Source organism: Petromyzon marinus, chromosome 62 (assembly GCF_048934315.1).
Source record: "Petromyzon marinus isolate PM22_M1 ecotype Great Lakes invasive population chromosome 62, UKy_Petmar_22M1.pri1.0, whole genome shotgun sequence".
NCBI classification, from domain to species: domain Eukaryota; kingdom Metazoa; phylum Chordata; class Hyperoartia; order Petromyzontiformes; family Petromyzontidae; genus Petromyzon; species Petromyzon marinus.
Genome location: NC_133728.1, coordinates 11,639,989 through 11,712,077, shown reverse-complemented (window position 1 = coordinate 11,712,077; position 72,089 = coordinate 11,639,989). Strand labels below are relative to the sequence as shown.

The 72,089-nt window shown below is 47.4% G+C and overlaps 1 protein-coding gene across 5 annotated transcripts; it reads left to right on the top strand.

Moving 5' to 3' along the window:
* The first annotated feature begins 15,984 nt into the window (after positions 1–15,984).
* On the top strand, positions 15,985–51,199 carry CNFN (cornifelin). Of its 5 annotated transcripts, none has more exons than XM_032977219.2 (6): positions 15,985–16,161; positions 17,895–17,975; positions 25,514–25,650; positions 33,111–33,278; positions 39,234–39,370; positions 46,786–51,199. In XM_032977219.2, exons 2-6 carry the CDS (start codon positions 17,956–17,958, stop codon positions 46,903–46,905), a joined length of 582 nt encoding a protein of 193 aa, XP_032833110.1. In that variant the 5' UTR covers positions 15,985–16,161; positions 17,895–17,955; the 3' UTR covers positions 46,906–51,199. The 5 variants fall into 5 exon arrangements, with proteins under 5 accessions (XP_032833110.1, XP_032833088.1, XP_032833113.1 ...); XM_032977221.2 differs by lacking the exon at positions 15,985–16,161 and adding an exon at positions 16,291–16,381; XM_032977197.2 differs by lacking the exons at positions 17,895–17,975; positions 25,514–25,650 and having other exon boundaries at positions 15,989–16,161.
* Positions 51,200–72,089: the final 20,890 nt, after the last annotated feature.

Genomic DNA, 72,089 nt, shown 5'->3' with positions numbered 1-72,089 from the left:
GGCAGTTACCAGTTGCCTGCTGCTGACGCCACTGCTGGCGGAAGAGTCTTACTCTTCTAGGAGGAGCTGTCTGGGCAGTCGGCACTCCCCACATTCAGCACAAGTGTAGTGGGGTAAATACAGGCGCACACTCGACTTTGGAGGCTACACTATTTTATTATCGAAACACAACGGGTAACTCTTAACATTAACAGGATATAATAATAGGGGTTTTCCCCTTTTTTCTGGCAACAAAACTGAAACCTTTTTACGAGGAATCATGTCTGCATTAACCACAATACCTGCAGTCAAAATGCAAACAAAAAACATACTATGATAATATATGCATTGTCCTTGAAACTGATTGGTCCACACCAAGGGACGGCTCACCCCGAGCCCTCATTACTTTGATAGTGCATTGTTTTTGAGCTGTACGCTGGTTACCCTTGGAATCCAAATTGTTTTCGATCTATGAGTTTAGAATGTTTTTTTATATCGCTCTGGGTTACCATGTGGATTTAAATGTTATCCCAGTTATTTTATTATTGGCAGATTCGTTCCGGATTATTCACCGACGACTCACGTAACGATGCTAATTTCACACATTTGTAGATCACCTCACATACCTCATGTCCCCCCCCCCCCCCCGGGACATTGCCAAATCGTTACCCTGGGTTGAGGACCACTGTTCAATGAGGCTTAGCGGTGTCACAAAGCTGGACACATTGTGCTGCATTGCCCTCCTGCTGCCCACAGCGACGCTGATGTGCAGCATCAGCAATCTGCGGTGGTGCATGGTCACATCCAAGGGGCACAACTATGGGTGGGAACGGGGCAGCGTTATGCGACGCATAGGGGCCACGGTCGGCCACAAAATGAAGGCAAGTATAAAAACAATGTTAAGACATTTTATTGTAAGCAAAAAAAATATTCCTACAATTAACCACGAATGCCAAAAAAACATTGTCATGAATGAAAAATCATGTTTCCGAAAAATACACACAGCGTAAAATCTAGTAGCGATACTGCCGATGTTTCTTACGAACTGACATGCGCATTAACTTTATTGTGAGTATTGTTATCTTTAAATCTGTTTTATTAATACGGTGAGGTTGTCTTCATCTAAACCCAATGCACAGTGAAATTAAACTACTAATATATAGTTATAGCCTACATATTGTATACGGGGTAAAAAAAAAACCATACGTAGCTATTTCAGTCAAAGTGAGTCGGGAGAAAGGAGCGGGGCCCACAGTCGCAGCCTCAACAGCTGCTTAGCTTCTGAGATAGGACGCGATGTGAGCGAGTTGCGGGTGATTTCGCTTAAAAGGCTGTTCACCAGGGACGCGCGGTCAGGTCAGGCAGACGAGACACAGTCTCACCTGTCATACTCCAATGAAAATAGCTGTTACTAAAAAAAGAATAAAATAAATAATACGATTTTTCCACTGATCTGTGTTATAAATGTAATTTCTGTACGATTCCAATAATTTTTATAGTAAAAATCGCCAAATTTGCGGAGCTCCGCTGCAAATACAGGAAGAGACGAGAGGTGAGGCAGTGACGCGCTCAGCCTCCCCTCTGATTGCGCAACCCCTCAGTAACTGGATGGAGCGCGGGCAATAAACGCGTGCCTGTTACTATCTCAGTATGTCACCAATGTAATGTTTGTAGACCCCTTCATTTCATGTCCTCGCCTTCCATACTCCAGGTAACTTATTTCACGTATGTGTATAAAGATATTTAGGCTCGCTGGTCTCGTCATGAGACTGCAATGAAAAAGCACCAGGGGAGGCAGCTATCACGTCTGCCTCACTGAGGGGGACGTGTCTAACACGCCCCCCTCAGCGAGGACACGCCCCCTCAGTGAGGCCACGCCCCCTTCAGTGAGGCCACGCCTCCCTCAGTGTGTGAATCTGGCTCTGACACTCGCCAGTGCCTCCCCAGCCACTGACCTCACCGCACGTCACTGCTGTTCGCGTGCAGCTGTGTTGGGTACAGCCTGAACTTAAACGGGCGTCGCAGTGGGGAGATGTTAACTACCTCGCCTGGTGTACAGGACAGTCGTGGGTTCGAGCCCTACCCTGACGTCTGCTGTATATTTGGAGTTTGCATGTCTCTCTCTCCCTGTGGTCGCGTGGATCTTTCCCCGGGTCCTCCGGTTTTTACTTTCACATTTAGCAACAAACGTTTAGAGTATTTGACTGATATAAATGTCGATATTATAAGCCACTTCGTGGAGCTATCATTTGTGACCAGGTCACTTCTGAAAAAGAGCCATATAGCTCAAGTGGGCCTTATCTGGTAAAATAAGTAAATAAATAGTCTGCGTATATTTACTTACGTCTGTTATTCACTGTTTACATGAACACTTAAGTGATTAATGTGTGTACACGTGCCATCGTGTGTTTGCTCTGTGTGTGTGTGCCGGGCGTGGTGCTGGCTAAGCAACATCTCGTGTGCCGTTCAGGCTTTCATCGGTGCTCACTTGACAGCACTCGTCCCAACAGGCTGTTGAGGCTATATGGGGGATCTTTATCTTTTGTTATGCATTGTGTGTCAGATGACACCCTGCGACTCCCTTGCATGCGAGATGTCCTATCATGGGGGATATTCCAGGTAACATATTTCAATGAATAAAATGTAATTGCGTGAAATATTATTATTGCACCTCAGCAAGGGAGCGATGCTGTTGCTGCTGTTTTTTTTTATATTACAATTAGGGAGTGGTGGTGCAGTGATTAGCGCGCTGCACTACGAACCCAGCGACCCGAGTTTGATTCCCGCTCACAGCCACCAACACCAGTGAAGACTATCTGGACCGATCATGGGCCTCCCCTAGGTCGACTCAGCCTCAAAATTAGTACCTGTTGTGGTGCATAAACATCACCACTGGGGAGACAAAGGCGGCCGGGTGTGGTGCTGGCCACCCACCCCTCGTGTGCTGTGCCGGCTAACAGCACTTGTCCCCAACCGTCTGTTAAGGCTACACGGGGAGTTTTTTTTTTAAATCTCAATTGAATGAAGTGCAGGCAATCATTAAGCATTGGGATTCATATTATTTGGGTCTTTCGGTAAAGCCACGTAGATAGAAAAATAAAATAGGAATAATAGTGATATTGGCTTTACCGAAATACCCAAAGAATATGAATTCCTGCAGCCAAGATTTAAGCAATGGGATGTTTGGCCAATTCCAAGTGGCCGCTGGAGGGCAGTGTTGTAACGTCAAACTATGGTGCATGTCAATGTAAGGTCTACCCTAAATCGCATTCACTGCAGCAAACCTTGGCAACTGATGCGGATACCTCATGCACAAATGGACAATTAAAAACTCTCCAGTGGTGTGCAACTGTGGTCATCCAGAATAAAGGCCGTACAACCCAATGCACCGACCCACAAATACGATGGATACATCACAGTGATGATACACTCTTCCGCTACTGCTCCTGACGCGGTTATCTGGCTTGACCACCTGAATGTGAAAATGGTAAGTTGTTGCTCTGCATCTACAACAACCGTACGAAAGAAAGATAAATTGGTGCATGTAAGGTGCCTAAACACGTGACATAGTGGGTGACGGACAGATGGGAATGGTCAGATGGTTGATTTCGTTGAACCAGGTGGAGAGAACTCAAGAGGCCACGATATGTCTTATTTGTAAGAGCGGCCTGGGTCAAGGAAATTACTAGAGCAATAACGTAGTAATCAGAGCAAAGACAACCACGTTACATCAGAATTCCAATGTATTGCGCAAACGTAAACAAAAATATTAAATGCGATATACACTACCCGTAACGGGGCAAATTACTTCTCACAGACGGTTCATTGTGCCATTGGGGTTGGGAAACATTACGATGGGATCTGGGTGCTGTGGTCCCACGTGCCAGTTACCTGATAAAGAGTTGTGTCGGTCCCACGCAAAATGTCTGGCATGTGCTGACTGTGATATCTTAGAAGGATTTCCTCTCTAGATTCCAGGTAAGATAGCAAGGTTATAGTAGTACGTTTATGAGTGAGAAAAATATATCTAATTGAGTCTTTTTCTTAGAAATGTTGAGAGCAAGCAAGTAAAATGTATCTTCACGAAGTCAAATGCGATATCACCCTTTGTGGTGGTGAGCGTATTTCGAGCCATGCCGTAAATCTTTTGCGGTTCATCTATGAGAGTGGCCTTCAGCTGTCGAGCCTTACATCACAAATGTGAGGTGACCAACCAACCCAACCACTTCAATAAACACTTTGACTTTATATGAGGGTTCACGAACACAGGCCACCCACGAACATTAAAGTAAACTATATTCTTGGTTCTTTCGGTAAAGTCACGTAGAAGGGAAACAATAAAATAATACAAATATATATAAAAAAATTCTCACGACGTTTCGACTGCAACACAAGCAATCATCATCAGGTGTGAAAACCACAGCAAGAAATTTTGAAAAAAGTGGCGGTTTTTTAAACGTTTTATTATTATTTTTTATTACTTTATTGTTTCCCTTCTACGTGACTTTACCGAAAGAACCAAGAATATGAATCCCTGCAGTCACGAAAGCTTTAAATCAAAATTAGACTAAACTTTTTATTTTATTTTACCAGGTTAAGGCCCACTGAGCTGCTATGCGGCTCTTTCTTTTCACAAGCGACCTGGCTACCACAAATGATAGCTCAACAAAGTGGCTTATCATCATGTGGAAATGTAAAGCAGCCAAATACTCTCAACGGATGTTTCTAAATGTGGAGAGGAAAGCTGGAGGACCCGGAGGAAAATCCACGCGACCATGGGGAGAACTCCAAATATATAGCAGGCGTGAGGGTCGGGATTGAATCCATGAACTTCCTGTATACTAGGCGAGGTATGTATGTATGCATGTTGAACTTATTACGTAGCCACCCATGCTAATCGTAGGTGCGGTAATTAACATCTCGCCACCATGGGGCCCCAGACATAGTCACATGAACAGGGTCAACGTTAACGGCAGGAGTGAGTGCGAGGTCATAACGAGACGAACATGGTCCTAAGAGCCAGCGATGAATGAAGTGGATACTGCAGTGCTCAGTCAAGGACACGGGCGTGTTCGAAGTGGGAGAATACACGCCGAGAAATATGAACCTGAACAGGAAATGAAAGCTACTCAGAGTATTTTAGCAATGCCCATTGCAGAACGCTGGCGGCCAGTAAAAATGGCACATGTGAAAACTAGGAAAAAATGGCACAATGGGTTAGGGTTAATCATATCTGTATATAACACTTATAACTGCTATTTTTACTGCCAATTCGTCCCATGACATTTTTAACCGTGCCATTTTTTCCCCGTGCTATATTTTTTTACGTCTTGCCAGTTTTTTTTTTACCAGGGCCATAGACATTTTTACTATTTGCCTAATTTTTTCCTGACCCATAGTTGTTTTACCTCTTGCCATATTTTTTACCTGTGCCATATAATCTGTTTACCTCTTGCCATATTTTTTACCTGTGCCATATTTTTTTTATTACATCTTGCCATATTTTTTACCCGTGCCATAGATATGTTATTCACCTCTTGCCATCCTTACCTAAGATCACAGAACAGCCCAATGAGGGTGCCCCGATGATCACGTGACCTCTCTTCATCGCCCACGTGTCAGCTTTCTGTCTGTCGTACGAAATGCAACCGGGCACCAATGGCGCTGTGCTCCACCATTGCCGTGCGTGAACATTGCTCTCTGTGCGTGTTACCACGATATTCGGTGCTAAGATGTCAACATCCCACGTCATTCAGATTTGTAAGTGGCAAAACGCCCAATGCGCGGTGTGTATTGGCGTGACCATGGCCACAATTATTTGACGCATGGCATTGTGGTCTGTTTACACACTCGTGCAAAACTAATAAGAATAATAAATCATATTCTTGGTTCTTTCGGTAAAGTCACGTAGAAGGGAAATAATAAAAAAATACAAATTAAGTTATAACACGACCCTCCCCGTGACCTTCCCTTGCCTCGTCTCCCCATGGCCTCCTCCTCTGTTAGCTCGGAAGATGGTGAGCAAGTCGTCGTGGGCAATGTTGCGGTGACTGTTTTTGTTATCTTGTTAATGTCTTCCTGCATTAGTTTGGGTTTGTGTCTATCAATAAATATGGCCCGGGTTTTTTTGTTTGAGTGCTTCACTCGGGTCCCCATCGGAAGTCCACGGATCACGGCCGTGTGTCTGGGCTCGCTGTCGAGTCACATGGGGAGTGGGGGGGTCTCCCAAGACTTTTTGTTGTGCTTGTTTGTCTCTGTCTCTCCCATTATTCATACCCCCCCCCCCCCCTTTGCGGCAGCTGACATGAACCCCCTTGGTCCCCCTCCGCTTCACCGAGACCGCGCCCCCGATAAAAGTGTAGAACGCAAACACAACACACGTGCCTGTTCCCGCTCTCCTGACCCCCCAGACCGCTGTGACAAAGCACCTCCACCTCCCCCCGGACCACCCACCGTAGTGGTTAAACTGAACATAATCTCCCTCAATGCAAAACGGCCTCAACCACACTCCATTAAGATGAGGCATGCAGCGCACCTCATGCAAGAGGAGAAGCACCTTTCCCAGCTGGAGGCGAAGAGGCTCGAGGGGGGGGGGGGGGAGGGGGATCCTGCATAGCCGAGGTGTTTCACGCCGCTTACGCTGCGGGATAGTGGACGAGTGGCTGTTTTCTAAAACGGATTTTTAAAAAGGTGAATGTTGCCTCCTCTGCAGCAGCAGCATTATCATCGCAGAGTGAACCGCCAACAGCGCCCCATTCTACTCAAGCACGCCTCCTCCTTCCACGTTCCTATAACGGGAGCCAATAATGTTACTCCGCAGAAAACTGACACTAGGCCCACGGGGGGTAGAAAGGTAGGAGGGTACGTGTACTAGCAGGAAAGTGTTATGGCAAAGAAATCACGTTAATTAACATGTACAATCTCGCCTCCACCCCCACATCCCCCGCCGGATTAACTCAAAACACTTTTCCACAATCGCAGCATTGATAGAGAGAAAGGAACGGGGGGGGGGGGGGGGAGTTATTGCGGGAGGTGACTCTGGAACTTGGTCCAGGACCTTACCCCAGACAGATCGCACGCGAACTTTATTTCGACCAGAAGCTGCACAGAGACCACTTTTGGATGAAATCATCTCCCAGCGCCAGCTGACCGACCCTTGGAGGCCCCATAGCCCGCTTCTTTTTCCCCTTCTCATTATCCGTGTCCTCCAGTTCCTTCCCACATGCCCTCGTGTGGTTTGGGGAAGCGAGCCTGTCCCCTGTCTTTCTATCCCCTGCTTTTCATAACCGGGTTGTCTCATGTTGACGGTGTGCGTGTGTGTGTACGTGTGTCAGAAAGGGAAGTTTTGAGCCCGCACATTGCCTCAATAAAAAAATGAATATCAAAAAAGGAGAATGTGGAGAATGTGCTGAAATTTTTTGGATCTCCATTAATATGTATTTCGCTTGGCTTCATTGCCGTTCTTTAAAACAAAATAAAAAAAGTTATTTATCTTGCCATTTTTTTGTGACCAAAGTCACCTTTGCAAACGAAACTAATCCTTAATATAGTTTTTTTGGGTTACGTCGCATAAATATATAAATGTGTCGTTAAAACCCGCCACCACCCGACACAGCCAACTCGTAAGGGTTGTCACGTGAACAGAACGTGGCCAATTCGTCACTAGTACAGCACACCGGTGTGTTAGAGAGCCAAGCCGCAACATTTACAATCTGAGTACGACGTTTCGCCAGTAATTACAACTTGCTTCATCAGGCGACAGCGAGATTTGTGGAGAAGTCTGTTTCAATTCTAGATTTAAAGCTTTCGTGACTGCTAGGATCCATACTCTTTGGTTCTATTGGGTAAAGTCACGTAGGTAAAAATAACAAAAAATCACGACGTTTTGGCCACAACACAAGCGGCCTTCATCAGGTGAAGGGACGAGACAGCTGCGCTTTTGCACAATGTGTGTGGGGGGAGGGGGTTAATGAGTCAACGTCCATTATGCATTATGCGAGCCCTTTGATCTTGTCCTTCCTGTCCATTGTGTATTAAAATAGCCGTACCAACGGTAATCCCTATTCTTGTATGGTGACCTGTATAGGCATGCATTTAAACAATGTATTATTTGATGATTCCTTCCACCCAGCACTAAGTCGGTCGCTATCCGAACGGTTAAAATTATTTGTACTTCTTTCAATTTCGATAGATTCTCTAATTAGTACTCTTTGGTTCTTTAGGTAAAGTCCCGTAAGTATAAAATAAAACAAATTAAATCACGACGTTTCGGGCGCAACACAAGCGTCCGTCATCAGGTGGGACAACCACAGCAAGAAACAATTGCTGAAGTGGGCAAGAGGGCTGCTGTGACAAGAGGCTATATAGGTAAGAGAGGGAGGAGGAGCCAGGGAGGAGAGATAGAGAGGAGAGATAGAGAGGGGGGTGTGGGGTAGGGGGAGAGGAGTGTTGCAGGCTAAAGGGATTACAGGGCGAGCAAGGTACGAGCATGGCACAATTCCGGGGGGCGGGAGAAGTGAGCGGGGCTGGGAGTGGGAAGCTGAAGAAACGTCGTGAATTAATTTATTTTATTTTCTACCTACGTGACTTTACCGAAAGAACCAAAGAGTATGGATCCCTGCAGTCACGAAAACTTCAAATCTAGATGATCTAATAAGTCTTGGTAGAAAGATAGGAGGGTAATGTGTATCAAGCAGGAAAGTGTTATGGCAAAGAAATCACGTTAATGAACATGTACAATCTCGCCTCCACCCCCTCCTCAATCTGCCGGATTAACTCAAAACACTTTTCCACAATCGCAGCATTGATAGAGAGAAATGAACGGGGGGGGGGGGGGGGGGGTTATTGTGGGAGGCGACTCTGGAACTGGGTCCAGGACCTTACCCCAGACAGATCGCAAGCGAACTTTATTTCGACCAGAAGGCTGCACAGAGACCACTTTTGGATGAAATAATCTCCCAGCGCCAGCTGACCGACCCTTGGAGGCCCCATAGCCCACTACTTTTTCTCCTTCTCATCCGTGTCCTCCAGTTCCTTTCCACATGCCCTCGTGTGGTTTTGGGAAGCGAGCCTGTCCCCCGTCTTATGTTGATGTTGACGGTGTGTGTGTGTACGTGTGTCAGAAAAGGAAGGATCGAGCCCACACATTGCCTCAATAAAAAAATAAACATAAAAAAGAGAATGTGGACTCTGCTGAAATTTTTTGGGTCTTTGTCACTGCAGTCGAGATAGCTACGAGAAACAACCTCTCCTCTTTTGGGCAATGGACAAATTTGGAATCCCATCCCAGTTCATGGACACGCGTAAGTTTCTTTATGCCCCCCCCCCCCCCACGGCTTTGGTCATAACAAACGGGTTGACATCGCGTAACTTTGCACGAGGCAGAGTAACGGTGGTGGGGGGGGGGGCTCTCCCACCCTGCTGCTGTTTTAATCCGGAAATGGAGCCACACGATGAGAGCATCGGGAAGAAGCAATCTATGACTGCAGTGACCCTTTGGCACGGCAGAGAATAAAACGAACCTCTACGCGAACGATGTCCTCATAACGTTCAGGGAGCCGGAAGTAGCAATCCCTGGTGGCTGACGACGAGAAGGCATCGGGATATAAAGTCAACGTAGCAACATGTGAGTTAACGCCCCTGTCACGGGCGATATCCCCAAACCTCCAGAAGACTTCCTGTCCTTTCAGTCGTCCCCAGCGGCCATTAGAAATACCTCGGGGTCACGATCCCGTCTTCGTTGAGGTCGCTCTACCCGCAAAAATGTTACCCCCCCCCCCCTTGCTTCAAGAAGCCACCGCCTAGGTCGACATAACCTCTATCCCTCTACAGCAGGGTACACTTTAGTACAATGATGATCCTCCCCGGGTATAACCACTATAGATTGGACGGGAGTCGGACTCGGAGGGGTTGAAGAAAAAAATTGAATGTTATAAGATGGAAAAGCCTGGAGGGAGTCCGGCATTTACAGGGTCGAGGATCTGCTGTCCGTGGACGGAGGGGTACAGCTGTCTTTAGATGTGGTGCTTCTGTCTTTAGATGTGGTGCTGCTATCTTTAGATGTGGTGTTGCTGTCTTTAGATGTGGTGCTGCTGTCTTTAGATGTGGTGCTGCTGTCTTAGATGTGGTGCTGCTGTCTTAGATGTGGTGCTGCTGTCTTAGATGTGGTGCTGCTGTCTTAGATGTGGTGCTGCTGTCTTAGATGTGGTGCTGCTGTCTTAGATGTGGTGCTGCTGTCTTTAGATGTGGTGCTGCTGCCTTTAGATGTGGTGTTGCTGTCTTTAGATGTGGTGTTGGTCTCTTTAGATGTGGTGCTGCTGTCTTTAGATGTGGTGCTGCTGTCTTTAGATGTGGTGCTGCTGTCTTTAGATGTGGTGTTGCTGTCTTTAGATGTGGTGCTGTTGTCTTTAGATGTGGTGCTGCTGTCTTTAGATGTGGTGCTGCTGTCTTTATATGTGGTGTTGCTGTCTTTAGATGTGGTGCTGCTGTCTTTAGATGTGGTGTTAATGTCTTTAGATGTGGTGCTGTTGTCTTTAGATGTGGTGTTACTGTCTTTAGATGTGGTGCTGCTGTCTTTAGATGTGGTGCTGCTGTCTTTAGATGTGGTGCTGCTGTCTTTAGATGTGGTGCATCGAATATATATATTTTTAGAGACGGTTGATCATCGATTATAATCGATGATCGCCTGTGCCTCCATTGGTACCACAACGAAATCTTGGATGCGTTGTTGGTCCATCCAATCATTGTGCTGGTTAGAGACAACAAGAGTCAATCATAGGCCGTCCGAGGCCTACCGACTCCAGGTAGAAAGGGGGGGGGGCACCCCCCACGATACTGGCGAACAATAAAACCGTGGGACTGATTTGTGCCTCACGAGCTCACGCCGCAGATCTGGGCACGGATCTGGCGAACCACCAAGATCCGGCCCAAGAGGCCTCGCGTTCAGACTCATCCAGTTGAAATGCATACACGGAGCATATGTGGAGGTGTCACCAGAACGCCCAAGACGCCCGCCGGGCACAATAACAAACGTATCTCCACGCCTCCTGGCTCTGTCCAAGATGTCACGAAACTTTACCTCGAGATCAAGATATTGTCTTAATGGCCTGTGGCTGCACAAAGCTCTCCCCGTCGGTAGAATATACTCTTTGGGGTGTGGAGGGGATCGGAAACCAGGCACGGTAGCCAGACATCACATGCCCTGCTGCAGACCTGCAACATAATAGCCAGGAAGACTATGCTGGTCAACCTGAAGGACCCACGAGCCGCCTTCATTGGAAACAGTGGCATAATTTTTCTTCCCATTAAACTATTTTGTATTTTACCAGGTAAGGCAACCTTGGGCTATGTAGTTATTTTTCAGAAGCGACCTGGCTATAACAAATGATAGCTCAACGAAGTGGATTTTGGAAATGTATAGCAGCCAAATACTCTAACCGCGTGATGTTGATTTTAAATCTGGAGGGAAAAACTGGAGGACCCGGAGAAAAATCCACGCGACAGCGAGGAGAGAGAGACCACAAACTCCAAATATACAGCAGCAGACATCGTCAGGGTCGGATTCCCCTCCCCCGTCACTCCCCTCCAATTAAAATCTTCATCACCCCAACGTGGCGTCCTCACTGAGTTGGGGCAGCGCCCCCCCCTCCTCATTTTACCCCTTCTCCTCTTACCACCCCTTCATTTTACCCCTTCTCCTTTTACCACCCTCAATTTAACACCCCTCTTTTTACCCCCCCCTCATTTTACTCCCCCCCTTCCTTTTACCACCATGCTTTTTCCCCCTTCATTTTACCCCCCTTCAATTTAACCCCCCCTTCCTTTTACGACCATGCTTTTACCCCCATACTTTACCCCCTCATTCCTCCCCCCTCCTTTTGCCCCCCCCCCGCCTCATTTTATCTTTTGCAGCCGCGGGCTGCAACGGCCTCGGGTTTTGTTAACATTAAAGCAAAACTGAAAACTGAAAACTTCGTAACGTGGATTCTGGCTGTTGCCCCCTCTGCAGCAACAGCAGCAGCATCGCAGAGTGAACTGCCAACAGCGCGCCCCATGCTACCCACACTCAAGCACCCCTCCCCCTTCCTGTTTCATATAACGAGAGCCAATAATTTATGAGAGGCACAACCGCTGAAGAAATCCTACGGTTAATCAATAACACTTTTCATCTATAAAACGGTGAATCACTAACACTGTTCATTAATAACATGTTAAAACTATACAGCTCCGCACCTCCAGATTAGCACGGTTGCTATGTGCGGTGCGAAGGTCAACATACATACGTACATACACGTAATCCTCTGGGGCTCAAATAAATTATTCTCCGGATGTGCCCTTGGAGTAGTAACAATAATAATAACCTCTCTCTTACAAAGCTTCGTTCATATAGAAATATCTTAAAGCGCAGTGCATAAAAAATAAAGACTACACTCACCAGTGTTGATAACATCTAAGCGAAACATACATCTAATAATAATAATATCAAAGACAACTGCACTCGAAATGCAATTAAAATGAAGAACCAATTGTGATAAAAGCGCATAATTATAATTACACAGTCATCAAATCAGACAAAAGGAAAAGGCAATTAATAAAAATAGGGTTTCAAGTCTTACTGGGAAGCCAATATAAATAGGTGCGTTTTAAGACGAGATTTAATAACTTACATTTGTAAGTTTAATTAAAAAATAATTGCTTTTAACGAATGTACTGTATGTTGAACTTTTTTCGCGCCGTACGTAGCCAACCAATCGGAGGTGCGACGGGGGAAGAACAACAACCCAAACACGAAAAACTCAGTTCGAAAGAAATTCTTTTTTTCTGAATTATATAAAAGCGATTGCCACTTTATGGAAGTGGGATGTTAACTACCTCGCCTGGTGTGCAGGAGCTCGTGGGTTCAATCCTTATGGCTGCTGTATATTTGGAGTTTGTGTTTAGAGTATTTGCCTGCTGCTATATACATTTCCTCATGATGATAAGGCCACTTCGTTGAGCTATAATTTGTGATGGCCAGGTCTCTTCTAAAAAAGAGCAGCTCAGTGGGCCTTACCTAGTCAAATAAAAACGAGTTTAGTTTAGTCTCTTGGCAGTCACTGCGGCTTTGGCACGAGAGAGGAGAGACTGGTCGCACGGACCACGAGTTACCACAAATATCGGCACCCGCCATTCGCCACTCAGTGACGCGCGAGGTGTCGAAGGCTCTCGCTGCTGACAGGAGGTCACGGGACGGACCCCAGGTGCCATGGGGTTGACCGACTGAGATGACCGGCAACCCTTTAGCTCCCAACTGTGCCAACTTGCTGCGTTTATAGCTGCCCGGCACTCCGCTCATTGTCGTGAGCGTCGCTCCTCTCCCTCCACTGATGTTAATCTTCGGTGAGTAACGTCACCACGACGTTTATGCCAGGCTAGGTGCACCTTGAGGCCATCACGTGAGATATCTAAGGATGGCATGAGAGAGATCCCAGGTATTATGGGCTGACTGAGATGACTGGCAGATGCACACCAGCCGTGCTCCTCTTGCTGTGCCAACTCGGCTGCGTTTTAGCCGCCCGGCGCTACCGTTCGTTATTGTGAGCGGCGCTCCTCTGCCGTCCGTTGTTGTTGGAGAGCGACTGCCTCCAACTGCCCACAGTCGTAGCGTCCTTCACGAGCCTCCTCCATAGGAGGGCGACGAGTTAACCGCCTAGATGACGCTCACTCGACAATATTATGGCTGGCATTTGAGCTCACATCGGCCCACCTTTCTATAGTTACGCAATTATTATTAATCATCATTATGTACATTTATAGAACGCCTTTCGCAACCTCAAAGTTCAAGGGTGCTTCAACGCACGTAAAGGTGAAGCCAAACTTTTTTTTTACAAATACGACTGTTGTAAAGAAGGAATAAGGCAATAAAACAGGTGCGAATATGTCCAAACACCACGTAGATACCTACTGTATTTCAAGGCATCGAGTCTGCGTTAACCAAGGCATCGAGTCTGCGTTAACCAAGGCATCGATGCAGTTTTTATGCCTTGCAAAAGGTAATCTATTTGGTGTTTGAACATCTTAACACCTCCCGTTTTATCGCCAGAAAAAAGGAAAAACCTATTCTTATTTTTCATCATGTTGGACAATGGAAAAAACAAGCTCCCGTAGGCTTGAATGAAGCCGTAAAAATAATCATCGCGAGATGCCAGGATGAAAATAAGATGGATAAATCATAGAAGTATGCCTTCTTAAGCCTTTATTTAAGAGTTAGCCACGACGGGCGAAACATCTCGACACGATGGGGCAAAGAGAGCTCCCCCGTTGGCGGTGCCTGAACCCGCAAAGCAAAGCGACTCCTCTTTGCCGAGAGATCGGCGCTCCGCAAACTCGCGTGCGGCCTCCTCCTCGTCGTTGAAACGCGGCAAAGTCCCACCCCAGCTACGCCGCTCGACGTTCTGAATGATGGGAAAGGAAGAAACGTGGCCGTTCTCAAGCCGGGCCATACGCGAACTCTCTGCTCTCTCCGTGCCGTTCAATATCCGATCCACTCCCACACATCCCACAACCACCCCCCTGCCCTCCCCTTACTATGGGTCGCAGCGCAGTACGGCAGTAGACAGCCGTCAGCCGGTCACCCCGGGGCCACCTACTCACCCGGACCCACAATTGGGATTTGGACGTGTTGGGGGTACACCGGTGCAGCGTAACAACACACCGGCTCCTTATACACAATCTGACGATGTCGCTATTCCCCATCGGGTGAGCTGCAGGACTCTCAATCAGAAGTTGCGCTTGGATTCAGCAGCCGTCTTCCCATTGGAACGTATTGGTGGTGCCACCAGCACGAGTCGTAATCTTGTGGTACAACCGTCTTCCAATACAAAAATACCGTAAATGAATCGAGGAACGGTCCGAACAAGTCTAGGGCACGATGAGTCAAATCTTGACTTTGAAACACGAAGCAGCCAATCGTCATCAGGCTGGGTGCTCCTATACGGCAACAGACTGCGAAGCTTCGTGTTCAGCCGCTCGTTACAACATTCTGTCTTCCGACTGCTTCTTCGGCGTCTTGTCTCCTGTCCAACCTCTACACGGGTCTTTCCCGATATTCTGCAAAGGACACCGCTTCTGGTGTTGGCATTGCCACACCTTGAGGAGTAGCATTGTGGTGGCTGCAGGGCATCGCAGGTGATGGTCCATGGTTTGCTTCTCCCGACCGCTTTGATATCACGAGAACCGATGTTGACGCACCACCACCTCGCAAGATTTTCTTTGCCGGGGGTTGCGAATGACGGGAAACTAATTAATAAATCATAATTCAAGCAGCTTATTGATTTGTTATACCGCGCACCGTCGGTGTACCGTCAATGCGTTCATACGTCCACTCATGAAGTAGCTGTGCCCTTTTGTTTATTGAAGTCCTGATGCGGTTGATGGTTAGACCAGTGTGTTTATGGGGTGCCACTCAGTGGTGAGATGTTAACAACCTCGCCTGGTATGCAGGAGGTCATGGGTTCCATCCTTACCCTGACGCCTGCTGTATATTTTGAGTTTGCACGTCATCCTCTCCCCATGGTCGCTTGGATTTTTCTTCGAGGCCCCCCGAATGTTTCCCTCCTAATTTAGAAATATACGTTTAAATGTCCACGCGATAAGCCACTTCGCCGAGCCATGGTTTGTGATAGCCGTGAAGTGACTCCAGTTTGAGACGCACTGGCCTGTGATCGGCCACCGTGGCCCACACGGTTGCAGTCTGCGACAGCGCGGCGAGGTGTCCCGTGTGGCCCTGAGTGGCGCTTACTTTACTCCTCTCCATCCCCTGTGGGACGTCAGGCTGGGTGACGCAGAGCCTGCCAATGGCTCAGTGGCCGCGTGTAAAACCGCAAAGGCCCGCGAGTGGCAGAGAAGTGGCGAACGCACCAAAGGCGTGAACCGTCATCGCGTGTGCGGCAAATCCTCGGCGCGTCACCTCTCCCTTCCCACCTCCTGCACCCCCACCCCCACCAACCATCCCGACCAACCCCCCCCCCACCCCCGTCACTACCGCGCACGAGGCGGAGCGGTCAAGCGAGTTGGGGCGGATCGATGCCTCGGAAGGCTGTCGTCTCGCCGGCATTGTTCCCCTCCAGAATCAGATTTATCTTTTAAAATGTAAGTTTGGTGGCCGTGTGGCTCAGAGATCCAGCCAGGGGCGCAGCTATAAAGGTATGTGGGGCACTGTTAATACGACGCACAGGGGCCCAGTCAGCCACACGGGGGGCCCCAAAACAAGAAGAAAATAAAAATTAGCTGCGTTTTCCCATGGAACAAGGTCTATGATTAACGCATATGGCTATCACCGTATCAATAGAGCAGCATCAAGTTGCGCGATGCACCCCCTTTGAGGAAGTCCCATACCGAAATCAAGACGCACGATTACTTAATTGTAAGTATTGTCAGATACATGTTTCATTAATACTGTCAGTGAGATTGTCTTCCCCAAATCCCAATACACGGTGCAACACGTTATAGCCTACATATCATTGCATACGGATTAAACGCATCCGTAGCTATTTCAGTAAAAGTGAGTCGGGAGAGAGGGGGGCCCACAGTCGGATCTTGAAATCGCTCGTTGCGCCTCTGGAACCAGCCACGCTGTGATGATTTCATTGGCTTCTCATTCGGAGTGGAGAGATGGTCTCTACCCGGTCACCAATGACTTCATTTGTGCTATATTCGAGCTCTGAGACCCCACAAACACTGCGCATATATAATGCTATCTTTAATACAGTAAATATTAGATCAGTGTTGATGGTATAGAACGAACATCACTCCCAGTGGGAGAGCAGCAGTGAACCGTGCTGCCTCGTGGATGGGGGACGGTGGCCTCCACCATTGTAACCATCCTCACGGCACTCCCTCACCCCGTTCCCTCTCCTGCCCCTGCCCTAAAAACGCAAAGTGTTCCTGATCGTTGCAACATGCGTGAGTCGTAGGTCTGTCAGCCCAATCGCCCTTCCCTTCCCTTCCCCTGTGGGCACCTCGCCCCGGGTTTGTCGTCCGCGGAATATCTCTCTTTGCCTCGCCCTCCCATCGCGCGTGCTCTGTACTGGGCTCTTGTTCAATTAAAATCTAATCTCACATCACCGGATGCAAGAGTAAATCTTGCCATGGGCCCTGTTCATCCATACAATCCTTGTTGGCAAATCTAGCGCTGTAGAGTATTGCGCAAATCAATTAACCCCATTGTCAAACCCAAGAACCTATAACGTAATTCTAATAATTGCCATTCAACTATCCCAAGAATTGCCGCTGTCGCATCACCAACGTTTTAGAACAAAACAACCTTGTTTCCCCCCTTAAACATCGTAAACCTTCCTTCAGGAAAGTAATCCTAAGGCAGAAAACTAGTGCCGGGTACAACCACGTTTTTGCAAATGTGAGTTGTTACTTGGAAGACGTTACCAGTGTAGCGAAAGTTCAATTTTAAAGTGCAAGCTTATGGAGGGACTACAGTGTGGCGTTATCTTGGCATGGGCTGGGACTGTTGTTGGTTTTTTTTGCATTGCCTTTAGTGTTGAGAAATCGGGCTTATATACTTTATTTATTGATCATATTTAGTGACTTGCTCACATTTCTCTCTATTTTACACTCCAATCGTTTTTCTTATTTTGCCCCGGTTTGCAGTTGTAACTATTGCTCGCCCCGTGCCCCAAATGGACGTGTGTGTGTATGACAACAAGGAGCTTCACAGCTTATCGGATTCCTTCTGCTGCAGTCGAAACGAACATTTCGAGTTTTGTTCGCGTGCTTTAGTGTCACATCGAAACGCAACTGGTAGCAGCGAAATAAAAACATACATATAAAAAAGTGATTAATTTGTATCCATGATCAGCGAGGTCGCTTGACGTATCTGTGGCAACCACAGAAGGGAAATTCCCGCTGCAATTTGCCCGCAGTGTTTTCCCGGCACCGTGTGGGGATGACGACGACGACGATGATGATGATGGCGGTGATGCAATGAGACTCGGCGAACCCAAGTGAGTGACGCAGGCGGATGAATGCAGAGCCCCCCCCCCCCCTCCGGGCGCCACACCTCCTGGGGAGTGATCCTGCGATTCAAATGTGCCCCGATGTAAATCCTTAGTGATAGTTGCTTAAGGAGGGGGTGGGGGTTAAAATGACGCTCACCGGTACGGGAGTGGTCATTCAAAGCGCGTGCGCATTTCTGTTCACGTGCGCACGAGTGCGTGTGCGCACGTGAGTCAGAGCCACGCCACCCCAACCCCGCCTCGTGTGCCGTGCCGGCCTTCATCGGTGATGCTCGTTAAAAGCATTTGCCCCGATAGTCTGTGAAGGCTATATACTGGCGGGGGCTTTGGGGGGGGGGGTCTTTATCTTTGTTTGTCACAGCCGTTCCCTGTTCAACTTGGGGGTGTGACGGGAATGGTCGCTGCCCCCCTACACTATTTAATATCCTGGGCCGCGTAGTTCGAGAAGCTTTACATGGCTGTACCGGAGAAATTTCCCTCTGGTACGGATACAATGGGACAACTGAGCGATGCCCGGGTGCTGTCAAGGGATAGCTCCCTATTGGTCAACCATGTTATGTATTCTGATGATCTGGTGATTACTTCTCACTGTGAGATCGAGTTGAAGGAAAGTGGAGGGTGCCACGAAGAGATGGGGGTCATATCATCAGACCTATCAAAATAAAGCACCTGCCTGGGTGTGGGTATTTTGTATCATCGAATGCTCCCCATTAATGATGGGACAGTTGTGGAGAGAGTGGAGAAGTTTCTGTACCTGGGAATTTGTACTTATGGCTACTTATAACTTCGGTTTTGCAGTGGAGGTCTCACTCCGAATCAGTCCAACGGCAGCATTGTCACAGCAGCCCTTTTGCCCACTTCAGCAATTGTTTATTGTTGTGGTTGCCCCACCTGATGACAGACGCTTGTGTTTCGCCCGAAGCGTCGTGATTTAATTAATTTTAATTTTATACCTACGTGACTTTACCGAAAGAACCAAAGAGTACGGAATCATCTTTTCATCAGCTGCGTAACGCTGCGTGAAAGCTGCGTGGTCTATTGCTCCGTACGAGGCTCGGGATCTTCTAGGCCACAGTTGTGCTTGCAAAACATGGAGCCTTTCAAATGAACATGTGCGCCGGTTTGAAACATTCAGGCTGGCCTGTCTATGATCCATCCTGGTTTTAACCAGACTGGATTATGTGAGTAACTCACACATCGATCTTGATTTGAAGCTTTCGTGACTGCAGGAATCCATACTCTTTGGTTCTTTCGGTAAAGTCATCACGAAGTTAGAAATAAAATAAAACAAATCACGACGTTTCGATCGAAACACAAGCGATCGAAACGTCGTGATTTGTTTTATTTTCTTTTACTTCTAACTACGTGACTTAACTCGCACATCCTGGGCAGATCTGGACTCAATATTCAATTAGTGAGCCGCTTCGGCAGGGCAGGCTGCGTTGGCTGTTTGATGTAGCCTGTACACCCAGCCACCGCATGCCCACTGGCTAGAGGAGAGATGGACTGATGGAGTACAGAATAATGTGGAGCTGATTGGACTCGCCGATGACTGATACCATCGGTGGCAGGATCGGCTTGTGTGGAGGTCGGGAGGTCAAACGACGCTGCTGGCCAGGAGGAGCGACACTCACAATAACGAGCGTAGCGCCAAGTGCCAATCGGGAGCACAGGTGGTGGCATCTGTCAGTCATCTCGGTCATCTCAGTCAGTCAACCCACAGGACCTGGTGTCTACATTATGAAATCCTGCTGGCGAGCCTTGGACGCTTCACGTGATAGCCTCAAAGTGCACCTAGCCTGGCACGAACGCCGTGGTGACGTCACTACCACGTGGTGGTGAGCGGCGGCTATTGTTGTTGTGTGCACTTGTGTGTGTGTATGTGTGTGAATGTGTGTGGCTGCTTTGGGTACGCGGTCCAGACCTCCCCAGAGACCCTGGCTGACAGAGGAGGTGTTCTGGATGGTTGAGAAAAAGCGACAGGCCCACTGCCATCGGCTACAGAATCCCACGTCAGAGAATGAGGAGGCTTACCGCAGCCTTCGCTCGGAGGTTCGGAGAGCCGTGAGGCGCTGCAAGGATGGGTGGTGGTCGCGGGTTGCTGAGGAGATGGAGTCTGCCTCAGTGGCCCGTGATCACAAATCTCTATTTAACTCCATCAAAAAAGTAACCTGCAGCGCCACACCTATTACCATCATTAGGGGAAAAAAACGGTGATCCAATCTCCGACCCCCAGGAACAGGTTTGCAGATTTGCTGAGCATTTCTGTGAGGTCCTGGGGGAGGGAAAATCCCACAGCCAGGAAAACATCGTGGCACAAAGTGAGGATGACCCTGCTAAGGCTGCGGTGCCTCAAATATTGGAAGAAGTCACCCCCTGTGAGTGGCTGGCTGAGGTGCCATCTGTTGAGGAAGTACTGAAGGCGATCCGGAATCTGAGACCAGGAAAGGCAGCGGGCAGAGATGATCTCCCAAGCGAAATGCTGAGGGAGGGTGGCGTTTGTGCACAGACTGCCCTATATGACATCATAACAACAGTCTGCACCACTGGACGGGTTCCACAGGATTGGAGGGATGCCCTGGTGGTCCCCCTTTTTAAGAAGGGGGACCGCACAGACTGTAACAACTACAGGGGCATCTCACTCCTCAGTGTGCCGGGAAAGGTCCTGGCAAAAATTATTCAGCATCGCCTTGCCAGGCACGCTGAGGAGAGGCTTGCGGAGCCCCAATGCGGTTTCAGGATAGGGCGGTCCTGCACAGATGCCATATTTTCTGTCCGTCTGCTACAGCAGAGGTGTAGGGAATTCCAACAAGACCAACATCTCTGCTTTATTTACCTGGTCAAGGCCTATGATACCATCAGTAGGCCTGGGCTCTGGGTCGTTCTTCGTGCTTTTGGAGTACCTGACCCTCTGTTCACGATCATTAAGGACCTTCATGATGGTGAGCGGGCCCGGGTAAAACTACGTGGCCGGGAGTCAGAGCCATTCCCTGTACACCTTGGGGTGCGACAGGGATGTCCTCTGGCTCCCACATTATTTAACATCTATTTTGACCACGTAGTTCGTGAAGCCTTCAATAGCTGTACCGGGGGAATCTCCATATGGTACAGATACAATGGGAGGCTGATCGATGCCCGGGTGCGGTCAAGGGATGGCTCCCTATTGCTCAACCACGTTATGTATGCTGATGATTTGGTAATAGCTGCTCAGTCAGAGGAGGAGTTGGAGACGCTGCTGCTGAGACTGGAGCGTGCCACTAAGAGGTGGGGCCTTACCATCAGCCCCACCAAAACTAAGCACCTGCCTGGGTATTTTGTACCATCGGACACTCCACCCCCACAACTCCAGATCGGTGATGGGGCAGTTGTGGAGAGAGTGGAGAGTTTCCCATACATGGGAAGTGTGCTTATGACTGGCTCCAGTTTAACAGCAGTGGTCTCACTCCGAATCAGTCGAGCGGCAATATCTTTTCATCGGTTGCGTAACGCTGTGTGGAAGCTACCTGGTATGTCGCTCCGCACTAAGCTTCAGGTCTTCTCGGCCACGGTCATTCCCTCCCTTCTCTACGCTTGCGAAACGTGGACCCCCCTAATGGAACATCTTCGCCGGTTAGAAACATTTAGGCTGGCCTGCCTACGATCCATCCTGGGTTTAACCAGACTGGATTGTGTGAGGAGCTCACAAATCCTTGAAAGATCTGGGCAGGGTCCCATCGGTGAGCTCCTCCGGCGGGCAAGGCTGCGATGGCTGGGTCATGTAGCCCGCATGCCCAGCCACCGCATGCCGAAACAGCTTTTGTTCGGCCGGATTGAGGGGGCAAAGCGGGCGCGGCACGGGCTAGAGAAGAGATGGAGTGATGTGGTACAGGAGGACGTGGAGCTGAGTGGACTTGCCGATGACTGGTACCAGCGGTGTCAAGATCGGCCTCTGTGGAGGAGGCTCGTGAAGGATGCTTCTGGGCAGTTGGAGGTAGTCGCCCTCCAACAACAACGGAGGGCGGAGGAGCGACGCTCACAACAACGAGCGGATCGCCGGGTGGCTAAAGCACAGCAGATTGGCACAGTAGGGGGCACAGGTGGTGCATCAGCCAGTCATCTCAGTCAGTCGACCCGTGGCACCTGGGTCTGCCCCGTGACCTCCTGCCAGCGGGCGTTCGACACTTCACGTGGCCTCAGGGTGCACATAGCCTGGCACAAGCGTCGTGGTGACGTCACCGCCACTTAGTGGCGAATGGCGGTTGTTGTTGTGTGTATGGACAGCAGTGGGGAGTGGTAGTGTAGCGGTTAGCGGCGCTGCACTACGAACCTGGCGACCCGGGTTCAATTCCCGCTTACGGCAGTAACGATTATCTGAACCGGTGCTGGGCCTCCCCTAGGTCGACTCAGCCTCAAATTAGTATTTGGTGCGGTGTGTAAACATCGCCGCTAGGGAGACAAAGGCGGCCGGGCGTGGTGCTGACCACCCACTCTCTCGCGTGCTGTACCGGGCGTTCTAGGTGCTCGCTAACAGCACTTGCCCTAAGAAGTCTGTTAAGGCTACACGGGGGACCTTTGTTTACGTGAGCGTGTGCCTGTTTGGGGTTTCTATGTTCTCGCTCCGGGTTCTGCCGTCGCTAAACACAATGTACAGTGTGTTCCTGAAAAGCAACACCGCGTTATGGAAAAGCGTTTGGTAAAGCACCGTCCACGCTAACACTGCGACGTCTAGAAAAGGTGGTTCTTAACCTTTACCGCAGCCTGTACTCAATCGTAAAAAAATTACAATGTTAATAAACACATAAGGGTTTGATGAAACAAAGTAAGTTGATATTCTTGGTTCTTTCGGTAAAGTCATGTAGAAGGGAAACGAGCAATCATCACGTGAGAATTGTATTGTTTTATATTTTTATTAGTTTGTTTCCCTTCTACGTGATTTTACCGAAAGAACAAAGAATATTAATCCCTGCAGTCACGAAAGCTTGAAATAAAAAAAAGTAAGTTGAGGTTACTTACGTGCCCGCGCTTAATATGTGTTTTCAATAATTTACATTCTAAAAAAAATTTGGCCACGTCTCGCTACCCCCCAGAAAAAGGGCATCTCGTCCCCACAGGGGGTGCGTGCCCCCCAGGGGGTGCGTGCCCCCCAAGGGGTGCGTGCCCCCCAGGGGGTGCGTGCCCCCCAGGGGGTGCGTGCCCCCCAGGGGGTGTGTGCCCCCAAGGTTAAGAACCACTGAGTCTAGAAGCATCCAGCAGCATCCCAATGCCTTGTGCGATGATGCTACGCCGAGGCAGCCGTACGGCCGCATGGGTTTCCTCCGGCTTCTTTGGTTTGCTCCCATAGCACACAATTAAACTGGTTTGGGCCAAACTCTCCAAATTATCCATAATATAGGGGTTTTTTTTGGGGGGGGGGGGTTAGATCGCGTAAATATAAATGTGTCGTTAAACCCGCCACCACCCGACACAGCCAAATCTTGAGGTTTGTCGCGTGAACAAAATGTGCAAATTCGTTTCCTCCAATTCACTTGATTGGGATCACACAACGCAGCAACATCGCCCCGTGAAAGGATTTGGACTCGGCGAGGTTTTTCCTGGGTAAAATGCGTAAAAATATTAACAATAATGATGATACTGATCATTCTAGGTATTGCTGCTGCAAATGATACAATTCAACTCGTAACACTGCACAGGAGTGAGGATGACTGAGAGAGAGAGGACGACTCAGAGAGAGAGAGAGGACTCAGAGAGCGAGAGAGTGAGAGAGAACGAATCAGAGACGCCAGCAGAAGGAGGAACCACAAACGAGCGGGAATGCAGCAGCATCCACGCAGTAAGGAGCCGGCGAAAAATATTTCCCCCCAAGCTCTGCGGTCCTCTGTATATGACGGTGCCTATTATACACGTGGGAGGAAACGATGGCGCTCAGAGAACACCAATGCGTGCGAGAGGGCCACACTATACAGGGTCCGATTAAGGTTAAGAGAGGCTAATCGGAGGGAAGGTCAAAATACCAAGGCCGTAATTATAATATATATTGGGGGGGACACATCCCCCCCAATAATCAAATATGCTCAAAATGCCCCCCCCCCCAATATATTTCTAAAAACATATTAAAAAAAATAAAAATTGCGATGCTATGTACAGAAAAACAACAATTTGCTAGACCTTGGTCACAATATCTAAACTTCTCTTCATATAACAATGCATAGATTTCTGTTAATATTATTGTGGTTATGGTTGTACTTTATTAATCCCTCATCTCTGCCATTACATACAATGAAACAAGAAAAGGTAAAAAATAAAAAAACAGTAATGTAATACAATACACTATTATACATTATTGTAAAAAAGTCCATCCCATGTGTTAGTGAAAGATTTTTTTCTGGGGGGGGGACCCCAGACCCCCTGGAATATTTAGTCCCCCCAATGTTGACTCCATGGCTACGCCTTGCATAATACGCATGCATTAAACATTTTTATGAAGTCATAAAAGGTGTGCATTTATCTATTTACCTATTATATAATTCACGATCGTATTCGACTCTAGGGAAAATCATCAACCATGAAATCGCTCGCTGCACTCTTTTCTTCAAACAAATAAAAACAATGCTGTAGCTTTGGCGAAGTCATCAACGAGGTCCATCGTAATTCGAAGACGGAACATTCCCGATGGCCGCGCTGCCGTCGCTCAGCTGTTACTTCCGTGTGAAATGTAAACAATTTTTTTAAAACTAAACTATATATATTTTTATTGTTACCAGGCAAGGCCCCCACTGAGATACATACTGTAGCTCTTTATCAGAAGCGACACTGACTATCACAAATGATAGCTCAACGAAGTGGCGTGATAATCATCATCATCATCACGTGCAAATGCATTGCAGCCAAAGACTCTAAACGCGTGGTGATGTTGAGTGCTTAATGTGGAGGGAAAACCGGAGAAAGAGATAACACGAAAACTTCAAATATACAGCAAGCGTCAGGGTCGGAATCGAGGGCTTAAAGGAGGACCTACACATATGAGGGCCTTATTACCCTATACATGGGTTAAAGTGGCCCTGACCCCCATCCCGTAAACATTGGAAAAGTAGAAGTCCACACTTGTTGCTGTCCCGCCTTTTCCTGGCGAGCCACGGTGGCGAGATGTTGTGTCCCTTGCCTGGTACACAGGAGATTGTGGATTCGATCCCTCCCATCACGCCTGCTATATATTTGGAGTTTGCATGAATCTCTCTCTCCATCGTCGCGTGGATTTTTCTCCGAGGCCTGCGGTTTTCCACTCCACATTTAGAGTATTTGGCTGAAAAACATTTCCACTTGATAAGCCACTTTCATAGGGTTATCATTTGTGGCCAGGTCGCTTCTGAAAAAGAGCTGTATAGTTCAGTGGGCCTTAACTGGTCAAATATTTTGTATTTTGTCTAGTTTTTCCTCTACATCAACAGGGATTGAGGTGGAACAGATGGAGATTAGTTCACACTTGCTATTCTGCCTTCTCCCGCTGAGCCAGGGTATGTCGAGTTTCACACAGACGTGTGTGTGTGAAGATCGACCAAACCCTCGCTGCTACATCGTTTGCTGTCCTCCCCCAACACCTGCGATGAGCACGGGTGGCTACGGACCGTGCGAAAAAAGTTCAACACACACCATGAGTGCAGTGGCGGTGGTGATTCAACTGTGGCAGGTAATAATTTCTTCACAACCAAAATACAAATACCAAAAATGTGGCAAAATAATCAAGCACACAATATTCTGCGTCCCGCCAACAGCTATAAACAGGTATTTTCTTTTTTTTACACATCCCATCAGCTACACGGCCTTCTGGGAGAATGCGGATAGTGAGATGTTGATTACCTCGCCTGGTGTACAGGAGATTGTGAATTCGACCCTGACGTCTGCTGTTGTATATTTGTAATTGGTGGTGTCTCTCTCTCTCTCCCCGTGGTCGCGTGGATTTTTCTCCAGAATCCTCTCCGGGTTTTCCCCTCGACATTTCGAAACAACGTCACCACGCGCTTAGAGTATTTGGCTGCTCGAAATTTCCACGTGATGGTGATGATGAGAAGCCGCTAACTTCGTTGAGCGATCATTCGTGATAGCCAGGTCGCGTCTGACAAAAATAGTTTCTGTATAGCTCAGTGGGGCCGCTCTTACCTAGTAAAATAAAAAAAAATAGTTAGATTGTGGTGGTACGCAGTCTGATATATTGTATCTCTCTCTGTGGAGTTGAAGAGCAAACCCCCCTCCACTGACCCCAAATAGCTCTGTGTGAGCCCCACCAAAACCCCCCTACAGCCCCCACGAGCCCCCCCCCCGAACCCCCCCTACACTTTGCTTGCGCCGAGCGCTCTGAGACCGCGTGGCTGCCTCCGCGAGGAGCGGGCGCGGCTCGCCACCTCCATTGTGATCCCACTCCACCCGAGTGTGTGAGTGTGTACACGTGTGTGTACACGTGTGTGTACACGTGTGTGTGAGTGTGTGTGTGTACACGTGTGTGTGAGTGTGTGTGTGTGTGTACACGTGTGTGTGAGTGTGTGTGTGTACACGTGTGTGTGAGTGTGTGTGTGTGTACACGCGTGTGTGAGTGTGTACACGTGTGTGTGAGTGTGTGTGTGTGTGCACGTGTGTGTGAGTGTGTGTGTGTGCACGTGTGTACGTGTGTGAGTGTGTGTGTGTACAGGTGTGTGTGTACGTGTGTATTTGCGCACGTGTGTATTTGCGCACGTGTGTATTTGCGCACGTGTGTATTTGCGCACGTGTGTATTTGCGCACGTGTGTATTTGCGCACGTGTGTATTTGCGCACGTGTGTATTTGCGCACGTGTGTATTTGCGCACGTGTGTATTTGCGCACGTGTGTATTTGCGCACGTGTGTATTTGCGCACGTGTGTATTTGCGCACGTGTGTATTTGCGCACGTGTGTATTTGCGCACGTGTGTATTTGCGCACGTGTGTATTTGCGCACGTGTGTATTTGCGCACGTGTGTATTTGCGCACGTGTGTATTTGCGCACGTGTGTATTTGCGCACGTGTGTGTGGGGAGTGGTAGTGTAGCGGTTAGCGCTATGCTGCGCAACCAACCTGGCGACCCGGGTTTGAGTCCCGCTCACGGCCAACACCAGTGACGATTATCTGAACCGTTCCTGGGCCTCCCCTAGGTCGACTCAGCCTCAAATGAGTAGCGTTGGCCCCCCACCCCCTCGTGTGCTTCCGGCTTTCATAGGTGCTGCTCGCTAACAGCACTTGCCCCAATAGTCTGTTACAAGCTATAAGGGGGATCTTTGTTTGTGTGGGGGGGGGGGGGGGTGTTTGGGCGGTCCGACACCCTATGTAAGCCGTGGGGTGCCGCTCAGCGCCGTGTTCCGTCTCTCTTCTCATTCCTCGCCACACTCCCCTCGGAGCTCACCTCCACACACAGGTGAGTGAGTGTTGTGAGTGAGTGAGTGTTGTGAGTGAGTGGTGTGTTGTGAGTGAGTTGTGAGTGTTGTGAGTGAGTGTTGTGAGTGAGTGTTGTGAGTGGTGTGAGTGAGTGGTGTGAGTGTTGTGAGTGAGTGAATGTTGTGAGTGTTGTGAGTGGTGTGAGTGAGTGGTGTGAGTGTTGTGAGTGAGTGGTGTGAGTGAGTGTTGTGTGAGTGGTGTGAATGTTGTGAGTGAGTGAGTGTTGTGAGTGAGTGGTGTGAGTGAGTGTTGTGAGTGAGTGTTGTGAGTGAGTGGTGTGAGTGAGTGTTGTGAGTGAGTGTTGTGAGTGAGTGGTGTGAGTGTTGTGAGTGGAGTGAGTGAGTGTAGTGAGTGGTGTGAGTGAGTGGTGTGAGTGAGTGGTGTGAGTGAGTGGTGTCAGTGAGTGGTGTGAGTGAGTGGTGTGAGTGTTGTGAGTGGAGTGAGTGGTGTGAGTGAGTGGTGTGAGTGAGTGGTGTCAGTGAGTGGTGTGAGTGAGTGGTGTGAGTGTTGTGAGGGAGTGGTGTGAGTGGTGTGAGTGAGTGGTGTGAGTGGTGTGAGTGGTATGAGTGAGTGGTGTGAGTGAGTGTTGTGAGTGTTGTGAGTAAGTGGTGTGAGTGAGTGTTGTGAGTGAGTGGTGTGAGTGTTGTGAGTGGTGTGAGTGAGTGTTGTGAGTGTTGTGAGTAAGTGGTGTGAGTGAGTGTTGTGAGTGAGTGGTGTGAGTGTTGTGAGTGAGTGGTGTGAGTGAGTGGTGTGAGTGTTGTGAGTGGTGTGAGTGAGTGTTGTGAGTGAGTGGTGTGAGTGGTGTGAGTGAGTGGTGCGCGTTGTGTGCGTGCGTTGTGTGCGTACGTTGTGTGCGTGCGTTGCGTGCGTGGTGTGAGTGAGTGGAGTGGTGGTGTGAGTGCGTGGTGTGAGTGAGTGTTGAGTGAGTGAGGGTTGTGAGTGAGTTTTGTGAGTGGTGTGAGTGAGTGTTGAGTGTTGTGAGTGAGGGTTGTGAGTGAGTGTTGTTATGAGTGAGTGGTGTGAGGTGAGGGTTGTGAGTGTTGTGAGTGAGTGGTGTGAGTGAGTGTTGTGAGTGGAGTGAGTGGTGTGAGGTGAGGGTTGTGAGTGTTGTGAGTGAGTGGTGTGAGTGAGTGGTGTGAGTATTGTGAGTGAGTGGTGTGAGTGAGTGTTGTAAGTGGTGTGAGTGAGTGTTGTGAGTGAGTGGTGTGAGTGTTGTAAGTGGTGTGAGTGAGTGTTGTGAGTGTTGTGAGTAAGTAGTGTGAGTGAGTGGTGTGAGTGAGTGGTGTGAGTGAGTGGTGTGAGTGAGTGTTGTGAGTGGTGTGAGTGAGTGGTGTGAGTAAGTGGTGTGAGTGGTGTGAGTGAGTGTTGTGAGTGAGTGTTGTGAGTAAGTGTTGTGAGTAAGTGGTGTGAGTAAGTGTTGTGAGTGAGGGTTGTGAGTGAGTGGTGTGATGAGTGAGTGTTGTGAGTGAGTGTTGTGAATGAGGGTTGTGAGTGAGGGTTGTGAGTGAGGGTTGTGAGTGAGTGGTGTGATGAGTGAGTGTTGTGAGTGTTGTGAGTGGAATGAGTGGAGTGAGTGGTGTGAGGTCAGGGTTGTGAATGTTGTGAGTGAGTGGTGTGAGTGAGTGGTGTGAGTGAGTTGTATGAGTGAGTTGTGTGAGTGAGTGTTGTGAGTGAGTGTTGTGAGTGAGTGGTGTGAGTGTTGTGAGTGAGTGGTGTGAGTGGTGTGAGTGAGTGGTGTGAGTGAGTGGTGTGAGTGAGGGTTGTGAGTGTTGTGAGTGGGTGGTGTGAGTGAGTGGTGTGAGTGAGTGGTGTGAGTGAGTGTTGTGAGTGAGTGTTGTGAGTGAGTGGTGTGAGTGAGTGTTGTGAGTGAGTGTTGTGAGTGGTGTGAGTGTTGTGAGTGGTGTGAGGTGAGTGTTGTGTGTGAGTGTTGTGAGTCTTGTAAGTGGAGTGAGTGGTGTGAGGTGAGTGTTGTGAGTGGTGTGAGTGTTGTGAGCGAGTGTTGTGAGTGAGTGTTGTGAGTGAGTGTTGTGAGTGAGTGTTGTGAGTGAGTGTTGTGAGTGAGTGGTGTGAGTGAGTGGTGTGAGTGAGTGTTGTGAGTGAGGGTTTTGAGTGATTGTGAGTGGTGTGAGTGAGTGTTGTGAATGTAGTGAGTGAGTGTAGTGAGTAAGTGGTGTGAGTGAGTGTTGTGAGTGAGGGTTGTGAGTGAGTGGTGTGATGAGTGAGTGTTGTGAGTGAGGGTTGTGAGTGGTGTGAGTAAGTGGTGTGAGTGGTGTGAGTGAGTGTTGTGAGTGAGTGGTGTGAGTGTTGTGAGTGGTGTGAGTGAGTGAGTGAGTGAGTGGTGTGGGTGAGTGGTGTGAGTGAGTGGTGTGAGTGAGTGTTGTGAGGGAGTGGTGTGAGTGTTGTGAGTGAGTGGTGTGAGTGAGTGAGTGGTGTGAGTGAGTGGTGTGAGTGGTGTGAGGTGAGGGTTGTGAGTGTTGTGAGTGAGTGGTGTGAGTGCGTGGTGTGAGTGCGTGGTGTGAGTGCGTGGTGTGAGTGCGTGGTGTGAGTGTTGTGAGTAAGTGGTGTGAGTAAGTGGTGTGAGTAAGTGTTGTGAGGTGAGGGTTGTGAGTGGTGTGAGTGAGTGGTGTGAGTGGTGTGAGTGTTGTGAGTGAGTGGTGTGAGTGAGTGTTGTGAGTGAGTGGTGTGATGAGTGAGTGTTGTGAGTGAGTGGTGTGAGTGGTGTGAGTGTTGTGAGTAAGTGGTGTGAGTGAGTGGTGTGAGTGAGGGTTGTGAGTGTTGTGAGTGAGTGTTGTGAGTGAGTAGTGTGAGTAAGTGGTGTGAGTGAGTGTTGTGAGTGAGTGTTGTGAGTGAGTGGTGTGAGTGTTGTGAGTGAGTGGTGTGAGTTAGTGGTGTGAGTGAGTGTTGTGAGTGGTGTGAGTGAGTGCTGTTAGTGAGTGTTGTGAGTGAGTGGTGTGAGTGAGTGGTGTGAGTGTTGTGAGTGAGTGTTGTGAGTTAGTGGTGTGAGTGGTGTGAGTGAGTGATGTGAGTGAGTGTTGTGAGTGAGTGTTGTGAGTGTTGTGAGTGAGTGGTGTGAGTGTTGTGAGTAAGTGGTGTGAGTGAGTGGTGTGACTGAGTGGTGTGAGTGTTGTGAGTGCGTCCCCGCAGTGACCGCGAGTTAATCGCAGCGTCTGACATGATAACAGCTCGACACATTCGTCTGTAACACCACTCTGCGTGGTCTTAAAATAACGAAATAAACATACAATCGGCGACATTTCGGGCAATGGTCCTCGTCTGCTATGAGTAAGGGCTATTTTCTGAAACGTCGCCTATTATTTTTTCTTTTTAAGACCACACGATGTTACCGATGCACGTGTAGAGTTGATATTATCTGTGCCTGCGCAGCCACTGCCAACGCAGCAACAGCAGCATCGCTATAATTTGTGCATTAGAGAATGTTGCCTCCATCTGGTACCCATTATCTAACGAATATGTTGAACTTCTTTCCGTACGTAGACAACCGTGATAATTAATCGGAGGGGGCGCGGGAAGGGCAATAAATTAACACGTAACAATTCGTTCTTAAGAAATTCGTTTTCAATATATGCGAGTATGTGAGTCTCGACGTGAGTATATGGGTCTCTGTGTGAGTCTATGGGTTTCTATGAGTCTATGGGTCTCTGTGTGTATGTGGGTGTCTCTGTGTGTGCGAGTCTGTGGGTCTATATGTTGAACTTCTTTCGCACCGTGCATAGCCAAAACGTGCTTTTTTCGGTGGTTGCAGGGGTTTGGAGGACAACAAACTCAGCACAACAATAAGTAGTTCTAAAGAAACGAGTTCTCAATCTAGATTTAAAAGTGCACAGGTCCCAGTCGCTTCCTAATAAAGTGAAAATAATAATCCAGTAGTGGAACTGCTGAACCAAAAATAATCCAGCAGTGAAAATAATAATCCAGTAGTGGAACTGCTGAACCAAAAATAATCCAGCAGTGAAAATAATAATCCAGTAGTGGAACTGCTGAACCAAAAATAATCCAGCAGTGAATATAATAATCCAGTAGTGGAACTGCTGGATTATTTTTTTACGCCTGAGGTCAACCGCTTGTGATGCGATCGAAACGTCGTGATTTATTTTATTTTTATTTTTCTACCTACGTGACTTTACCTGAAGAACCAAAGAATAAGGATACTGGAAATAAAAATGACAACTCCTTATTTCATCCACTGCAGGATGAAAGGTCTTATACCCTAGTCCGTGTCGGTGACGGTGGGGAGGGGGGGGAATTAGCCATACTTCACCACGCTAGTCAATGTGGGTTGGTTAACAATGGTCTAGTAATAAGATTGCATTGGTTGAACGCGTGGAGCGGTGGCGCAGTAGTTGAGTTGTCTAGCGCACTGCGCTATGGACTCGACAGTCGCCTGTCTGAATTCGTTCTCCCCTTCACGGCTAACGTCAGTGGCGAGTGATATACAGTATATATACTTTATGTAAATATGCTGTGTATAGGGTTCCTGGCTCGCCAAGCCACCCTGATCCGCTTGCAGTGGCGGGGGTGTGTGAACTACCTCGCCTGGTACGCAGGAGGTCGTGGTATGAAAAATAAGAATAGGTTTTACCCTTGCTGGCAATAAAATAGGTGTTAAGATGTTCAAACATCAAATAGAAACCTTTTGCATGGAAGTCGTGGGTTCGATCCCGACCCTGACGCCTGCTGCTGTATATTTGGAGTTTGCGTGTTTCTCTCTCCCCGTGGTCGCGTGGATTTTTCTCCAGGTTCTCCGGTTTTTTACCTCCACATTTAGAATCAACATCACCACGCGTTTAGAGTGATTTAGCTGCTGCTATAAATTTCCACACGATGATGATAAGCCGGCTTCCTTGAGTGGTGGCGGTGGGGTTTAACGACGCTTTCATATTTACGCGATCTAACCCAACAATTATGGATAACGATTCAAATTACCGGAACACGAAAAAATATATTTTTTTTTAGGTTGGTGGGGGAGGGGGGGGCATTTGGATTTTAGTTGTAGGGTAGTTTAATCAGGATAGCTTACCTAACTTAATTTAAATAACAATTATATATTAAGATCGACCAACTTGCACTTAACGCTTGCCCGCCGTGAGAGTAAAGCAGACGGCTCGCAGCTTTTGCAGTACTTTGACGCTTAATTTCTCACAGGCGCGATTATTAAACCAGGGTGGCCTGCCACGCGCGGTTCGAACCGCGAACGCCTGACCACGTGGGCCCCACAAATTTTTGGGCTGCCACGGTGACTCGGAGATGTTAACTACCTCGCCTGGTATACAGAAGGCCGTGGGTTCGATCCCGATCCCTGATGCCTGCTGCTGCTGTATATTTGGAGTTTGTGGTGCGTCTCTCTCCCCGTGGTCGCATGGATTTTTCTCCGGATCCTGCGTATTTGGCTGCTGCTATAAACTTCCACCTGATAAGCCACTTCGCTGAGCTGTCATGCGTGATGGCCAGGTCACTTCCGAAAAAAAATAGCTTCATAGCAGCTTAGTGGGCCTTACACCGAGTAAAATATAAAAAAAAACCGCGTTTAGTTTTAGGTTAATCTTATTATTTGTGCAACACAGCTCACGTGGAGACCCAATTGGTGAGACAACCGGTTTTGGATTCTGTTTTTCCTGCTGCGTTGCCGATAGCTTCATCTCATTCCCGTGCCGCTGTCTTGCTCACCCCACTCCCTCCCGCCCCACAGCCGCAAGCCTCCTCCTCCCAGCCAGCCAGCCCAACGTGCACGTGGCGGTGATGTCGCAGTCGTTCGTGGTGACCCAGCAGCCCGGCGTGGCGTACGCCCAGCAAGCCCCGCACGCCCAGGAGAAGTGGAACTCGGGCCTCTGCGACTGCTGTGATGACATGGGCATCTGTGCGTGAGGGTGGGGGGGCAGCGGAGTGGGGTGTGTGGGGGGGGGCAGCGGAGTGGGGGGTGCGGGGGGCGGTAGCGGGGGGGGGGGGGCTAATAACAGTTGAACACAGTCGGCTTTCGCAAGCAATGTTATCCATATGAGTGTTTTTTTTGGGTTAGATCGCATAAATATATAAATGTGTCATTAAACCCGCCACCACTGGACACAGCCAACTAGTAAGGGTTGTCACGTAAACAGAACATGCCAATTCGTCACTAGTACAGCACACCGGTGTGTTGGAGAGTAAATCTCCAACATTTTCAATCTGGGTACCACGTTTCTCTAGTAATTACAACGAGCATCATCAGGCGGCAGCCAGATTTGTGGACAAAATCCTCCTGTTTCGTTCCTTAAATCGAGGGATAGATGTGATGTCACCTGTGAGCCCTTCACGTGGGAAGGGGGGGGGGGGTTAATGAATGCATATCAATTACAATGGGCATCAACTGCCAGTTGGGTCTTTTATATGGTAATCAACATACATTGTGTGTCCACATTATTCTTGTATCTCCTGTCCTTTGTGTGCACTAAACAACAAGTACATAGGCATAGTTATAGATTTGAAGCTTTCGTGACTGCAAGGATTCATACTCTTTGTTTTTTTCGGTAAAGTCACGTAGGTAAAATAAAATAAATGAAAATAACTAAATTTAATCACGACGTTTCGGAGGCAACACAAGCTTCCGTCTTCAGGTGGAACAGACGCAGCAAAATTAGCAGTATCAAGTGAACAGCTCTGGGACACACGAGATTATTAACAGGTTAAGGGGGGGGGGGCAGGAAGGGACGTGGGTGGGGGAGGGGGGGCTAAGTTAAGCCGCCTTTTGTTATTCTGCAGGGGGTTCTGGGGGAGGCGGTGGTGTACTTGCACGTTAAACCACCTTTTGTTATGCTGCAGGGGGTTCTGGAGGAGGGTGATGGCGTGCTGCACGAGAGCGAGTATAATCCTGGTAGAAACGGAGATGGCTGTATAATTATGAGCCAAAAGTTGCTCAATATGAAATCAGATTTGAAAGAGGGCAGAACGAATTCTTCGGCCGTGGCTGATCATTGTTTCAACACAGCGGTTTCTCATGACATTGTCTTCTCTGATACCAAAGTACTCTGCAAACCTCCCGGCTGTTACCAAATATTTGTCCATGAAGCCATCCAGATATACAAACATAGACACAAGTTCAACCGAGAGGATGGTTTTAAATTTAGCAACTTTTGGAAAGATGTCATCAACCAAGTCAAACTTTAGCTGGCTTATAATTATACAGCCATCTCCGTTTCTACAAGGATTGTACTCACTCTCGTGCAGCACGCCATCACCCTCCCCCTGAACCTCCTGCAGCATAACAAAAGGTGGTTTTACGTGCAAGTACACCACCGCCTCCCCCAGAACCCCCTGCAGAATAACAAAAGACGGCTTAACTTAGCCCCCCCCTCACCCACCCACGTCCCTTCCTGGCTCCTCCCCCTTTAACCTGTATATAATCTCGTGTGTCCCAGAGCTGTTCACTTTATACAGCTAATTTTGCTGTGTCTGTTCCACCTGAAGAGGGAAGCTTGTGTTGCCTCCGAAACGTCGTCATTTAATTTAGTTGTTTTCATTTATTTTACCTACATAGGCATAGTCTATTATTTTTTCTATTATTTATTTTATTTTATTTCTACGTGACTTTACTGAAAGAACCAAAGAGTAATTCCTGCAGTCAGTCACGAAAGCTTCAAATCAAGTTTGAACCACCTCTATGGAGAGGATTTTCACACAACTCATGCTTAACTTAAAATTTAGCAATCTTTGGAAGAACGTAATCAACCTGGTAAAGTGTTAATTGTTGTGTTAGCCGACTCTCTGTTTTGCATTGCATTATATTTCTAAGTTTACTAGGCTTGTTTTCTTAAACTTCCAATTTCTCTCCCCCTGCCGCTCTCATTGACATGCTAATTTATCTGCCCCCCTCTCTCTATATATATAAAATACCTGGTCACAGAGGCGTTGTTTCTCTGTCTCTGTGTGTGTCTCTCTCTGCGTGTGTGTCTCTTGATGTGTCTCTCCTCTTTGTGTGTATCTCTCTCTGTGTCTCTCTTTCTCTGTGTGTTTGTCTCTCTTCGTGTCTGTGTTTGTCTCTAAGTATGTGTCTCTTTCCGAGCTTGCATTCACACCTGATGACGGTTGCTTGTGTTGCAATCAACGTCGTATTCTATTATTGATTTCATTATTTGATGATTCGCTTCCAAGCAGCACTAAGCCTGTAGCTATCCGAATGGTTAACATTTATTTTTTATCTTCTTTGGTTCTTTCGGTAAAGTCACGTAGAATGAGAATAAAATAATAAATTGATAAAATAAAATAACACAATAATATTCTCACGACGTTTCGGCCACAACACAAGTGGCCTTCATCAGGTGAAGGCCGCTTGTGTTGTGGCCGAAACGTCGTGATTTTTTGTTATTTTATTTTCACCTACGTGACTTTACCCAATAGAACCAAAGAGTATGGATCCTAGCAGTCACGAAAGCTTTAAATCTAGGAAGGTGACAACAGTTGTTGCGATTATTCGCAAATGGAAGAAACACAAAATAACTGTCAATCTCCCTCGGCCTGGGGCTCCATGCAAGATCTCACCTCGTGGAGTTGCAATGATCATGAGAACGGTGAGGAATCAGCCCAGAACTGCTAGCTAACAGCACTTGCCCCAACAGTCCGTTGAGGCTACACGGGAGTCTTCGTGTGTGAACCCCATTGGCACCTGGGTCCTGTCGCGTGATCTCTCATGTCAGCGAGAGCCTTCAACACTTCACGTGGCTTCGGAGTGCGCCTGGCCTGGCACTGGCGCCGTGGTGACGTCTCCGCCACTTACTGGCGAATTGCGGCTGTTGTGTCTCAACCAGTCCCTGGGCTTTCCCAAGGTCGACTCGGCCTCAAATGAGTACCTGGTGTCAAGTGTAAACGAATTATTTTTTATTTTACCAGGTAAGGCCCACTGAGATATATAGCTCTTTTTCAGAAGCGACCTGGCCGTAAATGATAGCTTAACGAAGTGGCTTATCATTGTGAAAATTCGTAGCATCCAAATACTCTAAACGCACGTTTCTAATTGTGGAGGGAAAAATCGGAGGACCCAGTGAAAAATCCACGCGCCCACGGGGAGAGAGACATGCAAACTACAAATACATAGGCGTAAGTGTCGGGATCAAACCCACGAAGCTCCTGTATACCAGGCAAGGTAGTTAACATCTCGCCACTGCCGCACAAACATCGACACCAGAGAAACTAGTAGTAGGTGGCACATTTCGTAATTTGTTTTTTCCACTTTCCTCTCTCCCTCTGTCTTGTAGTGCCAATATAGCTCAAGTAGTGGCCACATCTTTCTGTCACCGATCTGTTATGATGATGTCGTCGTCATTATCAAGCCCTTCACTCTTAGGTCTTCTTCTCTGTCCGGTTCCTTCCATTTTTTCGAACAACAAAAACAACATTTAAAATGTTCCTGTTGTCCACCCTACAGATGTGTCCAGAGTAGTATCCAGTGTCATTCTCTTCACTGCCTGCATCTTCAGGTTGTCTTCTATCTATGGTGCAACCTTTTTCTCACTACCTTGATTACCCTCCCATCTAAATCGCAGTTTCATGCGGAGCTGTCGACCCTTCACGACAGCGTCACTCTCAGCTGAGCTTGACTCGCGTGGTCCATCGCCCCATGTCAGGTTCACTGTTTCTGCAACGTCCTTTTTGCAATTGACCAGTCCAACAAATACGTCTACCTGAGCCGACTGACTGAATGCTCATTCACGTTTGCGCGATATTTTTTTTTACATTTCGCATGTGACGGAGTTGTTTGGCTCCGATGTCTCTGCTTAAACAGAGCTATGACAAATGTTTTGATATTTGCATTTATGTTGTTGTTGTTGTAGTTGTTGTAGTTGTTGTGGTAGTTGTTGTTGTAGTTGTTGTTGTAGTTGTTGTTGTTGTAGTTGTTGTTGTAGTTGTTGTTTGCCTGTTGGCATTGTTCTCCTGTCTTACATTGGTGCGGAGACAAGGCCATGACAGTATGCTGCCTCTGACGTAGGACCATCAGTTTAAAACACAAGGCGTACATTACTATCAACGCCCGTTTGTTTGCACGTTTTACCACAAGTATGTGTGTGGTTAATGAAAACCTGCTTGATGCCTTGTAATAGGCGTGTCTATTTGGTGTTTTAACATCTTAACACTCCCCGTGTTATTTTTATCGTCGGTGTGCGGTGAGTGTCGAGTCAGTGTTTGGTGTGCGGCAAGGCAGTAATTATCCCCCCCCCAATATTCAAATATTCTCAAAATGTCCCCCCAAATATATTGCTATAAAATAGATTTCTGTTTATATTATTGTGGTTATGGTTGTACTTCATTAATTCCTAATCTCTGCCATTACATACAATGAAACAAGAAAAGGTAAAAAATAAAAAAAACAGAGCAATGTAATACAATACACTATTAGACATTATTGTAAAAAAAAGTCCATCCCATGTGTTAGTGAATTTTTTATATTTTAGGCAGGAAATGGCAGGAAATTATTTTCAAATTTAGATGTATTTTCTGGGGGGGGCACCCCCAAACCTCCAAACCCCCTGGAATATTTGGTCCCCCCCATGTTGATTCCATGGCTACGACCTTGGTGTGTGGTGAGTGTGGTGTGTGCTGATCGCTGAGTCTGATGTCAGCCTGGGTGAGTGTTTGGCGAGTGTGTGGTGGTGTGTATTGGGTGAGTGTTTGGTGTGTGGTGATCATTGGGTGGTAATATTTTGGTGAGTATGTGGTGTGCCGTCAATGCTTGGCGAGTGGCTGGTGAGTTTGCCGTGAGTGTTTGGTGAGCTCTGTGTGTGTTTGTGTGATGTGCCAGCAGGCTTGGGGCGTGGTGGCGTGGCGGTTAGCGCGCTTGCGATTCCAACCGGGCGACCAGATTTCGATTCCCGCTCACGTCCAACACCAGTGACGATTATCGGAATGGGTCCTGGACCTCCCCTAGGTCGATTCAGCCTCAAATGAGTGCCCGTTGCACTGCGTAAACATCGCCACTTGGGAGTCAAACGCGGTCGGTCGATCGGGCGTGGTGCTGGCCACCCACCCCCTCACATGCAGTGCCGGCCTTAATAGGTGCTCGCTAACAGCACTTGCCCCAACAGTCTGTGAAGGCAATTTTTTTTGTTATGTTACCAGGTAAGGATGACTGAGCTACGTAGCTCATCTTCAGGAGCGACCTGGCCACAAATGATAGGTCCATGGAAGTGGCTTATCATCATCCCTTGGAAATTTATAGCAGTAGCCCAAAATACTCTACGGATGGGTGATGTCGATTCTAATTGCGGAGGGCGAAAAAACCGGAGGGCCACGGAGAAAAACCCACGTGACCACGGGGAGAGCGAGAGATATGACATGCAAACTCGAGTGCTGTTAGCGAGCAACTATGAAAGCCGGTATGGTGGGTGGCCATCACCACGTCCGGCCGCCTTTATCTCCCCAGTCCTGATGTTCAGGCACACCAAAGACAAAGATCCCCAGTATAGCCTGAATAGACTATTGGGGAAAGTGCTGCTGGCGAGCACCTAGAAAGGCTGGAACGGCACACGAGGGGGTGGGTGGCCAACACCACGCCCGGCCGCCTTTGTCTCTCTAGTGCTGATGTTCACACACCACACCACAGCAGATAGGACGGGCTCATTTGAGGCCGATTCGACATAGGGGGAGGCTCCACGGCCTTTGCAGGCATTCGACGTCTTGGTCGTGAGCGGGAATCGAAATCGTGTCGACGAGTTGGTAGCGCGGCGCGCTAACCACTGCGCCAACGTTCCCCATACACGCGCGTGCATGCGTTGAACTTCTTTTGCGCCGCACGTGGCCAACCGCGCTTATCGGTTGTGGGGGATTGTCGTCTTCTGTCGCCCGCCAGGCTGCTGTGGGCTGTTCTGTATGCCGTGCCTCGAGTGCCGCGTGGCGAGTGACTATGGCGAGTGCTGCTGCTTGCCATTGTTGCCCGGAACCAGCTTCTCCATACGCACCGGCATACGGGAGCGTCACCATATCGAGGTGAGGGACCGCCACTTACACCCGTTTTTTTTTCCCCCTCCCAGGTAAGGCTCCACTGAGCTATACAGCTCTGTGGTTTTTTTTTTTTCCCAGAAGCGACCGGGCCATCACAAATGATGACTCACCGAAGTCTGCTATAGAGAGAGAGGAGAGAGAGACGGTGACAGGGTGGGTGTGGATGGGTGTAGGTGAGTGAGTGTGGGTGGGTGGATATGAATGGGTGTGGGTGGGTGTTGTGGGTGGGTGGGTGGGTATGGGTGGGGTGGGTATGGATGGGTGTGTGTAGGTTTGTGGGTGGGTGGGTGTGGGTGGGTGTGTGTAGGTGGGTGGGTATGGGTGGGGTGGGTATGGATGGGTGTGTGTGGGTGGGTGGGTATGAATGGGTGTGGGTGGGTGGGTGTTGTGGGTGGGTGGGTATGGGTGGGGTGGGTATGGATGGGTGTGTGTGGATGGGTGTTGTGGGTGTGGGGTTGGGGTGGGTATGGGTGGGGTGGGTATGGGTGGGGTGGGTTATGGGTGGGTGGGTGTGGGTGGGTGTTGTGGGTCTGTGTGGGTGGATGGGTGGGTATGGGTGGGGTTGGGTGGGGGTGGGTGTTGTTGGTGTGTGTGGGTGGGTGTTGTGGGTGGGTATGGATGGGTGTGTGTGGGTGGTTGTGTGTGGGTGGGTATGAATGAGTGTGTGTGGGTGTTGTGGGTGTGGGTGGGTGTTGTGGGTGTGTGTGTGTGGGTGGGTATGGCTGGGGTGGGTGGGGGTGGGTATGGGTGGGGTGGGTTTTGTGGGTGGGTGTTGTGGGTGGGTATGGATGGGTGTGTGTGGGTGGGTGTTGTATGTGTGGGTGGGTGCGTATGGGTGGGGTGGGTGTGGGTGGGTGGGTATGAATAGGTGTGGGTGTGGGTGGGTGTTGTGGGTGTGTGTGGGTGGGTGTTGTGGGTGTGTGTGGGTTGGTGTTGTGGGTGGGTGGGTATGGGTGGGGTGGGTATGGATGGGTGTGTGTGGATGGGTGTTGTGGGTGTGGGGTTGGGGTGGGTATGGGTGGGGTGGGTTATGGGTGGGTGGGTGTGGGTGGGTGTTGTGGATCTGTGTGGGTGGATGGGTGGGTATGGGTGGGGTTGGGTGGGGGTGGGTGGTGTTGGTGTGTGTGGGTGGGTGTTGTGGGTGGGTATGGATGGGTGTGTGTGGGTGGGTGTGTGTGGGTGGGTATGAATTGGTGTGGGTGGGTGTTGTGGGTGTGTGTGGGTGTTGTGGGTATGGGTGGGTGTTGTGGGTGTGTGTGTGTGGGTATGGGTGGGGTGGGTGTTGTGGGTGGGTGTTGTGGGTGGGTATGGATGGGTGTGTGTGGGTGGGTGTTGTGGGTGTGTGTGGGTGGGTGTTGTGGGTGTGTGTGGGTTGGTGTTGTGGGTCTGTGTGGGTGGATGGGTGGGTATGGGTGGGGTGGGTGTGGGTGGGTGTTGTTGGTGTGTGTGAGTGGGTGTTGTGGGTGGGTATGGATGGGTGTATGTGGGTGGGTGTGTGTGGGTGGGTATGAATGGGCGTGGGTGGGTGTTGTGGGTGTGGGTGGGTGTTGTGGGTGTGTGTGTGTGGGTGGGTATGGGTGGGGTGGGTGGGTATGGGTGGGGTGGGTGGGGGTGGGTATGGGTGGGGTGAGTGTTGTGGGTGGGAGTTGTGGGTGGGTATGGATGGGTGTGTGTGGGTGGGTGTTGTGTGTGTGGGTGGTTGCGTATGGGTGGAGTGGGTGGGTGGGTATGAATAGGTGTGGGTGTGGGTGGGTGCTGTGGGTGTGTGTGGGTGGGTGTTGTGGGTGGGTATGGATGGGTGTGTGTGGGTGGGTATGGATGGGTGTGTGTGGGTGGGTGTTGTGGGTGGGTATGGATGGGTGTGTCAGTCGACCCGTGGCACCTGGGTCTGCCCCGTGACCTCCTGCCAACGGGCGTTCGACACTTCACGAGGCCTCAGGGTGCACATAGCCTGGCACAAGCGCCGTGGTGACGTTACCACCACTTAGTGGCGAATGGTGGTTGTTGTTGTTGTGGGTGTGTGTGGGTGGGTATGAATGGGTGTGGGTGTGGGAGGGTGTTGTGGGTGGGGGTGGGTGGGTATGAATGGGTGTGGGTGGGTCGGTGTGTGTGGGTGGGTGTGGGCGGGTGTTGTGGATGGGTGTTGTGGATGGGTGTTGTGGGTGTGTGTGGGTGGGTATGAATGGTTGTGTGTGGGTGTGTGTGGGTGTTGTGGGTGTGTTGTGGGTGTGTGTGGGTGGGTATGAATGGTTGTGTGTGGGTGTTGTGTGTGTGGGTGGGTATGAATGTGTGTGTGTTGTGGGTGTGGGTGGGTGTGGGTATGGGTTGGGTGAGTGGCACTGCAGTGGTGACAAACTCGCACCAAATCACAGTAAGATTTGGGTCCTGGCTTCGATAATTACCGACTCGGGCGCCTTTCTGCGCGTGGACTTTGTATGTTCTTCCGGTGTGCCTGCGTGGCTTTTACTCCAGCTTCTCCTGTGTCCTCCAACAGCTAAAATAACACAAACACAACATCACTGCCACTGATCAAACATCCCGGTGCTGATAAATGTAACTGAAAATGAATCAATCGGCATTACCCCCGACTTCCAAAATTATGGCAGGACTCTTCTTGAGGTGACGATCATCGTCCTCGACGTACGTCAATGTCCGGTTCGTGGTCACTCTGTGGGAGACTCGAGTGTCCGGTTGTTGTTTTTTCTCGGCCTCTGCCTACTGGAGGTAGACGTTCAGGTCGTGGGATCAGCATTGTGGCGTCTTGAAGGTGGAACAATTCTGTCTGTCGCCTGATGAGGCTGCTTGTAATTTACCTGGCGAAACTTCACCGTACTCGAATTGTAAATGTTGTTGTGGGTTTACTCTCCAACACACGACCGGTGTAGTGCTGAACTAGTAACAAATTGGCACGTTTTGTTTACGTGACGGGTGGTGGCGGGTTTAACGACACATTTTTACGCGATTTAACCCAGAAAAATACCTCTTGTGGATCATATTGGTCGCGAAAGCCCACGACTTTGTGGTAAACTCGTTGGCCGAAGGCGCCACATCCCTACGCCCCTTGCCAAAATTCCACGCCGTCGTCTTTGAACTTCCAATGCCTGGAAGGTGAAAGCCAATGTGGATGACGTGTATACTGCCCTATGCTGTCACACAGCGTTGGTGTACGGTGCTTTTTTCAGGAATATTTTGCTGTTTCTTTTCATGGATTTTCTGTTTGCACAGTCACACATAGTCACTTTAAGATGTTTTCTTGTTCGTGTTTTTTTGTTTGTTGCAGTTGCACCCGATTCAATAGCCGAATGGCTCACAGGGCTATACCAAAATAAATTAATCTGAACTGAAGTACGACTTTCCAGTCAGCAGCGCTATTACTCTCCACTTGCATTGTCTTTGTACTGTTCACACTGGTGAGACAAGGCCACAAAGGAGGCTGTTTCTGGTGTAGGTCAATCAGTTTCAAAGAAATGCTTATATTATTAGGGGATGTTTGTTTGCATGTTTTGCCACAAGTATGTGTCGATGATGCAGACTTGATTCCTGGCAGAATGTATTTATTTGGTGTTTGAACATCTTATCACCTGATTTGAAGCTTTCGTGACCTCAGGAACCCATACTCTTTGATTCTTTCGGTAAAGTCAGAGATTTGTTCATGAAGCCATCCATATATACAAACACAAACTGAGCAATCATTGGAAGGACGTTATTAACCAGGTAAAGTCTTAACTGACTGTGATGTTTCCATTCTACCTGCCTAGGCCAGCTGTTGTTTCCGACACTCTGAGTACATCACCAGGCTAAATATCTGTGAGGCTGCCTAGCCGACTCCGGTGGCAGAGACCGACTCCGGTGGCAGAGACCGACTCACATTGACACGCTAATCTCTCACATTTACTTACAAGTTCCTTCTCTAGCTCCGCCCACTTATCCTTGGGTTGAGCCCACCAAAACCCTTCATGAGCTCTTGTTGCAGCAGCTCTTTCTCCTATGTCTGCAGTTCACCCGCTGTATCTGTTCCACCTGATGACGGTCGCTTGTGTTGCGATCGACACGTCGTGGTCTATTATGCCTCTACCTACGTGACTTTACCAAAGGAACCAAAGAGAGTACCTGTTGTATTGCCAGAAAGGGTTAAACCTATTCTTAGTTTTTATCATTATGTTTTGCCACCGTACTTAGGGGCCGTCCATAAATGGCGTCATGCACGAGGCAGGGGGGGGGGTTGAGAAATGTGACGTCACATTAAAATGCGCAACTTTAAATACATATAGACAACACGTTCTATTTAATTAAATAGACTTTTTAATAAATGTTTTCTCCTACAACATCTTAGTGCAGCACCACATTAAATACGCACTACAATGACAATAGTTTAAAGCGATTTGAAGCACGTTTTATTTTAAAAATGGAAATATGGTTTTGGGGGAGGCAGAGCTTTGTGACGTCATATTTGAGGGGGTCAAAAATCGTCCAAATTGCGTGACGTCATTTATGGACGGCCCCTCACATCTGTCGGTCAAGACGAGACGGCTCAGGTTGGTAGGGCACGGCGTTTGTTGGCTACGCGTGCGCGCGTGCGCCAGTTTCCACAACGCGCTCGCACGCTCCCGGTGTTTAAATTTTTTTTAAATTAGAATCCAAGGGCAGTGTTGATGCCGTTTCGTATTCCGTTTCTTTTTTTTCCCTTTGCTGGGACCTGGTTTGAGAGTGTGCAGATTGTGTGGTCAACGGTGCCCTGTAACAGCAGACCTTCAGAGACTGGATCCCTGGGTCGTTTTGAACCTCGATAAACGTTTTAAAAACAGAGTAATACAAAAGAACGGTTTGTGTCAAAATGTCCTAGGCACAATTGTCACAGCAATAAACCATTCAAGGTTAATTAGCCCCGATTTTAATCATGTGACGATCGTAAATACTGCCACCAAGTCTCTCTGAGAAATGTCCTCTCTCAAAGATGTCGGAGATCATGGCCTTCTTTCGGTTTAGCTCTGTAGATAATATTACTCAAGGGCCTGTTCGTCTATTGGTATTATTAATCTATGGGCAAGGTTGGTCTATGGGCAATGTTAGTCTCTGGGCAATGTTAATTTTTGGGTGATGTTAGTTTATTGGTAATGTTAGTCTATAAGCAATGTTAGTATATGGGCAATGTTAGTCTATGGGCATTTGTCAGTCTTTGGGCAATGTTAGTCTGTGGGCAATGTTAGTCTATGGGCAATGTTAGTATATGGGCATTTGTCAGTCTATGTGCAATGTTAGTCTATTGGTAATGTCAGTCTATGATAAATGTTAGTATATTGGTAATGTTAGTCTATGGGCAATGTTAGTCTATTGGTAATGTCAGTCTATGAGAAATGTTAGTCTATTGGTAATGTCAGTCTATGGGCAAAGTTAGTCTATTGGTAATGTCAGTCTATGGGAAATGTTAGTCTATTGGTAATGTCAGTCTATGGGAAATGTTCGTCTATCTCTTTATGTGCCGCGCACTTTCCGAAAGAAGACGGTGAACTTGGCCTTACTTTTATTTAGTTCTGCCCACGATAATGACTCCTCAATGAAGTTGTACCCAGTGCTCCCAGTTACATCCAATCGTTTAAAAGGGTTGTGGTGCAACTCAACCAATGGGGGGGGGCACATGCCTCCCCCAATGAAATCCCTAATTTCAATCGGATCATTGGGGTTTATTAGTAATAAATCGGGATTTTGCGACTCCCACTGCCACTGTGTAACGTATTAGTACGTGCCAGGGACTCTATGAGATGATAGGACAATAGTGTGAGTTCATAATTGGCAATAAGTAACGGCAAAGCAGTTATAAGCGACTCACAGAATTGTGCGCAGTTGCGTATACAGTGCACGACTTCCCTGAAGTCATTCACCTTCAGCGAGCGTGATGCCGATCACACAACGCGGTTCGAATTCGATCCTCGATCGATGGCTGCGCCATCGCCACACACGCGTCGAATAAAAAGCAAGGGACAACTCCTTACTTACTAACAACTATCATTTTTAATTGCTCGAGGGGTTGCCCCTCCTACCTGAAAATCCTGGCTCCGCCATTGCTAACAACCCCCGCTTCTTGTAGTATAACTTTCCAGTCACCTCCGATTAGCACGGTCGGCTACGTACGGCGTGAAAAAAGTTCAACATACACACACGCATTCGTGCTTCGTCTCTTGTTTTCTCACGACGTGGTCAAGAAATCGACATTTGAAACGTAGCAGCTCGGAGTAGGAGATGTACAACGTCGTAAAACCACCCGCAATGCGCACATCTTTATTCCTCCTACCGCAGTGACCCCGCACGCATTAGCCACCACATCGCCCACACCACCCGTGCCCCCAATGTATCCACACCGCACTGCTGCTTCGCACGCGACCTCCTTCTGCCTACATCTAGGTATAGGAGTTCTTTGACCGCATGGCGTGAGAAACGCGCATTTCTGTGCGTGAGAGGCAATTCCGGAAGGTTTGCAAACCTAATCTTTATTGTGAGATGGCTGTTGTAATGTTGAGGGCTCGTTCTACCAGGAACTTGTGTTTCAACCACCACCACCATTACGCTGCACGCCACAACACGGCTCCTTCTGCTTCTTTTCCTCACACTACTCGACTTAGGAATTCCCTCCCAGGATGAGCGGAGTTCACGCAAACTCCGCTCATCCTCGCAGCAGCAGCGGGTGGCTTTAGGCTGGTCATCGAGCAAAAACAGTAACCGCGTCGTGCGGCACTTTTGGATGTGCTCATACGGCCGTCTGGAACGCTCTTCCTTCCGATATTAGGAAGCCACTGGAGCTGTGCACTTTTAAATCTTCATCTAGATTTAAAATTAATTTCTTCATAATTTTTGCGTTTAGTTTGTTGTCCTTCCGCCGGACCTCCTATTATCACGGTTGGCATCTACGGTGCGAAAGAAATGCAACATATACACACATACATTCCCAAGCTGTTATCATGAAGAATGTCAACATAGTGGGAGCCGAGGCGGTGGTGGCTTTGCTTGTGGCCTGTAACCCAGCACTGTTGGAGGCAGTAGCAGCTGCAGCAGCAGCAGGGGGGGTTGGTGGATCACAACACAGATGATGCGAAGCTCTCTTCCCCTGAGCGTCGAGGAGGAGAGCCGTATGTTGAACTCCTTTGCCACCATACGTAGCCAACGGCGCTAATCGGAGGTGCGGACGACAAAGCGTGGACTAATCCCCATCTGTTCCAACTCCCTTTTCTGTGGGCGTTGAGGAGGAGCCGTTCCCGGCCAGGTGTGGTGCTGTCCACCAACCACCACTTTGTGTGCCACCGTGCCAGCTTAATAGGTGCTGCTACTCGCTACTAACAACACTTGCCCCAACAGTCTCTTAAGGCTATACGGGGGGGATCTTTGTCTTTGTGTGTGTGCGTTTGCAGGGCACGGTGTGCCGTGATTGGGTCCACCTGGCATGCTGCTTTTCGTGCGCCTTGTGCCAGACTGCGCGGGAGCTCAAGCATCGGCGCAGGCAGGCGAACGTGGTCACCTACCGTGGATAAGAGGGCATCGCCATCATCACCACCACCACCACCACCATCATCATGATTAGCACCATCATCATAGAACAACCATCATCACCTTCATGATCATCATCATCATCATCATCAATCACCACCATCATCATAGAACCATCATCACCACCATCCACATGATCATCGTTACCACTGCCATCATCATAGAACCACCACCAATAACCTACATACAACAATCACGACTATCATCACCACCGCCATCATCATAATCATCATTACCACCACCTACATCATCACCACCACCATCATCATAGAACCACCACTAAAACCTACGTACAGCCACCAAGATCAGCATCATCCTGAAACACACGCCGCGGTGGATGCTGTGTGCGTGGATCGGGCTCCAAGGGAACACTTCTTCGCAGGGGCAGCGGAGATGCAATCCCCCCGCCCCGTGTTCGAGAAGAGCCCTCCTGAAGTGGCTGTGTGTACACACACGGAGGATTTCATTTTTTGGCATCGAGATCCGTGAAACATATACATATTTGGGGGATTATCCGCGATTTTGAATTATCCGCGGACAATTGAGAGCCTCGTGCAGTACGGTTTCACCACTCCACCGCCACACAGCACAGAGGTGTGCAGCACTCACGGGGACGTAACAACGCTCCTCGGCCTTGCCCAGACCACCAGCTTGAAGGAACTGAATGTGTGCGGCCGTCGTCGTCGTAATGATGGTTTGGGTAAGGCCGAGGTGTGCAGCAACTGCATGCATTCTGTGTGTGTCTGTATGTATGTGTGTATGTGTGTATGTATGTATGTATGTCTGTGTGTGTGTCTGTATGTGTGTGTGTATGTGTGTCTGTATGTATGTCTGTGTGTGTGTCTATGTGTGTGTATGTGTCTGTATGTGTGTGTATGTGTGTGTATGTGTGTGTATGTGTGTATGTGTGTCTGTATGTATGTATGTGTGTCTGTCTGCATGTGTGTGTGTATGTATGTGTGTGTCTGTCTGTATGTGTGTCTGTCTGTATGTGTGTCTGTCTGTCTGTATGTGTGTCTGTATGTATGTGTGTCTGTCTGTGTGTGTGTCTGTCTATCTGTATGTGTGTCTGTATGTGTGTATGTATGTCTGTCTGTCTGTATGTGTGTCTGTCTGTCTGTATGTGTGTCTGTGTCTGTCTGTATGTGTGTCTGTCTGTCTGTATGTGTGTATGTCTGTATGTATGTCTGTATGTGTGTCTGTCTGTATGTGTGTCTGTTTGTATGTATGTGTGTCTGTCTGTCTGTGTGTCTGTGTGTCTGTCTGTATGTGTGTCTGTCTGTGTCTGTCTGTCTGTATGTGTGTCTGTCTGTGTGTCTGTATGTGTAGCGGTTAGCGCGCTGCGCTATGAACCTGGCGACCCGGGTTCGATTCCCGCTCACGGCCAACACCAGTGACGATTATCTGAACCGGTCCCGGGCCTCCCCTAGGTCGACTCAGCCTCAAAATGAGTACCTGGTGCGGTGTGTAAATATCGCCACTGGGGAGACAAAGGCGGTCGGGCGTGGTGCTGGCCACCCACCCCCTCGTGTACCGTTCCGGCTTTCATAGGTGCTCGCTAACAGCACTTGCCCCTACAGTCTGTTAAGGCTATATGGGGGATCTTTGTTATCTTTGTTTGTCTGTCTGTATGTATGTCTGTCAGTCTGTGTGTGTTGAACTTCTTTTCACCGAAAGTAGCCAACCGCGGTGGTGTAGCGGATAGCGCTACGCTGCGCTTTGAACCCGGTGACACGATTTCGATTCTCGCTCAAGGCCAACGCTGGTGACGATTATTTGAACCGGTCCTGGGCTTCCCCTAGGTCGACTCGGCCTCAATAAAGTACCTGGTGCGGTGTGTAAACATCGCCACGAGGGAGACACAGCCGGTCGGGAATTGTGCTGGCCACCCACCCCTTCGTGTATTCTTCTGGCCTTCATAGGTGCTACTCGCTAACAGCACATTCCCCAACAGTCTGTTAAGGCTATATGGGGGATCTTTGTCTTTCTGTTGAACTCCTTTCGTCCCGTGCGTAGCCAAACCGCGCTAATCGGAGGTGCGGGACATTGCATATGTTTTGTGGCACGCCAACTCTGCACACCTCTGTGTTATGCACTTTTAAATCACCTCGATCGAAAACGCATTTCTTTAGAACTGCTTTTGGCGTGTTTAGTTTGTTGTTCTTCCCCCCCACCCTCCACGCACCTCTGATTTATCAGGGTTGGCTACGTACGGTGCGAAAGAAGTTATACTACGTACATACGTCCACGCATGTGTGTGCTGTCGAATCTGTGTTTCCGGCAGCCTAAATGAATGTTTCCGTTACGATGAGGCTTCACAGATTGAAAGATTGAACTCCGCAGCCACTCGTCACGTGCAGCCACCACCCGGCAGTTTCCAAAATGTAGCAAGTCGTTAGTCTCAGCTCGGTCACCCACTGACTCAACGAGAGACATATAGCCTTACATAGAGACCCATATCATACAGGGTGCTTCAAAAAATGTTAACACTTCGGAGAATTGGCAACAATACCACGAAAAAATCTGCCTCCGGGCTCTGGAGACCACCTGAAGAAGATTCCAGGCTTGGGTTGACAATGAATGGCGAACAAGTGGAGGCTCTTTGACTTTTTGAAGCTATTAACATTACATTTGTTACCATGTTACAGTGTGTTATCCATTAAAAACGATAGTCCCATGTAAGTGTTAACATTGCTTTGAAGCATCCGGCATATATGGAGACGAATAAACTCACACACACGTTGAGTTGTCACTCAGACGCATAGTCGCCACTCTGCGCGTTGAATTTTTATTGTCTTCAAGAAATGAGACACAATATGTGGCAAGGCGGGGCTGCTGTCGCTGCTATTGCTGCTGTTGCTGCGTTGGCAGTGGCGCGCAACCACAAAACCTCAACACGCTCGTCAGTTATAACCCTGTGACCCCGAAAGGAGCACAGGATGTCGAGGCGATGTTCTGCACTGTGCGTCTGTGTGTGGTTGGGCTTCTTTCACGCACCGTACGTGAGCCAACCGTAACAATCGGAGGTTGCGACTATGGGCCATTGAAGGGCCATTGTCCAAAATAATCGGCACGGTGTGTGCGTGAACCGCAAGATGCAAAACGGCTGTCGCTAAAGATTCCGCGATTAGCGCCGTTGGCTACGTACATTGCGACAGAAGTTCAACATACACGTCCATACATACGATGTACTTGGAAACCTTTTTAGTAAGCCGTTGTGCCCCCTCCCCCCTCCGTCACGGTCTAATCTTTTTCCGAATGATCACATTTAATAAAATGACTCCATTTGGAAAATTTGCGCGCGCGTGCACAGCGGCAAATCGTTGACTCAATCCTGCGAATACCTGTCAGGAAACCCTCCTGCTCGAGTCTTGAGGTTCGTGGAGGCTTTCCTGCAGGCTAATCGAGGGGAGTGATGAACAATACCATGTTTCCTTTTAGGTCGGAGTGAATGGTGAATTTATTGCTATTTTTTTTATTTCACCAGGCAAGGCCCACTGAGCTTTGTAACTCTTTTTGCAGAAGCAACCTGGCTATCACAAACGATAGCTCGACGAAGAAGCCGATATCATCATGGTGTGTGAATGTATAGCACCAGCCAAATATTCTGAACGAGTCACGTTGATTCTAAATGTGGATGGGGAAAAACCGGAGAGAAATCCACGCGACCACGGAGAGAGACGCAAACTCCATATATACAGCAGCAGGCATCAGGGTCGGGATGGAACCCACGACCTCCTGAATACCAGGCGAGGTAGTTAACATCCCTTAGCCACCGTGGTCGCCACGGATTCCTCTCATTTCCCCGTTTGTAACGTCTCGTTCGTATTGTTCACTGCGTGTTCAATCTCGCCTGCTTTTAAGTTCACTTACACGGCTCGCCGAACCGAAACGCTCACGCGTCAGATCGGACGAGTCGTAAACGAATCCATTCGTTGTTTATCGCTAGTGTAAGAATGTATTGGTAATCTATGCATACTCTTTGTTATTACTTGTTATGACATTGTTATTATGACATTGTTATGACGACATTGTAATGACATTGTTATTATGACATTGTTATGACTTGCCTATTGTATTGCGCTTTTTGCTGTTGCAAAACGTGCACCGAATTTCCTTTGGCGTGTACACTGATCATATTTACGGTGTACACTGATAATGATTACGTTGTACACTGATAATGATTACGATGTACACTGATAATGATTACGGTGTGCTTTCAGTTGCTACTTTGATTTTTGTGTGAATAAAAAAATAAAACGGATCCCCTCGTGCTGATGTAAGAGCCTCGCCGAGCGTTAGTTAATGTGATAGCAGTTTCGTCTGTGGGCAATGTGTTCAAGTGTGTGTTGAACTCCTTTCGCGCACCGTACGTAGCCAATCGTGCTAATTGAAGGTGCGGGCAATGATGGCTACACTCTGCTGATGTGCCCTGTTCAATGATACCGGTGACACTAGACCTTGTATTTGTGCTACCTACATGATAAATGTCCACATCATGATTATGACAAGCCACCCCTCTGAGCTGCAATTTGTGGTAGCTATATTGCAGCTCAATGGGCCTTACCTGGTCAGGATGGCCTGCGCAGATTTGAACGCGAGCCTCTGCAACAAGTGACTAACGCGTGACCGCAGGGCCACCGTGCCCATCAACCGGTTTCATCACTTTTGTACGTGACCATGCCGGCATTCCCGTCACATTGTGCTGTTTTAAGGTACCCCGTTTAGTTCGTACAATCTACTTACACGAAGCACACCGCGCGCATGAACAGTTCCCAACCTAAATGTGGTCATTCTGCCCACTCTACGGCCAAATTATCGTATTCTGCCCCACAGGTGCCAATGTCAACCAATCACAGCTCTGTGACGCCAAATTGACTGCTGCGCACGTGCAACTGCAGCCAATGGCCGTTGAGATGGCGAGACAACGCTCAATCGCGGCAGCCATCCCATTGTCATCACGGTCGAAGAACTAAACTTAATCTATTTTTTGTTTTTTCGGGTAAGCCCCCACTGAGCTATGTAGCTCTCCTTCTTGGTTCTTTCGGTAAAGTCACGTAGAAAGGAAATAATAAAAACAAAACAATAAGATAAAATTCTCACGATGTTTCGGCCACAACACAAGCAGCCATCCTCAGGTGAAGAAACAGAGCTGTCGGAAAGACAGCGCTCCAATGAAGACTGCTAAGCTTGGCAGCGTATTTTAAGCTGGGTGGGAGGAGCAAAGCGCCTTGACAAAGGAGTTTACATATCAACAGAAGAATTTAGCATTGAAATAGCTATGTTAATGTGAGAGATTAGCATGTAACTGGGAGATTAGCATGATGTTAATGTGAGGAATTAGGATGTGACTGGTCACGGAAGTGGCTATGTTAAAGTCAGAGTTTACATATCAACAGAGGAATTTATTATATTAACGCTAAAGAACTGCAACTACCCAACTATCATACAATAAACCGATGTGAAAGAACTAAATATAAACGACATCAATATAATCAATGTACTCAATATATTATCCAATAAGTTGAGCTATTAACATTAAGTAACTGATTTTTCGATTTAAAGCTTTCGTGACTGCAATGATTCATCTTCTTTGGTTCTTTCGGTAAAGTCACGTAGAATGAGAATAAAATAATAAATTGATAAAATAAAATAACACAATAATATTCTCACGACGTTTCGGCCACAACACAAGCGGCCTTCATCAGGTGAAGGGACGAGACTGTCTGGTAGGACAGTGCTGTCTCGTCCCTTCACCTGATGAAGGCCGCTTGTGTTGTGGCCGAAACGTCGTGAGAATATTATTGTGTTATTTTATTTTATCAATTTATTATTTTATTCTCATTCTACGTGACTTTACCGAAAGAACCAAAGAAGATTAAGTAACTGGGTATACACTACACTATATGACTACCATATAGTGAACCGATACAAAATTAAAATATAAACTACATCAATATCATCAATATACTCAATATACTCTCCAATCAGCTAAGCTACAAACAATACGTCATTATACATTACACTTCTATGTCGCAAAAATTATTATAATATGCCTCCAGCTAATCTTTTTTCTTACATCTCACGACTATACCCCGTATTATAAACTGCCAAGAAGATGAATCCCTGCAGTCACGAAAGCTTTAAATGGATATGTAGCTCTTGTTTTCATAAGCGATCTGGCCACAAGTCATTGCCCAAGCAAAGTGGCTTATCATCATGTGGACATTTATATCAGCCAAATACTCTAAACCAGTGGTTCTTCACCTGGGGTGCAAAATTGCCTTTCTGGGGGTGTGAGACACGGGCAGATTTTTTAGGAGGTAAATCATCGAAAAATAAATTAAGCACGGGCACGTAAGTACAACTACTTTTATTGTTTGGTACTCTCGGTAAAGTCACGGAGATAGAAACACTAATGTAGACTGTAGCCTGGTTCTTAATTGGAGTGAGTGTAGTGGCAATCTATAATGTAATCTACATTATAGACTGCCAGTACACTCACCGAGGTTAAGAACCAGGCTACAGTCTACATTATAGATGCCAGTACACTGCCCCAGCTTAACACATTCCTGCTGAGGGGGCTGGTAGGAACGTTGAGTTGCTCGGTCAATGGCCAGGGTCAACGGCGGCGTGGTGTATTCCGCAAATATGCCCGACTGTGAGGGCGGGCACAAGCCGGCATGAGTAGGTTAAACGTTGAGTTTTATAAGGGCACCACGGTGTGACCAGCCCTTCCCCACCCAGCCCCACCCCTCCCACCCCCCATCCAGCCCCTCCCCACCCTCCTCACCCAGCCCCACCCCTCCTATTTTTGGATGCACGACGGACGGACGGACACAATAATCCCCTGTGGGCTGGTGTAACCAGGAGGTTCCTACCGGTATAACCATTGCTACAGTCTAAATTATAGATTGCCAGTACACTCACCGAGGTTAAGAACCATGCTACAGTCTACATTATAGACTGCCAGTACACTGACCGAGGTTAAGAACCAGGCTACAGTCTACATTATAGACTGCCAGTACACTCACCGAGGTTAAGAACCAGGCTACAGTCTACATTACAGACTACCGGTCCACTCACCGAGGTTAAGAACCAGGCTACAGTCTACATTAGTGTTTTTATTATTTTATTTGTATAATTTTTTTAAACTTTATTTTTTATTATTATTTTTCAATCTACGTGGCTTTACCAAAATAACCAAAGAATATGAATTCCTGCCGTCACGAAAGTTTAAATTAAAAATGTAACAACTGTTTTGTTTAATCAAAGCTATGTATTAGCATTATATATTTTTTTACGATCGAGACCCAAAGGGGTGCAAGGCTGCAGTAAAGGTTAAGAACCGCTGCTCTAAACGCGTCATGTTGATTCTAAGGGGCCGTCCATGAATGACGTCACACACCTGGGGGGGGGGGGGGGGGGTGAGACATTTGTGACGGTGTGTGACAGGGGGGGGGGTTTGAGAAATGTGACGTCACATCAAAATGCGCAACTTTAAATAAATATAGACAACACGTTCTACTTATTTAAATATGCTTTTTAATAAATGTTTTCCCCTTACAACATCAGAGTGCAGCGCCACATTAAATGCGCACTACAATGACAATAGTTTAAAGCGATTTGAATCATGTTTTATTTTGGGGGGGGGGGGCAGAGCTTTGTGACGTCATATTTGAGAGGGGGTCTGACTTTTTGTGACGCCGTGTGACTAGGGGGGGGGGGGGGTCCAAAATCGCGTGACGTAATTTATGGACGGCCCCTAAACGCGTGATGTTGATTCTAAATGGCGGAGGGAAAAATCTGAGGGCCCGGAGAAAAAAAATCTACGTCGGGATCGAACCCACGACCTCTTCTATTAGCTGGCCAAGTAGTTAACATCTCGCCACTGCAGCGCCCTGTTCAGCCCTCTGAGAATATATTGTAGCACATCAACAACAGCCGCCATTCGCCACTAAGTGGCGGTGATGTCCCCACGGTGCCTGTGCCAGGCCAGGTGCACTCTGAGGCCACGTGAAGTGTCGAAGGCTCGCTGGCAGATGGTCACGGGACAGATGCAGGTTCCATGAGTTGACTGAGATGACTGGCAGATGCACTCTGCTCTCCATTGCGCCAAATTGCAGTATCTTAGCCAGCCGGCGCCCCGCTCGCTGTTGTGAGCGTCGCTCCTCTGCCCTCTGCTGTTTCTGCAGGGCGACTGCCTCCAGCTTCCCAGTTGCGTCCTTCACGAGCCTCCTCCACAGAGGCCGATCTGTGACTACTGCACAATGTACCAGCGACATTGTACGATTTCACTTATCAAATTGAACTAATTTGGTAATACGTTTTGGTTATTGAATGGTGTGGCTGTTACCCAACAGCTACTAGTAGTCTTGAATTGAAGATTTCGTGACTGCAGGAATCCATACTCTCTGGTTCTTTCGGTAAAGTCACGTAGATAGAAAAAAATAAATAAAATAAAATGGGACGTTTCGGTCGCAACACAAGCGTCCTTTTCTCACCTGAAGACGGACGCTTGTATTCTTGGTTCTTTCGGTAAAGTCACGTAGAAGGTAAATAATAAAATAATAAATATAAAACATTAACATTCTCACGACTTTTCGATTGCAACACAAGCAATCATCATCAGGTGTGAAAACCACAGCAAGAAAATTTGAAAAAAGGACGCTTGTGTTGCGACCAAAACGTCGTGTTTTATTTTAATTAATATTTTTTTCTACATACGTGACTTTACCGAAAGAACTAGAGAGTATCGCTACTAGTAGTATCACTATTCATGTGCCGATTTAAACAACTTGTCATCAGAAGGCATGGCGCAAAGTGCAGTTTCCAACTCTAATATGATCCACTCTCTCTCTCTCTGGTCTCTCTACTTACGTGCTATCGTCTTCGTATGGCTGGCGTTAATGTTGCGCAATGGTTCTTAACATTTTCTGCAGCCGGCACCCCTTTGGTTCTGAGGAAGGGCATCTTGCACCCCCTGGTTAAGAGCCACCGATGTGGAGCGACAACCAGTGGCGGATTAAGCTTGTGCCGAGCCTGTAGCATCTGTTATAAAGGGGCCCTAAATATAAAAAAAATACATAAATGTTTTACTTGCATAGTAAAATAATTTTATTTTTCTATTTGCTATACAGCCTGTTCATATGACAGATCTCTAACCTTAGACACCCAGTCGTTCATAAAAGTGGAAGGGCAGTATCGTACTATAGTAATAGAGCAAGTGCAGAATCACTGAACCGGAATGGATAGCTTGAAAGCATTTAGCGCGGGGCCCTTGAAAGTGCCCGGAGCTACATTTGTAGCTACTTTAGCTACGAGGATAATCCGGCACTGGCGGCAACCTCTCATTTCACGCTAAGCAGGTTGACCCGGATAATTGCGTCAGCAGCGGCGGAGTGTTTTGCTGTGACGATGCCCCAAATCGTGTCTGTGAATCGGACAATGAAGTCGTTAGACGTGCCACAGCCACTGTCAGGTTTCCAATTTCGGAGAGTTTGTGTTTATTTTACATGTGTGTGTGTATGGGGCCGTCCATAAATGACGTGACGCACCTGGGGGGGTGGGGGTCAGACATTTGTGACGATGTGTGACGGGGGGGGGGGTTTGAGAAATGTGACGTCACATCAAAATGCGCAACTTTAAATAAATATAGACAACACGTTCTACTTAAGTAAATAGACTTTTTACTAAATGTTTTCCCTACAACATCAGAGTGCAGCGCCACATTAATTGCGCACTACAATGACAATAGTTTAAAGTGATTTGAAGCATGTTTTATTTTGGGGGGGGGGGGCAGAGCTTTGTGACGTCATATTTGAGAGGGGGTCTGACTTTTTGTGATGCCGTATGACGATGGGGGGGGGGGCTCAAAAATCGTCCAAAATCGCGTGACGTCATTTATGGACGGCCCCTATCGATCATCCACCACACCTGTCATGGTTTACGTGGATGCGGTTTGGGATGTTCTGCATCTTTCTTGAGTTGTATGTGACTTTTTGTGAATTCTAGATTTGAAGCTTTCGTGACTGCAAGGATCCATACTCTTTGGTTCTATTCGGTAAAGTCACGTCGGTAAAACTAAAATAACAAAAATCACGACGTTTCGGCCACAACACAAGTGGCCTTCATCAGGTGAAGAGACCGTACTGTCCAGAGGACAGCGTTGTAGTGAAGACAGCCAAGCCCAGGTCGCGTCCTTTAAGCTGTGTGGGAGGAAACAAAACGCCTTGACAAACGAATTAGTATAAAATGATGTACTGGACCGGCACGGTGGGGGGGGGGGGGGGGGAGTTTACATAATGTTGGTGTGAAGGGAAATAAGCTGCTGTGAAAGTTTGGGATACCACTACTTGAAAAAATATACTGTACCATTGAAAATTAGAAGAACAGGTTTAGCAAAGCGGTGAGAGAGGCTAAAAGACTGTACTCAGAGAGACTAAAACACCAGTTCTCTACAAACGACGCTGCTTCTGTCTGGAGAGGGCTCAGGCAGATCACCAACTACAAACCCAGAGCCCCCCACACCACTAACGACTCCCGCCTAGCCAACGACCTGAACGAGTTCATCTGTAGATTTGAAAGACAATTGGACTGTCCTGAACCACCCCTTCCGACCCAAGAGGCCCCATCCCCCACCAATACTACAGAGACGACTATCTCCTTTCAGGAGGGAGAAGTTAATAGACTTTTCAAGAGGCAGAATCCACGTAAAGCAGCCGGGCCGGACTCTGTCTCTCCAGCCACCCTCAGGCACTGCGCTGACCAGCTGTCTCCGGTGTTCACCAACATCTTTAACACCTCCCTGGAGACATGCCATGTACCAGCCTGTCTCAAGTTCTCCACCATCATCCCTGTGCCCAAAAAGCTAAGGCCAACAGGACTAAATGATTACAGACCGGTCGCCCTTACATCTGTGGTAATGAAGTCTTTTGAGCGCCTGGTCCTGGCACACCTCAAAGCCATCACAGACCCTCTCCTGGACCCCTTCAGTTTGCCTACAGAGCCAACAGGTCTGTGGACAATGCAGTTAACATGGTCCTCTACTTCACCCTACAGCATCTGGACGCCCCAGCATCCTACGCCAGGATCCTGTTTGTGGACTTCAGCTCTGCCTTCAACACCATCATCCCTGCCCTGCTTCAGGACAAGCTCTTCCAGCTGAACGTGCCATACACCACCTGTAAATGGATCACAGACTTCCTGTCTGACAGGAAGCAGTGCGTTAAGCTGGGAACACAAGTCTCTGACTCCAGGTCCATCAGCACCGGAACTCCTCAGGGCTGCGTCCTTTTCCCTCTGCTCTTCTCCCTGTATACCAACAGCTGCACCTCCAATCATCTGTCCGTCAAACTATTGAAGTTTGCGGATGACACCATCCTCATTGGGCTGATCTCTGGTGGGGATGAGTCTGACTATAGGTGGGAAGCTGACAATCTGGTGACCTGGTGTAGCCAGAACAACTTAGAGCTAAATGCTCTAAAGACAGTTGAGATGGTTGTGGACTTCAGGAAGAATACAGCACCACTCACCCCCATCACCCTGTTAGACTCCCCAGTCAAAATTGTAGAGTCCTTCCGCTTCCTGGGCACTATTCTCTCCCGGGACCTCAAGTGAGAATTGAACATCAGCTCCCTCACCAAGAAAGCTCAACAGAGGATGTACTTTCTACGGCAGCTGAAGAAATTCAACCTGCCAAAGACAATGATGGTGCAATTCTATACAGCGATCATTGAATCCATCCTCACCTCCTCCATAACCGTCTGGTACGCTGCTGCCACTGCCAAGGACAAGAGCAGACTGCAGCGTATCATCCACACTGCTGAGAAGGTAATTGCCTGCAATTTACCAACCCTCGAGGACCTGCACACGACAAGGTCCATGAGGCGAGCGAGGAAGATTATGGCCGATTTCTCCCACCCTGGACACTCTCTGTTTCAGCTACTCCCCTCCGGCAGAAGGCTTCGGTCCATCAGGACCAAAACCTCACGCCATAAAAACAGTTTCTTCCCATCTGCTGCTGGCCTGTTAAACAAGGCCAAGGGCTAACACTGTTTTTAACATTTGATCTACATAACGACACCTTGCCGATATTAACTATGTTACCCTATTTGTATTTTTTTTATTTTAAAATTATATCTTAAAGCTATTTTATATTCGATATTTATTTTATTTTATATACTTCAGCCCCTTGGTGTTAGACTTTTAACCCTTATTATAGTAAGACTTGTTTAAAACTTATTTAAGATTTTAGATTCCTATATGTTGAATGTATGCACCATCCTGCCAAAGTAAATTCCGTGTCGGTGTGAACTTATATGGCGAATAAAACCCTTTCTGATTCTGATTCTGATGTTTGGTTTGATTCAGAACATCTTTCCAATGCTTGCTTAATTTGAAACCATCCTCTCGGTTGAAATTGTGTCTGTGTTTGTAAATCTGAATTGCCTCGTGGACAAATCTCTGATAAAAACTCGTGGGTTTGCAGAAAACCTTGGTATCGGAGAAAACTATATCGTGGTCACCCACAGCATTGTAACATTGATCAGCTACGGCAGAAGAATTAGTTCTGCCGTGTTTTAAATCTGATTTGTGCTCGCGAATTCGGTCAGAGACATGTTGTTTCGTCTCCCCGATATAGCAGTCACCACAGGTGCAGCTCAATTTGTAAACCCCGGGGTACTGTAAGTCAGGAACGACATCCTTCACGGATGGGATCAGGTCACGGATTTTGTGTACTGTATTGAACCGGACCAGGATCTTGTGTTTGTTTAGAATTTTGGAGATCTCATCAAAACGTTATACCACAGGGCACATTGCATTTTGGACCAACACCACCTGACCAGTGAATTAAAACATGTACACCTGGCCCTCAAGAGAAACGGATACTCTGACCGTACCATCCGCCAAGCTGTTTCTCCCTCCATACAGAAACAACCACTTGATACTCCGGTCAAAACCATCACACTACCATATATAGCAGGCGTTAATAAAAAAGATCTCCAAAATTCTAAACAAACACAAGATCCTTGTCCGGTTCAATACAGTACACAAAATCCGTGACCTGATTCCATCCGTGAAGGATGTCGTTCCTGACTTACAGTACCCCGGGGTTTACAAATTGAGCTGCACCTGTGGTGACTGCTATATCGGGGAGACGAAACGACATGTCTCTGACCGAATTCGCGAGCACAAATCAGATTTGGAACACGGCAGAACGAATTCTTCTGCCGTAGCTGATCACTGTTACAACGCTGTGGGTGACCACGATATAGTTTTCTCCGATACCAAGGTTCTCTGCAAACCCACGGGTTTTTATCAGAGATTTGTCCACGAGGCAATTCAGATTTACAAACACAGACACAATTTCAACCGAGAGGATGGTTTCAAATTAAGCAATCATTGAAAAGATGTTCTAAATCAAACCAAACATTAAAATAATTTTCAATGGTACAGTATATTTTTTCAAGTAATGGTATCCCGAACTTTCACAGCAACTTATTTCCCTTCACACCAACATTATGTAAACGCCCCCCCCCCCCCGCACCGTGCCGGTCCAGTACATCATTGTTATGCTAATTCCTTTGTCAAAGCGTTTTTTGTTTCCTCCCACACAGCATAAAGGACGCGACCTGGGCTTGGCTGTCTTCACTACAACGCTGTCCTCTGGACAGTCCGGTCCCTTCACCTGATGAAGGCCACTTGTGTTGTGGCCGAAACTTCGTGATTTTTGTTATTTGATTTTTACCTACGTGACTTTACCGAATAGAACCAAAGAGTATACTTTTTGTGAACTTTGTTTCCCGCGTTTTCCTAGCTTCATCAGGTTTGCCGTTGCATTTGGTGAAGGAGGAATGCGATTGGGTTCCAAAGGGCTTGTGCATAGGCGGAGTTTGACTTCTCCATATTTTGCGGTGCGGAATTTCGCTTTGCCCCTCAAAATAATAATCGCGGTTGCATTTAATATTTTTTTACAAAAAAAACTTCATTTGAAAAAGACTGAAAATTAATTTATAATGATGGCCATTTTGGGAGGGTGGCACCCACCCCCCCGCGTGCCCCCCCCCCCTCAAATTCCGCCCATGGACTTTGAGCGACTTCAAGCAGTGGCGAGGCACGTTACTTCGGTCTTGGTGGATGGGGAAGAGGCGCGTCATGACGTGATTCGCCATGACGCAACTGGTGCCCCCCCCATCCCGCGTGCCCCCCCCTCCCGCGTGCCCCCCCCCGCGTGCAACCCCCCCCCGCGTGCCCCCCCGCGTGCCCTTCCCCCCGCATGCCCCCCCGCGACTCGTCGTGACGCGACTCGCTGGGCTTCTTGGGAGGGTTGCGGCATCGTGGCGAACTGATTGCAGCGAGGATGTCCCGGGGTCGACTCGAGGGTCCCAGCGATGCGCCGCATCCCAGCGTTCACTTGGATGTCGACAAATCGGAGTGTGGTCTTTCCCGGTCCATGCTGGTGCACGGTACTCGGCTACTGAGTAGTCGAGGGCCACTTGCAGATGTCTGTGGCAGCGATGCTGATGCTCGTCAGCTACTGCTTGCGAGTTTCGTGGAGCGGGTTGACCTGTTGTTTTAGCGGCAAGAAAGGGCACTTGGCCCGAAACGTCTCCTTCGTGGCACGCCGACAGTCACAGGCGACCTTCTGGAGACCAACAGCAGCGGCCAATGTTGGAACCGGCCCTGGGCCTCCCCGAGATCGACTGAGACCTTTAATTAATCCGCTGGCTCGCTTTGGTTGTTTGCTCCAACAGTTCGTTAGAGCCTTAGCACGGGCAATCATTAGTCGGGCACGTGGACTCTGCCGTGTCACGTTCATCTTCACAGCGCTGATGGGATACTTCCTCCAAGCCTTAGCATGGGCAATGATTAGTCGGGCACGTGGACTCTGCCGTGTCACGTTCATCTTCACAGCGCTGATGGAATACTTCCTCCAAGCCTTAGCACAGGCAATCATTAGTCCAGCACGTGGACTCTGCCGTGTCACGTTCATCTTCACAGCGCTGATGGGATACTTCCTCCAAGCCTTAGCACGGGCAATCATTAGTAGGCACGTGGACTCTGCAGAGTTTCGTTCATCTTCACAGCGCTGAAGGAGCACTTCTTCCCAACGCAAAAAAAAACAATTGATTTGCTGCTCTCTGCGATCCACCAACTCCCGGGAAAAGCATTCGGATTGGCTAAATCACTTCAACAACCGAAACTACCGTTGCCTGTTCAACTTCCCCACCCTGGTCTACAAATCCCTTCGCGGTCTTGCCCCCACCGTATCTTGCCACTCTTGTATCTTGCTACGTGTCGCCTTCTCTCCCTCTACGTTCTCAATATTTGCTGCCTCTCTCTCTTCCTTCACCTTGTGTTCAATCCACATTGTCGCTTTCTCTCTCTTCTCGCTGCCAATCTTCACCTTCACTGGAACAATCCCCTCCACATTAGGCGATCACCTTCGCTCACTAAGTTCCCGCTCCTCACTTCTTGTTACCCCGAGCTCACCACCACGACCCCCTTTAATCTGCCCCCTCATAACCACCACCACCGTTATTGTTCCCTCTTCACATTCTTATTACACGGCTTTCACTCCCTAACTCCATTCATTAAATCCATTCATCATCATAATTTACTGACATGAAGTTCGCTCTCACCGAATTCACGTGTCACATATTTGCCACCATTGCTTCCTCTCTTCTGTTTCATTCACCTCATCTATCACCATTACATTGACACACGCACGTTGTTGTGCTGTTCTTAATTCTGTAAAGCGACTTGGTTAAGGCGATATATAAATTACGTTAAGATAAGTTGAGGGGTCATGACATGCAGTCTAGTTTCACTCCTGGGGTAGGTCAGAGTTGGGTGACGTTGCAGTGTTGACACAAACATGTATACTTCCAGGGTGCGCCTTAGCATTCCTGCTATCGAGATGAAATCCATTCATGGGACCTTTTTGGCCAGTATATAAAATTATGAAAAGAAAAATGATTTAAATAATGAGAATTGGTTGTGCCCTTTCTGGCAATAATACAGTTGTGTTTTGATGTTCAAAAGCCAAATAAGATACCTTTTGCAAGGCATCACGTCTGTATTAACCACATGTATTTGTGGCAAAACAAGTAAACATGCTCTGATAATAATGTATGCATTGTCTTTGATCGTAGATAACGATTGTTAAAAATTATATCAGGTTATTCATTATATTTATTGAAAACTTTTGCCTGGCGAAGAAAGGCTTCGTGAAGTAGTTTTAAATAATGATTTAGTGATTTTCCGGCATTTTTGAAATTGCGCCCCCGGATTTTGTGCGAATTTGTCTGGAGGTTGTGCCCGTGCATCACAGACGATGCAGCATCACTAAGCAATTTGCTCAGCAGCGATACACCATAGGTCCTTGGTTCATCTCGGCCAGAATGAGCCCCACGTTGACCTGTGTACAATGAGAATGACTCAAGCGAGCGCTGCGATCGTGCAAGGCTTCTTTATTATGGAGTTACTACGATCGAGTGCACGGCAGATTCGTAACATTCCGTGACACTTAACATTCAATACCGCAGGTTATAGGTTCGAAGCTTTCGTGACTGCAGGAATTACTCTTTGTTTTTTTCGGTAAAGTCACGTATAAATAAGAAATAATAAAATAACATAATAGCGTACGACGTTTCGGTTGCAACACAAGCAGCCATCATCAGGTAAAGAAGAGCTAAATTTACGAGAGAGGGGAAACACATAACCCCAGATGTATATACAGACACCCAAGTAGGGGGAACTAACACAGACACAACAGGGGACACAGAGAGACAAGTATACCCAACAGACAGGGTTTAGCAAAATGTGGAAACCATATAAAGCAACACAGACTGTTGGTCAAAACACAATTAACGCATAGTCCGGTTGATTAAGCTATTTCAAAGATTGCTAAATTGCAAGTTAAGTATGAAATTTAAAATACAGACCGCATACACACACATAGACATTCAAGTAGAGCGAACTAGCACAGGGGACAAGTACACAGTGAAGTCGCCTTAAATAGGCAGAGAAGGTAAGGCTGAGAGACAATGGGACATATTAGCATGAGGTATGCATGGAGCAAAGTGGAGCACGGCAGTTGTCTCTGCTTGTGTATCTGCCTTTCTGTCTTGGCTTTGATTTGTGTCTCTGTGCTGTCTCTGCCTGTGTGTAGCTTTTGGTGCTTCCGAATGTTTGCTGCCATGCCCCACTTTGCTCCATGCATACCTCATGCTAATATGTCCCATTGTCTCTCAGCCTTACCTTCTCTGCCTATTTAAGGCGACTTCACTGTGTACTTGTCCCCTGTGCTGGTTCGCTCTACTTGAATGTCTATGTGTGTGTATGCAGTCTGTTTTTTTTAAATTTCATACTTAACTTGAAATTTAGCAATCTTTCAAATAGCTTAATCAACCGGACTCTGCGTTGATTGTGTTTTGACCGACAGTCTGTGTTGCTTTATATGGTTTCCACATTTTTCTAAACCCTGTCTGTTGGGTATACTTGTCTCTCTGTGTCCCCTGTTGTGTCTGTGTTAGTTCCCCCTACTTGGGTGTCTGTATATACATCTGGGGTTATGTGTTTCCCCTCTCTCGTAAATTTAGCTCTTCTTTACCTGATGATGGCTGCGTGTGTTGCAACCGAAACGTCGTACGCTATTATGTTATTTTATTATTTCTTATTTATACGTGACTTTACCGAAAAACACAAAGAGTAACCGCAGGTTATAATTTGCTACTCTAATGGTAAATGTCGTGGGTTTACTCTCCAACACACAACCGGTGTGTTGAACTAAGTGACATGTTTTATTTACGTGACAAACCTTACTTAGTGTCTGTATTGGGTGGCGGCAGGAATAACGACACATTTACATTTATGCGATCTAACCCAAAAAAACCCACATTATGGATATTGGTCGCGAAAGCCTACTATGTGTTAAAACAAACAACCAACAAATAGGGAAAATTACGACTGTTGATTAAAACAGGTCCCTGCAGGGTGGGCTGGTAGGAACATTGGAATTTTTCACTTCGTTAAAGTATTGAAAGGGGACGGACGGACGGACACATTAATCTATTGCAGGCTGGTACACTCAGTTTACAACTTCGTTCCTACCAGTATAACATCATTTCTTTTGAAATTCACACGCAACCAATCGCGTAATTTCTATTCGAATAATTGCATTTTATCTTGTGGTTGGAGCCGACGACATTTGGTACCCAAAAAGCGATAGATTCCTAAACGTACATGACGGAATCGGAGAATCGATTCTCCTGGGATCGACTCCTCCCTATTTAGCCGCCATCATATTCTCGCGTGCGATGGCAATCTGTTCGGGAGCTAGATGCCAATGTCGAGGTTTGCTAGACACGACGAGAGGACTTGAGGCGAGAGAGAGAAATCTCGTGTAGATTTGCTGTTCCCCATCCTCAATTGAAGGAGTGTAGACTACAGTGGGTTTACTATATGGTCCCTAGTTTGGGTTGCATGGCCATAGTCTCCGCACTGTGGCTTGTGTCTTTAAATGGGATGTATTGGTGGTACACCCGTGCAGTATAAGTCTAAAATAAAAAAAATTGAATGAGCAAACCTGTTCATTAGCCTTTAAATGATCCTGTCGCGAAGTTTAACGCCATTCGAAGGTGTGTTCAGTTGACTGAGACTTGCTAAAAAAAAGGTCAACATTGACCTATGATTGGGTCCTGTTGAATCGAGGAACCGTCCGACCAAGTCTAGGGCTTGACGAGTCGAATCTGCCTTTGGGACACGGAGCAGCTCATCGTCATCAGGCAGGTTGCTGCTATACGGCAACAGATTGCGAAGCTTCGTGATCAGCCGCTTGTTATAACATTCTGTCTTCCGACTGCTTCTTCTTCGTCTTGTGTCTTCTGTCTGACCTACACGACCTTTTCCCAATATTTTGCGCAGGTTACTGCTCCTGGTGTTGGATTTGGCCACATTTTTGAGGAGTAGCATTGTGGTTGCTGCAGGGCACCTCAGGTTATGGCCCACGGTTTGCTTCTGTCGACCGCTTCGACATCACGAGAACCGATGTTGATGCACCACCACCCCGCAAGATTTTCTGACCGGGGGTGAACGTGCGTTGCTCTGTTAACGTGTGGCTATGTTAAAGTGCGGCTCTATTAACGTGTGTGGTTCGGATAAAGTGTGTGGCTCTGTTAACGTGTTTGGCTGTGTTAACACGTGTGGCTCTGTTAAAGTCAGGCTCTGTTAACAGAACCACCGTCGAGTCTCTTGTCATTCGGTGTGGTTCGCGTGTTGACGTCACCTTTCATTTGTCAATGACACGCGTAAAAAAACTCGTTATAAAAAAGTTTTTTTTTTTAAAACAACGGTTTTATTAACAACTTCGTTTAACTCACGGTCGAGAAGTACGTCAGTGGCGCCTGCGTTTGTGCGACCCGAACTCTATGCCAAAAACCACGAATATCGGTATCAATTATGTTTCATATTCTTAGTTTTTTCGGTAAAGTCACGTTGAAGAGAAACAACAAAATAACAAAATATATATAAAACAATAAAAAAATTCTCACGACGTTTCGACCATAACTCAAACGGTCATCATCAGGTGTGTCGGTTTGCATAAATTTATTTTGAAAACGGCACATTTATTTATATATATAAAAATAACGTTTGCGTCACGCGCAACGATTGGCTGTTTGCCAGGACTAGTCCATCTATTTTTTGAAAAGAGGAGGGGGGAGACGAAATTTGTTTTTATGTATGCTGTCTGAAAGGCACTGTAAGCGTGAACAATCAATCAAGTACTGAAATGATTTATCAAATCTTTCCAATGATTGCTAAGATAGAATCCATCTTCTCGGTTGAAATTGTCTCTGTGTTTGTATATGTGGATAGCCTCATGAACGAATCTCTCATGGAAGCCAGATGGCTTACAAAGAACCTCCGTCTTGGAAAAGTCAATGGCATGTGAGCCTACTGAATTAGAACAATGATCTGCTACGGCCGAGGTGTTGGTCCTACCGTGTTTAAGGTCTGCTTTATGTTCACGAATGCGGTCCGAGATATGGCGTTTGGTTTCTCCAATGTAACTACTACCACAGAGGCAACTTAGTTTGTAGACACCAGGGTATTGTATGTCCGGAATCACATCTTTTACAGACGGAACCAGATCACGGATTTTATGTAATGTGTTGAAACGGACCTGGATCTTGTGTTTATTCAAGATTTTGGAGATCTTTTTTGTGATCCCAGCAATGTAGGGTAAAGTGATGGTTTTGAAAGGCTCCTCAAGAGGGTTCTTCTTCATGGTTTGAGTGATAGCTTTGCGGATTGTATAGTCGGAGTAACCATTAGCCCTAAGAGCTTGGTGTACGTGCTTGAGTTCACTGCTTATGTGTTCCTGGTCGGATATGCATTGGGCTCTATGATACAGAGTCTTGATGAGAGAATTCTTCTGTGATGGATGGTGGTGGGAATCCGGTTTCAGATAAGCATCCGTATGGGTAGCTTTCCTGTAGACAGAGTGGCTCATTGAACCATCAGGTCTCTTTTTAATTAGGACATCCAAAAAAGGTATCTTGCCATCTATTTCGACTTCCATGGTAAATCTGATGGCTGGGTGTATGGAATTGATGTGGTATAAGAATTGGTCTAGAGCAGGCCGGCCATGTGGCCAGATGACAAAAGTGTCATCCACGTACCTCTTCCATAAGGTTGGGCGCAGAGTGGCAGTCTGGATGGCGTCAGTCTCAAATTTCTCCATGAAAATGTTAGCTATAACTGGAGAAAGGGGGGAGCCCATTGGGGTGCCCTCAGTTTGTTTGTAGAAAGTTCCATTCCAAGTGAAGTATGTATTGGTTAAACAGTGTCTCACCAGGGGGGGTACCTCAGTGTTTAGTCCTTGATGAACCAAGTCTTCAATGATTGCAATGGTGTCAGGTACAGGAACCTTGGTGAATAAGGAAACTACATCAAAACTGACAAGCAGGTCGTCTGGGGACAGGGAAATACCCTTGATTGTTGATACCAGGTATTTCCCTGTCCCCAGACGACCTGCTTGTCAGTTTTGATGTAGTTTCCTTATTCACCAAGGTTCCTGTACCTGACACCATTGCAATCATTGAAGACTTGGTTCATCAAGGACTAAACACTGAGGTACCCCCCCTGGTAAGACACTGTTTAATCAATACATACTTCACTTGGAATGGAACTTTCTACAAACAAACTGAGGGCACCCCAATGGCCTCCCCCCTTTCTCCAGTTATAGCTAACATTTTCATGGAGAAATTTGAGACTGACGCCATCCAGACTGCCACTCTGCGCCCAACCTTATGGAAGAGGTACGTGGATGACACTTTTGTCATCTGGCCACATGGCCGGCCTGCTCTAGACCAATTCTTCGACCACATCAATTCCATACACCCAGCCATCAGATTTACCATGGAAGTCGAAATAGATGGCAAGATACCTTTTTTGGATGTCCTAATTAAAAAGAGACCTGATGGTTCAATGAGCCACTCTGTCTACAGGAAAGCTACCCATACGGATGCTTATCTGAAACCGGATTCCCACCACCATCCATCACAGAAGAATTCTCTCATCAAGACTCTGTATCATAGAGCCCAATGCATATCCGACCAGGAACACATAAGCAGTGAACTCAAGCACGTACACCAAGCTCTTAGGGCTAATGGTTACTCCGACTATACAATCCGCAAAGCTATCACTCAAACCATGAAGAAGAACCCTCTTGAGGAGCCTTTCAAAACCATCACTTTACCCTACATTGCTGGGATCACAAAAAAGATCTCCAAAATCTTGAATAAACACAAGATCCAGGTCCGTTTCAACACATTACATAAAATCCGTGATCTGGTTCCGTCTGTAAAAGATGTGATTCCGGACATACAATACCCTGGTGTCTACAAACTAAGTTGCCTCTGTGGTAGTAGTTACATTGGAGAAACCAAACGCCATATCTCGGACCGCATTCGTGAACATAAAGCAGACCTTAAACACGGTAGGACCAACACCTCGGCCGTAGCAGATCATTGTTCTAATTCAGTAGGCTCACATGCCATTGACTTTTCCAAGACGGAGGTTCTTTGTAAGCCATCTGGCTTCCATGAGAGATTCGTTCATGAGGCTATCCACATATACAAACACAGAGACAATTTCAACCGAGAAGATGGATTCTATCTTAGCAATCATTGGAAAGATTTGATAAATCATTTCAATACTTGATTGATTGTTCACGCTTACAGTGCCTTTCAGACAGCATACATAAAAACAAATTTCGTCTCCCCCCTCCTCTTTTCAAAAAATAGATGGACTAGTCCTGGCAAACAGCCAATCGTTGCGCGTGACGCAAACGTTATTTTTATATATATAAATAAATAAATATGCCGTTTTCAAAATAAATTTATGCAAACCGACACACCTGATGATGACCGTTTGAGTTATGGTCGAAACGTCGTGAGAATTTTTTATTGTTTTATATATATTTTGTTATTTTGTTGTTTCTCTTCAACGTGACTTTACCGAAAAAACTAAGAATATGAATTACTGCAGTCACGAAAGCTTTAAATCAAAATTTAATTATGTTTCAGTTAAGAAAATTGAGTTTGTTCATGAACAAAACAAACATTTGTATTAAAGTCACGTAGAAGGGAAACAATAAAATAATACAAATATAAAACAATATAATTCTCACGACGTTTCGACTGCAACACAAGCAATCACCATCAGGTGTGAAAACCACGGCAAGAAAATTTGAAAAAAGTGGCGGTTATTTTTTAACGTTAGCATCACGGATAGCGATTTGACAATTTGTTCAGATGGACGAGTCCATCTATGTTCAGAAAAGAGGAAGGGGGAGACGAAAATAATGGATGCGGTCTGAAAGCCACCGGAAGCGTGAACAATCATTTAGGACCCGAAATTGTTTAACAAATCCTTCCAATGATTGCAAAGTCAGAATCTATCTTCTCGGTTGAAATTGTCTCTGTGTTTGTATATGTCGATAGCCTCATGAACGAATCTCTCATGGTAGCCAGATGGCTACAGCAGCACCACCAGCATCATTGTTTATTCACGGCGATGTGAGAAGACACCGCACTGTGTGCATGCTGGAGCAATTGGTGATTAAGGTTAACGAACTCCTTGAAGGTCAAATCCATCCTGATGATGAATAAGCAGATGCTGTACAACCATTCCCGGTTGTCTCGCAGAATAGATCTGGATGATGATGAGGATTCCTTTAGCGATGATGATGATGATGCCACTCTGCCTGCACTGTGTGACCCACGCACGGCTCCCTTCCCTCGTGTTGTGGAGCCTGAGTGTTTGCCCTCTGCACACTCGTACGATTTTGAGGGCAGCAATAGGCTGGAGGAGAGCGATGAGGAAGTTGTCGATCATGAAATAGAAGAAGAATTTCATATCATCTCCCTGCATGTGTTGCACAAGAAAGCACGGATGGCCATGGACTTTAAGTTTTCTATAAAAAACAGCTTAGTTCGATTTCCCAGCAAGCATTTAGGTCCTTAACCCTAAATCCACCCCATGCCTTTATCCACCCGGGAATGTAAAGAAGTACAAATATATTAAATTTGATCAGCAGCTGGCATGTATGTATCCTTTCGTGACCAATATAATCCATGAACGTAGTACTCGGATTATAAATGTTGTGCATTTACTCTCCAACACACCTGCATGCTGCACGAATAACTAAATGGTATGTTCTGTTTACATGACAAACCTTTCTAATTGGCTGTCGGGTGGTGGTGGGTTTACCGAAACATTTATATTTACACGATCTAACCCAAAAAACATGTATTATAGCTGGCATATATATTCTTAGCTCTTTCGGTAAAGTCACGTTGAAGGGAAACAATAAAATGATAAAATATATATAAAACAAAAAAAATTCTCACGACGTTTCGACCATAACACAAACGGTCGTCATCAGGTGTGTCGGTTTGCATTAATTTATTTCGTTTTAAACGGTGTATTTATTTATAAAAAACGTCAGCGCCACGCGCAGTGATTTGGCAGTTTATTTAGAAGGACTAGTCCATCTATGTTCTGAAAAGAAGAGGGGGGAGACGAACAAATTAATGTATGCTGTCTGAAAGCCACTGTAAGCGTGAACAATCAATTAAGACCTGAATTGGTTGATCAAATCTTTCCAATGATTGCTAAGCCAGAATCCATCTTCTCGGTTGAAATTGTGTCTGTGCTTGTATATGTGGATAGCCTCATGAACGAATCTCTCATGGTAGCCAGATGGCTTACAAAGAACCTCTGTCTTGGAAAAGTCAATGTCATGTGAGCCTACTGAATTCTAACAATGATCTGCCACGGCCGAGGTGTTGGTCCTACCGTGTTTAAGGTCTGCTTTGTGTTCACGAATGCGGTCCGAGACATGGCGTTTGGTTTCTCCAATGTAACTACTACCACAGAGGCAACTTAGTTTGTAGACACCAGGGTACTGTATGTCCGGAATCACATCTTTTACAGACGGAACCAGATCACGGATTTTATGTAATGTGTTGAAACGGACCTGGATCTTGTGTTTATTCAAGATTTTGGAGATCTTTTCTGTGATCCCCGCAATGTAGGGTAAAGTGATGGTTTTGAAAGGCTCCTCAAGAGGGTCCATCTTCATGGTTTGAGTGATAGCTGTGCGGATTGTATAGTCGGAGTAACCATTAGCCTTAAGAGCTTGGTGTATGTGCTTGAGTTCACTATGTGTTCCTGGTCGGATATGCATTGGGCTCTATGGTACAGAGTCTTGATGAGAGAATTCTTCTGTGATGGATGGTGGTGGGAATCCCGTTTCAGATAAACATCCGTATGGGTAGCTTTCCTGTAGACAGAGTGGCTCATGGAACCATCAGGTCTCTTTTTTATTAGGACATCCAAAAAAGGTAGCTTGCCATCTTTTTCGACTTCCATGGTAAATTTGATGGCTAGGTGTATGGAATTGATGTGGTCGAAGAATTGGTCTAGAGCAGGCCGGCCATGTGGACAGATGACAAAAGTGTCATCCACGTACCTCTTCCATAAGGTTGGGCGCAGACTGACGCCATCGAGACTGCCACTCTGCGCCCAACCTTATGGAAGAGGTACGTGGATGACACTTTTGTCATCTGGCCACATGGCCGGCCTGCTCTAGACC

Excerpts from the sequence above, each read along its gene's own strand:
- CNFN (XM_032977219.2), top strand. The coding sequence starts at position 17,956 with ATGAGACTCGGCGAACCCAA. Across the intron at positions 17,976-25,513 it reads ATGAGACTCGGCGAACCCAA|ATCGACCAAACCCTCGCTGC; the intron begins GTGAGTGACGCA and ends GTGTGTGTGAAG. Across the intron at positions 25,651-33,110 it reads TGGTGATTCAACTGTGGCAG|CCGCAAGCCTCCTCCTCCCA; the intron begins GTAATAATTTCT and ends CCCGCCCCACAG.